Source organism: Gossypium arboreum, chromosome 1 (genome assembly GCF_025698485.1).
Source record: "Gossypium arboreum isolate Shixiya-1 chromosome 1, ASM2569848v2, whole genome shotgun sequence".
Lineage (NCBI taxonomy): Eukaryota > Viridiplantae > Streptophyta > Magnoliopsida > Malvales > Malvaceae > Gossypium > Gossypium arboreum.
The window spans coordinates 103,949,430-104,021,518 of NC_069070.1; the positions used below are offsets into that span (position 1 = coordinate 103,949,430).

At 33.7% G+C, this 72,089-nt stretch overlaps 2 protein-coding genes across 3 annotated transcripts; one reads left to right on the forward strand and one right to left on the reverse strand.

The window, feature by feature from the left end:
* The first annotated feature begins 30,990 nt into the window (after positions 1-30,990).
* On the forward strand, positions 30,991-43,479 carry LOC108483577 (uncharacterized). Of its 2 annotated transcripts, XM_017787048.2 has the most exons (13): positions 30,992-31,473; positions 32,012-32,222; positions 32,457-32,507; positions 35,114-35,244; positions 35,329-35,445; positions 35,553-35,672; positions 36,529-36,599; positions 37,120-37,286; positions 38,117-38,170; positions 42,288-42,397; positions 42,732-42,845; positions 42,935-43,060; positions 43,149-43,479. In XM_017787048.2, exons 2-13 carry the CDS (start codon positions 32,046-32,048, stop codon positions 43,174-43,176), a joined length of 1,266 nt encoding a protein of 421 aa, XP_017642537.1. In that variant the 5' UTR covers positions 30,992-31,473; positions 32,012-32,045; the 3' UTR covers positions 43,177-43,479. The 2 variants fall into 2 exon arrangements, with proteins under 2 accessions (XP_017642538.1, XP_017642537.1); XM_017787049.2 differs by lacking the exon at positions 32,457-32,507 and having other exon boundaries at positions 30,991-31,473.
* Positions 43,480-49,823: 6,344 nt separating this feature from the next.
* LOC108481623 (uncharacterized) lies at positions 49,824-52,512 on the reverse strand. Its single transcript, XM_017784734.2, has 4 exons — positions 52,258-52,512; positions 51,603-52,158; positions 51,178-51,314; positions 49,824-49,958 (listed from the first exon to the last, which is right to left on the reverse strand). The coding sequence occupies exons 1-4, from the start codon at positions 52,510-52,512 to the stop codon at positions 49,824-49,826; spliced, it is 1,083 nt and encodes a 360-aa protein (XP_017640223.2).
* Between the last annotated feature and the right edge of the window lie 19,577 nt (positions 52,513-72,089).

Genomic DNA, 72,089 nt, shown 5'->3' on the forward strand with positions numbered 1-72,089 from the left:
TGGACTCAAAAACATAAAAATCATTAAAAACGGGACTCGAAATCACTTACATACAAGAGGAGAGCTTGACCGAATGTTCTAAACCTTCTCTAATGGTGATTTTCGGTTTAGGTTTGATGAATGAGGAAGATGAACAATTTTGTTTTATTTAAATTAGGCTTTAATTACTCAATTACCATTTTAACCTTTAAAAACTAACAAAATTTTCAATAAGACCATTTCATGCACATCCACTAAATCATTAAATGGGTTATTTACCATTCAAGTCATTTAGTTTAATATTTCATAGCTATTAAACTCCTTTAGCTATTAGAACTAAACCTTTACACTTTTTACGATTTAGTCCTTTTTACCTAACTAACCATTTAAACATCAAAATTTCTTAACGAAATTTTAATACGACCTTAATACTATCCCGTAGACCTATAAAAAATAATAAAATAATAATTTACTCACCAGAATTATGGTCTCAAAATCACTGTTTCTGACATCACTAAAAACGGGCTGTTACATAAGTCTTCCCAAGAGCCTTGAGACCGTTGATGATATCAATGAAGCAGTTGGACATCTCCTTGATTCTTTCATTAGATTTTGCTTTGAAGAGCTCATAATCGAGGGTGAGGGGACTAATTTTTAATTCATTGATTCTACTTGTGCCTTTAAGAGTGACTTTAAATTTATCCTATATCTCTTTAACATTACCACACAATGAGACTTTATTGTATTCATGGGGACCAATTGCACAAAATATAGTGTGCATGGTTTTAACATTTAATTGCACCATCTTGATATCAACATCCCCTTCATCTTTCTTCTTAATAACATTGACACCATCAAATCTTTTCTTTGGAATGTATGTCCAATTTGTGATCACCCTACATACTTTATAATCATTTACTTGGATGAATAGCTTCATTTTTGTCCTTCAATAAGAATAGTTAGTGTCATTGAATAAAAGAGGCCACATGGTGGAATGACCTTCTCTTAACATAGTTGATTTTTTCTTCAAGGTCATGAGACAAACTTCTTGATTTCTTGCTTCCATCTTGATCTTCTTGATTTTTTCTCTTGCTTCCATAAAAGAGGCATCATTATTGTTTTATTTCTTCCATCTTGTTAAATACTATGCAAAAGGTAGATGATCAAACTTTTGGGCTTCATTGGATTTCCATAAATTAAATGAACATTTTCTTAAAATATTTACTTTTGTTTTATGCTACCATGTGTTTGATAAAATGATTGTCTAAAAAATAAGTTTGATTATCTGCTAAATTGGTTGATTGGTTACTTGTTAGTAAGGTTGTTCAAATGGGTGGTTCGGTTATTAACCGAACCGAACTTGCATTAATCAAATTAACCAAACTGTATAATCTTTCAACTGTTAACCAAATTTAATTTTTTCAAAAAATTTGACCGAACCAAAATATTTCGGTTAATTTTATCGGTTAACCGAATTAGTCGAAGTTTATATGTTTTTGTCATTTGATTAAAAAAAATATAAAACATATAAAAAGCACATTGAAATTAACCGAAATATATGTTTTTATCTTGAAAGTTAACTGAATTAACTAATTTCATACATATAATATTCAATATTCATTAACTGACCTCCGACTGATTTCGAACAGAATTAGTGGGCTAATACATAATTATGTAATATTAATTATTAAGTTCGATTAATTACCCGATTTCGAATCAAATTAACTGATAACCAAAATTCTAAAATGCCATTAATAGACCTCCAATCGAACTAAGTTTGACCACCGACTGATTAATCAAATCAGATTGGTTCAGTCGGTTAATTCAATTTTAACCAAAGTTTGAACACCCACTTGTTAGTTTAAGTTAATGTTTATTATTGATTAATGGATTATTCCTTTATATTGAAATGCTTCATATGCTAGAATTGACGCCTCTAGTAGAAAATCTAGATAACCAAGACCGAAAGGAGAGTTTATCATTAGATAACTCGATATAATTATGTTGAATAGTGAGAACGAGAGGAGATTTATATGCTTAGGTGAGACTGAGAGAATAGCTTAGGTGGTATCTTTTAGTCTAGGATGGACTAAGAAGAGATTTCTAATTAAAAGTGACAAACAATATAATCGGTATAGGTTCATTAGTTTAATTGACAATAGAATAATCAATTGACTATCATTTTATCATTTACATTGTCTAAAACAATAAAGAAGAAAATTAGATTAGATTGTTTAATTGACAATTTAAATTAAATTTATAAATAATTTATATTTGAATTTGCACTAATAATTCCTGACTCGATTAAATTAGTGATTTTTTAAGTTGTAATTAACTTGATAACACATTTACCAATTTGGCAAATCCCTTGGCTTCGATCCTTGGAATACCCAAAGTGTTTCATTGTAACACTTATAAATATTACAACTGACCTGCCACACTTGTAATAAAGCCACTTGTAAATTATTAAATTGTGTGTTGATTCATAGTCCTGATGCACGGACGTCGGGGCGCTGTCAAAGGTAAGTTATGGAAAGTACAATTTTTTTAAACCTACAACTTTTTTTAATTATTTGTTAATATGATATATAAGATAGAGTAATGTCACTTCAAGTAGATTATCGATGTGGATTATCATGTGTACAAAACTGTTGACTCATCATCCGCTAATGGCTCTATCAGTAAAGTTAATGCTTAATGTTAGTCGAAAGGTTTATTGGATGAATTTTACTCAAAATGTTCTAATGAATGAATTTTACTCGATTAGAAGTTTAGAGGTTAATTGTTTTTTGGTTAACTCAAAATATTCTAATGAATGAATTTTATTCGATTAGAAGGTTAGAGGTTAATTGTTTTTTGGTTAAACTATACTATTAGGCACTAAATTATGGGTAAGTTTTTGTTTTGTTATGTTCACTTAACTTGTAACTGTTGAGAAATGTGCCTATATTGTAGTAAACATGTAACTGTTTTCTATTTATTTGAACAATGAATAAATAAATAAAATTAATTTCACATTTCACCATGATGTCTTTTGTACTTTCTATCTTTTATATTTTGCATGCATAGTGAAATTGTGACAAGCAAATATTAGCTCATTGATTGTCTAAAGTTCAAACTGAAGATAAGTGGCATTGTAAAGAATGTTTACACCGTAAGAAAGACAACTTACTTTAGTAGATAATCTAAATGAGTCCGTAATCCCGTAAAAGAATCAAAGTGAGCATTTGATTCAACTTACTTCATCTATGTCGTCTACAATTCCAATTGTAGAGATGGCTAGTCTTGGCTATTGGAGCAGTTGACTCCACAAGTAAAGACATAGATGTATTCATTGGTAAAATGATACATTAGACTAGACCCAAGATGAATTAATTCTGAATCCGTTTCTGAATTAATTCATTTGTGACGTTCATGGTGTGATTTACCTAAATCCTGAGTTAGTCACTGACAATGTGTATGCAATTCATGTGCTTTGATATAAGTGATGCTTATGCTCTAAAGATGATCGAGGCCATAGATGGTATGTTGGGTACATGACTTGTGTATGGCATGCCTTTACTAGCAATAGTGCAATTCATAACTCAATTAAAGGGTTATGTATGCAATTCATGTGCTTTGATATAAACGGATGCTTATGCTCTAAAGATGATCGAGCCCATAGATGGTATGTTGGGTACATGACTTGTGTATGACATGCCTTTACTAGCAATAGTGAAATTCATAACTCAATTAAAGAGTTAATGATATCGATATCATCTCATTGGTATTGTGTGGATTGATAAATATGGAACATGTAACACCCCTAACCTGTATCCGTCGCTGAAACAGGGTTACGAGGCATTACTGAAACTTTCAAAACATTTACAAATAAATCATGTCAATCATTGTTCTTTTTCCGAGATTATTCATAACGTCTCTTAAATGGACCATCGAGGCCAAATACGAGCATTAGAATCGAGTGGGGACCAAGGTGCAGGGCTCACACGCTCGTGTGGTCTAACGAACACGCCCGTGTGACCCTAGGACACGCCCATGTTGGAGGCCATGTTTGACCTCGTGTAACTCTTTGACTTGTGCACACAGTCATGCCACATGCCCGTGTGCTAGGCTGTGTGGTTAATTAATTCAATTTGAAATTAGGTGCAGGTTTCACATGGCCAAGACACATGTTCATGTCTCTGCCTGTGTGCTCAATTCTGATCATTTTGTTTCTTAAACTAAGGTGCAGGGGGTACACGGCCTAACTACACACCCATGTACTCGGCCGTGTGTCTAGACTGCATGGACAAAATAAAGCCATTTCTAGCTTCATTTCTCACCCAAAATCACACCCATAACCTGCACTTGAATCACACATCCAAGTACCAACCATTTCAAGCATTCAAATCAAGCAAATTCCACCATTCATCATGGCATATCATTTCATGCATACATGTCTATAATCTTACCTTAGTTAAGTCCTCAAGTTAGATATATTTTGATCAATTGCTTAACATATATGTAGCTACCATAGTTTTTCATTACAAGTATATTAAAATAAACCATCACTAGCCATTCCAATGGCTAAATTACAAGCATCATTTACATTTACATGCCATTATGGCCATTATATCCTATACATGCCATAACAACCATAAATGATTTACTATGGGCTGATGGATAGTGTGAGTGATCTCTGACAAGCTTCCAATCCAACAAGCTTTCGATTCACTATAAAATAGGGAAATAAAACTAAGTAAGCATAAAATGCTTATTAAGTTCGTATAACATGGTACTTAAGTTACCATTCATCCTATTTTGAGATAATTATGTAAGACATATTTAATCAATTTGACCTCAAGCCCTACATATATCCTCATGGCCCTTGTTAGTCATATATTCCATAATAACATCAAAACATATATGGACTCAACAACAATCAAGTTTCCATGTACATATGCTTTCCACAACATGTATTCATTTAATATGTATAAATCATCTCTTTATATTACAAGTATAATTTCATAATAGTTCAACTTGAGTTCAGATCATTTCATATCAAACTTTACCCATATTACTCGGAATATCAAGGTCACGATTAGTACACTCAAGGTGTACAAGTCTATAATCAAGGATGTACATACTCATTAAATAAATTCCAAGTACAATATCATCATTTCATATTTCCATATATCAATCATCACGTATCATTATTTTTGCGTATTTTAAGACGATATGTGTAATAACTCATTTCTTATTCATATCTTCACATGTCAATAACTTTAACCGGTTGAATTTATTCAGAATATCGATGGATACACAGGCAGTACACTTAAGGTGTACAAATCATAATCCGTCAATTCGTGTCCAATGGTACCCATAAGGTAATATTTCATAGAGTACACTCTCAAGCCAAATATATAAAAATAACAGGATTACCAGTCCAGGCTAAATCCTTTTTATGACATATGCTCTAAAGAGCTTGATCTGGATTACCTGTCAAAGCTAAATCCAATCCATAACATGTGCTTGAGAGGACTTATATCAAGATGACCCTTTCGGGCTAAATTCTTTCATAAAGGAGGTTAATAGGATTACTCATTCGAGCTAAATCCCGTCAGCAACAAATACAGGACCTCATTCATTTCGGGAAATTACATTTATCCATCGATTTTTCCTCTATTCAAACGAGATTTAACATTTTTCAAGCATTAACAAGCATGTGATTATTTCATATATCTAAATCATACATATAATTCAAATAGACACATTCCACATTCTTTTCAAGCATATAAGTAACATTTTTTTTTATCATTTACCATTTATCGGCATTATTATTGATCGGGCACTTTCATTTATCGGGCTATAACGAGTATGTGATCATTTCATATATTTATGGCATTTATACAATTCACAAACACAACATTAAATTCAAGCATAAAAATATATGCAATTTAGATACACGAACTTACCTCGACAAATGTTCGTGTACATAGATATACTAATCGACATTTTCCTCCTTTCCTCGTTCTAGCTCCAAATTTGGTCTAACAGGGTCTATACAAGTAAATTTAACATCAATTTATCATATTTTATATTCAAGTGGACTCAATTTTTATCATAGGCAAAATTACCATTTTGCCCCTAACTTTTCCATAAATTCTCATTTCGTCCCTAGGCTCCAAAAATAAAATTTGTGCAATTTCCTCCCTATTCCAAGCCTAGCCAAATTCCCATTACAAATTTTACAGCACATGTATTCATAAAAATTCAAAATTTTTCATCAAATTTCACAACTTTACATTTTAGTCATTAAATCATATTTTCATCAAAAATCACTTTGTAAAAGTTGTTTATCTATCAACAACCTTTCATTTTTTACAATAAATTTTTAATTTTCAGCATATACATCCATGACCCATTTTCCATACTTTGATAACTTCTCAAATTGATCCCCCAAATAGATAGATTAAGCTATCCCGGTTTCAAAAATATCAAAATTACTAAAAACGGGCCAAGGAAACTTACCCAATTTGGCCATGAATGTTTCTTTTCTCTCTCCTAGGATTTCCATGTATTTTTGGGGAAGAAAATGATAAAATAAAATGATATTTTTTTTATCATCTTCTAATTAATTAAATATTTTTACTTTCCACTTTAGTCCTTGCCCTTTTTCTAAATTTATATGGATGAGTCACCAAAATATCTACATACTTTTTATTAATGGTCTAATTACCATATAAGGACCTCAAGTTTTAATTCCATAGCTATTTAATCTTGATAGCTACTAGAATTAAACTTTTGCATTTTATGCGATTTGGTCCTTCTTGTAATTAAGCATATAATCGATAAAATTTTCTTATCAAAATTTTCACATGACATGTCTATCATAATACGGACCATATAATAAAATAAAAATAAATTTTATTTTTCAGCTCGGATTTGTGGTCCTGAACCACTAGTCCGATTTCATCGAAAAATGGACTATTACAGAACATGGCCACAGGTTGCTTATTCGTGAATGAACAATTCATCACTCATTTGTTGACAGTGATCATATTAATCATTAAGAAGACACAATGGTGACAATGAGAAAAAATAGGACTGTATTTAGTGAACGGATTTAACTCAAAGGAATCAATGATATCATATGAGGGTAACACACACATGATGAGGTCATTGGACAAATCAGTTGGATGAATAGCTTTCGTAAAGAGTATACAATGAGGATTTTTTAATCATGGTACTTCTTGTGGATTAACTCTATGATTAAGCAATTGCGAATTATCGGAATGATGCTTCTGGACATAATACTTCTATGACTATGGGAATAATTTAATTGAGCCGATTTGTTTGATGTGGAATCAAATTAGGTGGTCGTAAGAATTGTTCAACTAGAGAATTTGATTAAAAAATTTCTTGAAAAATTAATTTGGAAAATCTAAGTGATTTATGGAAAATTTAATTTTGATCAAGTAAAATTAAATTAATCAAATCAATTAAAATTAATATGATATTTTTGGAAGTTAATTTTCAAGTCAGACAATTGACCCAATGAGAAATTGAACTTAAAAATTGGACATGAGATTGTAAATTGGGTCTGGGAGCCCAAAATAAAGACCAATACACATAAATTAGTCAAATTGAGCCCGGTATTTGAAACCGGTAGCAGCCGAACCTACTCGGGGTGCCGTAAGGGTGTTGCACCTGCATCACTAGACATGGTGGGTCGGCGACTGCGACGGTGGCATCCCAGTGGCCGGCAACAGTTGGTCATTGGTGGTTAAATAGTGGAAGAGTTACACTCCTACTGAGACTGTACTAGAGAATTTGATTTCAGATTAATTATTCCAAAAATAATAATATTTTAATAGTTTAATATTAAATTAAATTTAATACTTATCTTACTAATATTTTTTTAATTTAATATTAAAGTGATTATCTTAATATTAAATTTAATTTAATGTTTACCTTGTGATAAACATTATGTTATTTTAATAAAATTTAATATTAAAATGATTAAGTTTAATCATAGTTAAAATTTCCAAACTCTTCCTATATAAAGAAAGCATTGGGTCATTATTTACACACTTGATGTAATACCCCCTAACCCGTATCCGTTGCCCGAACAGGATTACAGAGTATTATCAGAATTTTCAGAATAATTACACATAATTCTTGTCATTTATTATTAATAATCAAGACTAATCATGTTGTCCCTTAAATGGACCATCGAGGCCCAATTTAAATATTATAAGCAAATTGGGACTAAATCGGGCGCTTAAAATTTTTTTCGTAAAATTTCAAAATTTTTCCTAGGTACAGAGGTCACACGCCCGTATGGCCAAGGGACACACCCATGTGGTCCCATGACACGTTTGTGCTTCAAGCCGTGTCTTATCCCGTGTAACTCTCTAACTTGGGTCACACGGCTAACCATAAGTCCGTGTTTTAGGCTGTGTGGCCAATTTATTTTACTAAAATTAGGTGCAGTTTTAACATGGGTAAGCCACACACCCGTGTGCTAGGCTGTGTGCCTCACACAGCTGAAACACATGCCTGTGTCTCTAATCGTGTGCTCAATTTTGAGTATTTTATTTATAAATTTTAAGATGCAGGGGACACATGGCCAACCTACACACCAATGTGCATGGTCGTGTGTCATATACGACTGATACACACGCACGTGTCTCTGCCTGTGTAGACGAAAATAGGCCATTTAAAGGCCACTTTTCTCACCCTTTTCACAATCAACCTGCATATAACACTCTTATATACCAATATAACCCAATCAAGCAACCAATTCAAACTAAAAATCAAGTTTTAGACCTAATATAACATCACACAACTCATTTGCATATACTATTACTAAGTATACATACAAACATACATTAATCTATATGTGCCACTCTTAACCATATTACAAGTTTACTCTTTTCAATTTAAACCTATACATGCCATATAAACCTTAAGATGCATAACAGTATCTACTGAAGTTATTTGGATAGTGTTAACTAATGTGTTGATCCGATCCTCCGAACTTCTTGAAAATCTACAAAGAACATTGAACAACTAAAGTAAGCTTAATAAAGCTTAGTAAGTTCATTGGCTTTAAACATAAATCTTACCTAACGCACTAAAACAATGCATTTAAATAAATCATTCATTATTTCCTGTCAACCACAATTTCAGTTGATGAATTCACTTATTTCATCTCAAAATCAACATTATCATTGAATCTTCAACCTTTGGTATCAAATATCACTTACCAAATTGTCAACCTTTGTCAGACTGATGAATGTCTTACAGATATGAGTACATCGTAAATGGAAGCCCGAGGGCTGAACAAAAGCACATAAGTGCTAACGAAAACTCGTAAGGGTTGAACAGAAGCTCATAAAAGCTGAACGAAAACCCAGTAGGGTTAAACTAAAACTCGTAAGAGTTGAACTGAAACCCATTAGAGTTAACTGAAACTCATATGAGTTAACTGAAGCTCATGTGAGCTAAACAAAAAACAAACATGGAATTCCGCAACAAATGTTGAACCTTGGTTTACTTGGGTAATTTTTAGTCTATTCCTCTTTTGCACTGAACGATTGTACTCAATCCGACGTTCCATCCCTTTCTAAAGTTTCAATTCAATTTTCATAATTTCAATAATATTTTATTTTAAATAATAGATATGAATAAATATATAAATAATACCATTCATCATTTAACAAATAACATTAAAAATTTAACCATACGAACTTACCTGGACAAGTTTGTAAAATTTGTTGTAGCTCAGAAACTATTCAGATAATTTCTCTTTTCCTCGATTTTCTTTGGACTCTTGATCTATAATATAAAATTATTCTTTCATTAGCACATATATTTCAGCCTCATTCCACTTCACAATTTATACCCTTCAATTTTCAAAATTACACATTTACCCTAAATTTTACAATTTTTAGACTTTAGTTCCTAATCAATTAACCCATCAATTGAATTAATTTTTCTTAATTAAAACTTTATTCCTTCATTCTAAACTATTACACAACCTTTGATATTCAGAATTTTAGCATCAAACCCTAATTCTTAACTTTTTTCACAATTAGGTCCTAAAAATCAATTTCTATTGAAATCACTTAACAAAATCATCACATATCAAAATTAGAACTTCAAATCCATACTTATTCATCATAAAATTCCAGCAATAATTCATGGAAACTTTCAAAATCACTCATAGAATCAAAAACTAATGAATCCAATAGTTGGACCTATTTGTAAAAGTGTCAAAATCACAAAATTTACAAGAAATAATCAAAAATTGAATTTACTTGTAGCAAGAATATGAAAAACCAGCTTAGAGAAACTCTTTAATGGTGTTTTTGGCTGAAGAAAAATGAAGATCTAGATTTCTATTAAGTCCTTTTTTTTAAGTATTTAAAATTTTCTATATTTCTCATTTTGCCCCTTAGTCACCCAATTTCTTTGTTTTTTTCTACCTTAACCGTTTCAGTCTATCCATTTTAGGCTAATTTTCCCTTTAAATCCCTTTTATTTCTTATTTGAGCTATTTAGTCACTATTTCTTTAATTAACAAGTTTTGCACAATTTTAATCCTTTTTAATTAGTTAACTATCAAAACATTAAAATTTTCTAACGAAACTTTAATACTAATTCACTTACACTACATAAATATTTATGGCTCGATTTATGAAATTGAGGTCTCGGTACCTCGTTTTTGACCCAATTTACCTAATAAATTCTTTTAAATCACAAAATTCACTAATTCAAGTATACTTCTAAAATCACACTTAACTAATAGATATTAATTTATTAAATTTTTAAACTTATTCATCGAATTTAGTGATCTCAAATCACTGTCTTCGACACAACTGAAAATTAGGCTATTACACTTGAATTGAAGAGAAAGTTTTAGAGAGAAAATTCTCTGAAGAGATTATTATAGAAAACTTCTAGAGATATTTTTTATTTTTTTGATTTATAACTTGACCCAAAAGTTTAGATAAATTGAAAAATTACCCTACTAGTAATTTTTGTCAAATTTTTTTTATTCGAAGTGAGACCACACTCGACAAACGTTAGCTTGAGGATAACGGAGAAGACTACTCGGTTGAAGCGCTCATCCTAGATGAATTGAAAAAGTATAATTTTGATTAAGTGTTTATTACTCTAGATATCACAACTAAGATCTTGTTTTGGAAAAAAAATAAATTTGATTTTTCCCTAAATTTATTTTCCACTGCTTTTTCCAAACCCATTTTTCCGACAATAACACCCCAAGTCTGGCAGGTTTATGGTTTTGGTGTATTGTAGTAGAAAAGTCTATCTGGCGAAGTGTAATCTTCCCAATGACTTATTATGGCATATACGTGTGAGTGTATTTCAAACCTCCACATTAGTGAGTAAAGATGTGATACCAAGATATTTTGCTATGTTAAGGAGATGTTTGTGTTATGTGATAAAAAAGTAAGTATCGATTGAGTTACCGCCAAAGGTATATTACGCCTGGTTTGTATGAAATATTGTGCTAGTTAGATTTTGAGTAACATTGTTAGAAATCAAATAGATTGCTTGACTTGACAACTGTGAATGTAAAGTATTTATTTATATTTCTCTCGGATATTGTAGGTCATTAAGAAGACAAATTCTGAAATGTATGACACTTGTTAAATTCCACTAAGTAAGTTGAGTAATATTTATATGCATAAGATTAGTACTGAAGGAGGTTCTTCTTTTCTTCTTCTTCTTCCTTAAGTGGTATTCATTGATTCCTTCCCTAAATATGAATGTATCTCTTCCTTGATAATCTATAAGCTATGTTTCTTAAACGATGAGAAGTTATTCCATCTCCAGGTAAGGAATTTAGTTCTGTATGCTAAGTTCCAAATGAGTAAGTTTATATGTCGTATTTGAACAGTAAGTTGAAAGTGCAAGGTATTGCATGAGGTTGTCAGGGATTGAGATGATAAGTAAATTATATGTGTAAGAGTTGTAATAGTGAAATCCTATTTCTAAGCAGTGGTTGTTGTTAGTTTGAGAGGGATGATTGAGTTTGAAGCTTAGAACTGCAGTAGGTGAGTTTTTACGCTTACTCTTTTGTGTAAACTTTTCAAGTAGAAGTATTTATATAAAAAGCATGATGATATCTATATTAATTAGTAAATGTATGATTATAGTAGAGGTGAAATAGTGTTAAGGTGATATGGGTAAGGTTTTTTTGAGAAGAATACTAATTGTTAAGAATACATCTATAGTTGTGATACAAAAAGAATGTCAATCCAGAATACAATCACATCTAGGTAAGTAAGAAATTAAAAATGTTTCGTTGTGAAGCCTCTAGTAGGGCAGTTATATTGCTAACCAAACTGGCATATCACAGATTAAGAATGGGTGTAAGACCATGAGGTGTAGGTCCATGGCAACTTGGGATGAATTAGGCATGGTGTAGCTTCTAGTAAGATGAAATTGGAATGGTAGAACACGATACATGAATGTGTGTAAAACTATATGATTAAGACTCATGGCATGATATGATATGACTGTAGCACCCCTAACCCATATTTGTCGCTGGAAAAGGGTTATGGAGCATTACTGGAGTTTACAGAATAATTACAATTAATCCATGTCATATACTGTTCATATCTGAAATTAATTATATTCTATCATAGAGTTCCTTTAAATGGCCTTTCTAGGCCTAAAATAGGCATTGGAAATAAATCAGAACTAAACTAGAAACTTAGAGAATTTTTCACGAAATTTTAAAATTCTTCCTAGGTGCAGGGGACACACGCCCGTGTGGCCAGGCCGTGTGAGTGACATGCCCGTGTCTTAGGCCGTGTGTGTATTCGATGTGAGGTACACGGCTGTGTCCCAGCCTGTGTCCTTACCCATGTAGCTCTCTGACTTGAGTCACACAGCCAACCATACGTCCGTGTGTTAGGCCATGTGAAGGGTGCAGGGGTCACACGGCCAAGCCACACGCCAGTATGCTAGGCCGTGTACAAAAACCTAGGTATTCTGTTTTGAAATTTCAAAGTGCAGGGGACACACGGCCAGGCCACATGCCCATATGTCAGGTGATGTGTCACACACGACTGAGACACATGCCTGTGTCTCTGCCCGTGTGGATGAAAATAGGTCATTTTAAGGCGACATATAACACTCCAATACATCAAATAGCCCCAATTAAGCAATCAACACAAGCCAAAAATCATGTTTTAAACATAATATATCATCACAAAACTAAGTTGTTTAATTTACCATTATAACTTCATTCATTCATTTATCAAGATTTACTAAAATCTACTACTAAATACATGCATACATGCACATATATATATGTATGTCATTCACAACCCTACTTCAAATTTAGTCCTTTTCTAATCCGTCCCTATACATGCCATATAAACCATATTATACTAGCAAAAACTATCAGAATAATTTGGATAGTGTGGCCTGATGTGTTGATCTGATCCTCTGAACTTCTTAATAAGCTACAGGGAACATTAAACAACACAAGTAAGCTTAATGAAGCTTAGTAAGTCCGCTGGCTTTAAATATAAATCTTACCGAACATAGTGTAATAATTTATTTAAGTAAATCATTTCACAAACTTTTCTTGTCAACCACAACTTCGATTGATGAATCCACTTGATTGAGCTCCATAACAATAATTACTTAAAATTTTCCACACTAATTCCATATAATACTTACCAATCCTTATCAAATTAGAGAACATCTTACGGATTTGAGTACATCATTTTCTTTGTGCCATAGTCCAACTATGGTCTTACACGTGCATTACCATGGCCCTGCTATGGTCTTATATTCGTAGTGTCATAAACTAGTTATGGTCTTACCATCAGGATGCCATAGCCCAGCTATGGTCTTACACATATATATACTGTCATGGTCTAATCATGGTCTTACGTTCAAGATGTCATAACCCTGTTATGGTCTTTTCATTAAAATGCCATAGCCTAGCTATGGTCTTACATTTAAATATTTCCATGGTCCAACCATGGTCTTATCCGTTAATTCATATATTTTCACTAAACGATAGTACTCAATCTTGCCTTTTATTCAATTTGAACATTTAATTCAATTTTCATATTTTTACAATAATCATAATTCAATAATAAAATTTGAAATAATACATTATATCACTCCTAAATTAACAATTAACCATCAAAGTTCAACCATATGAACTTACTTGGGATAATTTGTAAAATTTATTGTAATTTAGTAACGATTTTCTCTGGGCTTTTGATTTCAAATATAAAATTATTCATTCATTAGCAACTAATTCAAGTCTAAATCACCTCACAATTTATGCCTTTTAATTTTCAAAATTACACATTTTCCCCTATTTTTACAATTTTTACAATTTAGCCCCTCATCAATTAGCCTATCAATTGAGCTAATTTTTCTCAATTGACAATTTATCTAAATTTTCTAAGCTATCTCATAGCCTTTAGCAAACAAAATTTAATGTCAAACCCTAAAATTTAATCTTTTTCAAAATTAGGTCCTAAAATCAATTTCTACTAAAATTACCTGATAAAATCATCATATAACAAAATTAAAGTTTCAATTACCCAAAATTACCCAAAGAATAAAAAACTAATGAAATCAATAGTTGAACCTAATTGTGAAAGTCTCAAAAGCGTAAAAATTTCAAGAAATAGATAAAAATTGAACTTACATACAGTAAAGTATGAAAACCAGCTGCTTAAGGGTTCTTCAATGGTGTTTTTGGCTTAGAATTACGAAGAAATTCTCTGGATTTCTCTTTATATTTCTGTTTGTGAACTAAATTTTCCAATTTTTCCAATTTTGCCCTTATTTCACCTGATTTCTTTGATTTTCTTCTGCCTATGCCGCCCAAGCCATCATCTTTGGGCTAATTTACCTTTTAAATCCTCCCTCTTTTAACACTTGATCTATTTAATCATTTTAGCAAGTTTTACACATTTTTCAATTTAGTCCTTTTTAATTAATTAACTATCAAAAGATTAAATTTTCTAACGAAACTTTAATACTAACTCAATGACGCTCCGTAAATATTTATATTTTCTAACGAAACTTTAATACTAACTCAATGACACTCCGTAAATATTTATAAAAATATTTGCGACTTGGTTTATGATATCAAGGTCTCGATTTCTCGTTTTCGAAACCATTTTACCAAATAATTCCTTCTAAGACAAGAATATTTCTAAAATCACACTTGACTCATAAATAAAAATTAATAATATTTTCGAACGCACTCATCGGATTTAGTGGTCTCAAACCACTATTTTCGACACCACTGAAAATCGGGTTGTTACAACTCTTCCCCTTTAGGAAATTTTGTCCTCGAAATTTGTTACCTGGGAATAAGTTCGAATACTGTGATTTTATTGATTCTTCCGTTTCTCAAGTAGCCTCCTGTGAACCATGATGATGCCACAATACTTTAACTAATGGTACTCGTTTGTTTCGCAATTCCTTAACTTTTGGAGCCAAAATTATCATGGTTCTTTTGAATACGTCATATCTAGTTGCAACTCAATTTCACTATGAGGAATCACGTGTGAAGGATCAGATCTTATGAAGGAATCATCACGGTTCTTAGCATTGATAAATGAAACACGTTGTGAATTTTCTGAAGTTCTAGAGGCAGAGCTAATCTTGGGCTTAACTTTCCTTTCCTACCGAACTGTAATACTTTCTTCCACGGTGAGACTTTTAAGAACATTCGATCTCCAACCGAAAATTCTATATCTCTTCTTTTCAAATCTACATATGATTTCTGATGGTCAGAAGCAGCTTTCAAACTATCCCAAATAACCTGAACTTTTTCTTCAGTTTCCCAAATTAAATCAACTCCTACTAACTTAGATTCACTAAATTCAGACCAATATAATGGAGTCTTGCATTTTTTCCCTTAAAGTGCCTCAAATGGTGCCATTTTGAATTCACTAAATTCAGACCAATACAATGGAGTCTTGCATTTTTTCCCTTAAAGTGCCTCAAATAGTGCCATTTTGATACTAGTTTGATAATTGTTGTTGTACACAAATTCAGCCAATGGTAAGTACTTTTTCCAGCTACCTCCAAACTCGAGTATACAACATCTCAGCATATCTTCGAAAATCTGAATCACCCGTTCTGATTGCCTGTTAGTCTAAGGTTGAAGTACTGTGTTGAAATTTAGCTTTGTACCCGAAGCTTCTTAGAATTTATTCCAAAATCTTGATGTAAATCTTGGATTCTGATCTGAAATAATGGATGTGGGGACCCTATGTAACCTCACAACTTCTGATACATACAATTCTGCTAACTTATCAAGTGAAAAGTTTGTTCTGATCGGAATAAAATGTGTCAATTTTGTCAATCTGTCAACAACCACCCAAATCGAATCTTTCTTCTTCGGGGTCATAGGTAGTCCGGATATAAAATCCATCGTGACATGCTCCCATTTCCACTCAGGAATCATTACAAGTTGTAACAAACTCATTGGTAACTGATGTCTGCTTTGACTTGTTAACAAATCAGACATTTTGCTACGAACTCACAAATTTCTCGTTTCATACTCGACCACCACTACATACGTTTCAAATCACAATACATCTTCATACTACCCGAATAAATAGAATACACGCTATTATGTGCTTTAGAAAGAATATCATTCTTCAAATCTAAATTATTCGAAACACAAATTCTATTGCGATAATACTATCATCAATGCTATACTCTGAACTCAAATTGTCCCAAACCATCTATCGTTTCAACTCAAATTTCAGATCCTCATCCAGCAATTCTCGAATCTGTTGAAAGAGCAAAGGTTTTGTTCTCAATTCTGCTAATATAGGACCATCTTCATTAAGAGACAAATGAGCATTCATTGCTCGTAGTGCAAACAAGGATGACTTTTTATTGAGTTCATATACAACCACATTAACGTTTCCCAGGTGGTAGTCAATAACCAAATCATAATCTTTCAGTAATTCTAACCACTGTCTCTGTCTTAAATTAAGCTCTTTCTGAGTCATCAAATACTTCAAGCTTTAATGATCGATGTACACATAACATTTCTCATCGTAGAACTAATGTCTCTAAATTTTCAAAGCAAACACAGTTGCAGCCAACTCCAGATCATGTGTAGGGTAATTCCTCTCATGCGGTTTTAACTGTCGAGAAGCATAAGCCATAGTTTTTCCTGACTGCATCAATACACAACCCAAACCATTCAGAGACGCATCGCTATAAACAACATATGGTACACCCGATTCTGGCTGAGTCAAAACTGGAGCTTTTGTCAACATCTTCTTCAATTGATCAAAACTCTATTGACACTCATCAGACCAAACAAATTCAACATTTTTCTATAGTAGTCGAGTCATCAGCGGAGCAGTCATCGAAAAGTTCTTGACAAAACATCGGTAATAACTTGCTAAACCTAGAAAACTTTGCACTTCTGTTATATTCTTCGAAATTTTTCAAGTCACCACTGCTGATTCTTTGCTTGGATTTACTCGAATCCCTTCAGCTGATACAATATGTCCTAGAAATCTAACCTCGTGAAGCCAAAATTCACATTTGCTAAATTTTGCATATAATTGTTTCTCTCTCAAAGCCTGTAGCACGATTCTCAAATGTTGAGCATGTTCAGATTCTATCTTCGAATAAATCAATATATTATCGATAAACACAACCACAAATCTATCCAAATAAGGTTAAAAAATTTGGTTCATTAAATTCATAAAAGCAGAAGGAGCATTGGTCAAACCAAAAGGCATTACCCAAAATTCTTAATGACTATACCGAATTCTAAACGCAGTTTTCGACACATCACACTATTTAACTTTCAACTAATAATACCCAGATTTGAGGTTTATCTTTGAAAACACTATGGCACCCTTCCGTTGATCAAATAAATTATCTATAAGAGACAAAGGATATTATTTTTAATTTTTACCTTGTTTAACTGCCTGTAATCTATACACAGTCTCAAAAGAACCATATTTCTTTTTCACAAATAAGACAGGTGTACCTCAAGGAGGCATACTTGGCCTGATGAATCATTTGTCTAATAATTCTTGCAACTGTGTCTTTAACTCTTTTAACTCATTTGGTGCCATATGGTATGGCGTTACAGGTATAGGAGCTGTTCCCGGAATTACATCAGGTACAAATTAAACTTCACGATCAGGTGGTAAACCCAACAATTCTTCAGAGAACAAATCAGTAAATTCATTAACAATGGGTTACTTTTCTAACTTTGATTTAGAATCTCTAGTATCAAGTATGTAGGCTAAAAATGCTTTATTACCTTTATGCAGCAATCTCTAAGCTGAAAAAGTTGAAATAATTCTAACACTTTCTTTTGGATTCTCACACTCAACAATAATCACTTCTCCTATCTGACCTTTCAAATCAATCCGTTTCTCTCAAAAAATTACTATAGCATCATACTTTGTTAACCAATTCATTACTAAAATATCAAATTCCCGAAAGGGTAGTAACATCAAATCAGCAAAGAATTCATAGCCTTTTATTTTCAGTGGACAATTTCGACACACTAAATTAACTATCACACTTTGACCTAACGGATTAGTAACTTGAACATCATAATCAGTAGATTCAATAGACAATTTCTTTTCTAATGCTAATGTAGTGCAAACATAAGAGTGTGTAGACCCAGGGTCAATTAATGCATATACAGTAGCATCAAAAAGATAGAATATACCAGTTATTACGTCTGGAGTTGTGGCTTCTTCACTCGCTTAGGTGGCATAAATACGTGCAGGTGCCTTAGCCTCTGACCGAGCAGTAGAATCTCTTATACCCTAGTGAACAGTCCCAGTGGCATTATTTTGGCCTGAACGTTTACTTCTTTGGGAAGTGACTAATTTTTTTCTTTTTGTTCTCCCTCATCTTTTTACAGTTGAGGATATTATTGAATAAAATGATCAGTGGCTCCACATTTGTAGTAAGCTCCCGCTTTACCTCTACATTCACCAAGGTGAATTTTCCCACAATATTTCTATTTAGGTTTGGGAGCATTCTATACACTACCCACGCTAGCTATAGGTTTAATGTTACCCTGAAATTAGGTTGAGTCACCTTATTCTTATTTGATCGTTCCAGTATTGAGGTGGGTCGATTGGAATCATCCTTAAACTTTTTAGCCGGGAATGCTAAAAATTACTTAGAGGAACTTCTCTTGTAGGATTCTTTATTTCTTCTATCCCGTTACATTTTTCTATTGTATACGTCTTCTATTTTCTAAGCACGACCTGACAGAACAACAAATTCACGTATTTTGATGCCCCCAATCATCATTCTGATTTCATCATTTATCCCTTCCTCAAAACGAATACACATTTCTTCTTCGATTGATACAATTTCCCGGGCATATCTACTGAGGTATATAAATTCTTTTTCGTATTCGGCTACCGACCAGTTTCATTGTCCCAAGTCAAGAAATTTTCTTTTCTTTTAATCTAAATATCTCTTTCCAACATATTTCTTTTTAAATTCACTCTGGAAAAATTCCTAAGTGATTTTCTCTTTCGGCACTATAGCTACTATAGTCATCCGCCACTTATATGCTTTCTTTTTCAATAAAGAAATAGCACGTCTCTAATAATCATCGGGTAAATAAGCCATTTCTTCAAAAACTCTTACTGTATTATGTAGCAAATATTCAACTTTCACAGGATCATCATCTGACCTACCCCGAAATTCTTTAGCCCCAAAATTTCTGAGTTTTTCTATTGGAGTACGCTTACTGGGTTCAGTTACTGGAAGAGGTGGAGGTACAATTGAAGGCTCTACAGGTGTACAGTAGGGGGAGAAGGTTGCTGAGTTTGATTCCTCTCTTGCATAAATTCATTAAACCAATAATTTATAAACTCATAAAACATGTTTTTAAGTTCTAGTTGTTAGGCCGAAGGAATTGGGACGTTACTGCTTGTCCCGTGCTCAGATGTCTATACTCTACTATTAGCCTCGGCATGTTCAGCATGTTCGGATCTATCTGACATCTTTACAATCTATAAGAAAAACAAAGGTTAGATCGGATCATACACATCACACTATCACAGATTTATATGGCATGTATTTCTAGAGACTTTATAACTACAATCGTTCTGAGAATCAGCTAAATTGAAGCTCTAATACCAATAAATGTAACACCTCTAACCCATATTCGTCGCCAAAATAGGGTTATAGAGCATTACTGGAATTTACAAGGCAATTACAATTAATTCATGTCATATATTGTTTATATCTGAAATTAATTATATTCTATCATATAGTTTCTTTAAATGGGCCCTCGAGGCCTAAAATAGGCATTGAAAATAAATCAGAACTAAACTGAAAACTCATAGAGAATTTTTCGTGAAATTTCAAAATTTTTCCTAGGTGCAGGGGACACATGCCCGTGTGGCCAAGCCGTGTGGCTCACATTGCCAGGTGACATGCCTGTGTCTTAGGCCGTATGGGCATTCGATGTGAGGTACATGGTCGTGTCCCAGCTCGTGTCCTTACCCATGTAACTCTCTGACTTGAGTCACACGGCCAACCACATGCCCGTGTGTTAGGCCATGTGAAGGGTGCAGTGGTCACACGGCCAAGCCACACGCCTGTGTGCTAGGCTGTGTACAAAAACCTAGGCATTCTAGTTTGAAATTTCAAAGTGCAGGGGACATACGGCCAGACCACATGCCCATGTGCTAGGCCATGTGTCACACACGGTTGAGATACACGCCCGTGTATCTACCCATGTGGATGAAAATAGGCCATTTTAAGGCCACTTTTCTCACCCTTTATGATATCAATCCATACATAACATTTCAATACATCAAATAGCGCTAATTAAGCAATCAACACAAGCCAAAAATCATGTTTTAAACATAATATATCATCACAAAGCTATGTTGCTTAATTTACCATTATAACTTCATTTATTCATTTATCAAGTTTACTAAAATCCACTTCTAAATACATGTATACATGTACATATATATATGTATGCCATTCACAACCCTACATCAAATTTAGTCCTTTTCTAATCTGTCCCTATACGTGCTATATAAACTATATTATACACAGCAAAAAATACTGGAATAATTTAGATAGTTTGGCCTGATCTGTTGATCTGATCCTCCAAACTTCTTGAAAATCTACAAGGAACATTAAACAACACAAGTAAGCTTAATGAAGCTTAGTAAGTTCGCTGACTTTAAATATAAATCTTACCGAACATAGTATAATAATTTATTTAGGTAATTCATTTCACAAACTTTTCCTATCAACCACAACTTCGATTAATGAATCCATTTGATTGAGCTCAATAACAATAATTACTTTTTCCACAGTAATTCCATATAATACTTACCAATCCTTGTCAAATTAGAGAATGTCTTACGGGTTTGAGCAAATCGTTTTCTTTGTGCCATAGTCCAACTATGGTCTTACACGTGCATTGCCATGGCCCTACCATAGTCTTATATTCATGGTGTCATAACCCAGTTATGGTTTTACCATCAGGATGCCATAGCCTAGCTATGGTCTTACACATATATATACTGCTATGGTCCAACCATGGTTTTACATTCAAGATGCCATAACTCTATTATGGTATTTTCATTAAAATGTCATAGCCTAGCCATGGTCTTACATTTAAATATTTCCATGGTCCAACCATGGTATTATCCGTCAATTAATACTTTGTCACTAAGCGATAGTACCCAATCTGTATTCTACTCAATTTCAACATTCAATTCAATTTTTATATTTGTACAATAATCATAATTCAATAAAAAAAATATGAAATACTACATTATGTCATTCCTAAATTAAAAATTAATCATAAAAGTTCAACCATATGAACTTACCTGGGATAATTTGTAAAATTTGTTGTAATTCAGGGATTATTCAGCTAATTGCCTTTTTTCACGATTTTCTTAAGGCTCTTGATCTAAAATATAAAATTATTCATTCATTAGCATCTAATTCAATTCTAATTTACCTCAAAATTTGTGCCTTTAAATTTTTAAAATTACACATTTGGCCCTATTTTTTATAATTTTTACAATTTAGTCCCTCATTAGTTAACCCATCAATTGAGCTCATTTTTCTCAATTGAAAATTTATATAAATATTCTAAGCTATTCCAAAGCCTTTAGCAAATATAATTTAATGTCAAACCTTAAAATTTAATCTTTTCACAATTAGATCATAAAATCAATTTCTACTTGATAAAATCATCGTATAACAAAATTAAAGTTTCAATTCCATGTTAATTTATCATAAACATCCAGAACTCATCAATGGAACTTTCAAAATTACCCAAAGAATCAAAAACTAACGAAATCAATAGTTGGACCTAATTGTAAAAGTCCCAAAAACATAAAAATTTTAAGAAATAAACAAAAATTGAACTTACATGTAGTAAAGTATGAAAACCAGCTTCTTAAGGGTTCTTCAATGGTGTTTTTGGCTTAGAATTATGAAGAAATTCTCTAGATTTCTCTTTTTATTTCTATTTGTAAACTAATTTTTTTAAAATTTTTCCAATTTTGCCCTTATTTTACTTGATTTTTTTTTCATTTTTTTCTGCCTATGCCGCCCAAGCCATCATATTTGGTCTAATTTACTTTTTAAATCCTCCCTCTTTTAACACTTGAGCTATTTAATCATTGAAGTAAGTTTTACATATTTTTCAATTTAGTCATTTTTAATTAATTAACTATCAAAACATTAGAATTTTCTAACAAAACTTTAATACCTTAAATATTTATAAAAAAATTTACAACTTGGTTTATGAAATCGAGGTCTCGATTCCTGGTTTTCGAAACCATTTTACCTAATAATTCCTTCTAAGACATAAATCACCAATTCAAGAATATTTCTAAAATCACACTTGACTCATAAATAATAAATAATAATATTTTCGAACTCACTCATTGGATTTAGTGGTCTCGAATCACTGTTTCTGACACCACTAAAAATTAGATTGTTACAATGACTATATAAATGTTCATGTTGTAGCCTTCGATAATGAGAAAATCAAATTGGTAGATCACGATACATGAAACTCTGAATAAGTCCATGAGGAAGAAACTCATGGCAGTATCTATAAAGTTCGTCGGGACTGTAAACACGAGGTTGTGTATAAAACCTTTATGGCGTGTAATGTTTGGCTTATGTGGAGTAACCTATCATGAGTGTTTGGTAAGATACGAATAAATTATGTTCATTCTATAATAAGTATGACTAAAATAAGATATAGATATGATCAAGGTTAAAAGTTGAATGGTATTTGTGATATAGTTGAATAAGTCTTAAAAGTTTTCGTGTTAAGAGATGTGTATCTATATGATAAGAAGAGTATTCGTCGTGATGATTGTAAATATTGAAAATGAGTGTACTTGTAGTTATGAAAATCTTAAGAAATTATTAAATGAGTTTACCTGTATTGTATGACGGTTGAATCTGAATTATGCGATATTCACTATATCTAAATTGTATTGTATTTTCTTCGGAAATTATTCTGAATTTGGGTTATTGTTATCTTGAGCTTATGGGATTCTGAAATAAAATGATACGGAATTCACATGAGTGATCTATGGTACATTATCCGTATGTGTATATGTGGTATTGTATTAGGGTATGTCTGAGTATGAATTTAATGGTATCCTATTCTGTGTAAGTATTCACCAAACATATATGTATCTGCCCGAGACAAATGTCTGTGAGCAATCGTTTGAGATAAGTGTATGTGTTAAAGCATGGGTTGTTAAAAGTAGACTCAGAGGATATGTTTTGTTAAAAAATATATGCGTGTTAAAAAGACGTAGGAAAATGTTTGAAAGGATCGTTAGTTACTTAGATAATGAAGACATGGGTGTGATAAGAGCATGCTAGTTGGCGTACAAGTGTATGCTAAAACTGTAGTGATATCCATTCGAAATAAATGATTCAAAAGAATGGCTGGCGCACAGTAATTTATACAAGAATGCAAAACATCCATTAAGGTATCTCTATAATGAAGCTCACTAAGTACTATTGTATTTACAAGGTTTGTTATTGTTTGTCAGGTATATGGGAAGAGACTTAGTCTGGAGGGACAACGCCAGGACTACGCCAAAATAGTGTCGGTGTGGGCTATTATATATACAGCGGAAAAGTGGCATAGTCTAAGATTTAAGTCATTTGTGTATTTCTTTAATAAACCTCTGTCTTGTAATGATTCATGTCAAGTTTGTTGTAACTAATTATTTTTAAATATTTCTCCTATTTTAGAACGTTAAGTTATTCAATTAGAATAATAAATAAAATATTTAAGATAATGAGAAATATTAGACTATTTTGTTAAATTTGTTAATAATATGTGTAGTAACACCCGTAATCCGGACCCGGCAAATCAAGTCAGGTGGATGGCGTTACATAACTAAAAGTTACAATTAAGTCACTATATTTTTCAAATCGTTTTTGGTCACTTGATTTTTAAGTGGTACTTTTTAGTTGATATAATAACAATTTTAGTCCTCAACTTTTATATTTTTTATTTGGCCCTAGTTTTATATAAAAGTTATATAAAAAACTCCAAATTATTTTAAAAATAAAAAAATCTATATAAAAGTTTGGAAAATTAAAATCTCAAAATGTTGTTGAAGAACTATTATGTATGGGAAATAAAGAAACTTGTCATTCACTAGAAGCCAATAACAAATTAAAAACAAACTAAAATAAAAAGGTTAGATTATTACTTTCTTCCTCAATGTTTCTCAAAACCAAATCAATAATATTTTAAGTCAAGTTTCACGTCCTTGAAGAATATCTAGAATTGATATTACAAATATTTGTGAAATTGACTCTAATGCCATTTTATAGCAAAAAATACAAAATATGCCACAAAATTTTCTTTTTCAAGCTCAATTCAAATTTTAAATTTGTTTAAATTATTTTCAAAACCTAAATTATACAAACAAATTATATTATTATTTATTTCTTATTACGAAAAAGTCATTTTAAGAAACATAAGAAGTAAAAAAAAATTAAAGAACCAATAATTTTCTAATGCTTTCATTTTTTTCTATGTTCTTTTAAAGAATAAGTATTGAATATTTCGTGCAGATGATACAAAGAGCAAAATTTGAAGGGCTTGAAAATAATTTCCGCTCATTTTTTATCAAATTATCAATTTTGAAAAACTTATCTACTTTAATTTTAATGTTTATAATTTTTAAATTAAAAAAAGAATTTCAATTTTTATCATTGTATATATAATTAGGATTAAATTGATAAAATATAAAAATTGAGGACCAAAATTATTATTATACTGAACTAAAAAGTGTCCCTTAAAAGCGGGTGACTAAAATAATTTCAAAAACTTAGAGCCCAAATTATAATTTTTTAGTTAAGTGATAAAAAAACTTACTTATAGTAATGATTAATATTATAATTTACCCTTATTCTTTTAGTATTTCGGATCTTCATATCTGACCCATTATTGCGTGGAAGCCAAGTGGACCGTTTCCTATGAAAAAGACGAAGCACTTTTAAGAGGGAATTGCTCTTTCCTAGAAAAGAAAATAAAAAGAAGATAAAATACCAAAACCAATATGTATGGGACTAGAATTCAATAATAAATTAAAAATAAAATAAAATTAAAAAATAAATCATTACATGTTTTCTCAATTTTTCAAACTAAATCAATAGTATTTTTAAATCAAATTTTATTTTTTGAAAAACATCTAGAATTGATATTACAGAGATTTATGAAATCGACTCTAATGCCATTTTATAGCAAAAGATACAAAATATGCCACAAAATTTTCTTTTTTCAAATTCAATCCAAATTTTAAATTTATTTAATTATTTTTAAGATGCAAATTGTACAAACAAATTATATAAACAAATTATATTCTGATTTTTTCTTATAATGAAAAAGCCATGTTAAGAAACAGAAGAACTAAAAATTAATAATTAAAGAACCAATAATTTTTCTTAATGCTTTATTTAATTTTTTATGTTCTTTAAAGAATGAGTATTGAATATTTCTATACAAATAATACAAAGGAAAATTTGAAGGGCTTAAAAGCAATTTCCTATTTTTTATCAAATTATCTATTTTTGAAAAAGTATCAACTTTAATTTTAATGTTTATAATTTTCTAAATTTTTAAAAATAATTTAAAATTTTTATCGTTTTATACATAATCGGATCAAATTGATAAAAAGTATAAAACTTGAAGACCAAAATTGTTATTATACTGAACTAAAAAGTGTCCCTTAAAAGTAGGTGACAAAAACAATTTCAAAAAGTTTAGAGACTAAATTAAATTTTTTTTAAGTTAAGTAACCAAAACGAAAACTTCCTATAATTTAGTGACTAATAGTGCAATTTACCCTTATCATTTGTTTAATTACATAAAGTTGCCAAGTGCCGTTAGAGAATAGCTTGGTAGCCGACTTGTAAAACTCGGCAATCAGCATTTTGGCAAACTCTTTTCTGGTAAATCACTGATTCGATTCTCTGTAACCTATTTTCTTCAACATGAGTGGCTACAACATCTGCTCTGGGAAGATTGAGCTTCTTGTTTCTGGGCATTTTGCAAGCAGTGATTCTCAACAAGAATCATTATGAGATCTGTTGTATTAAGAAAAGTATTGAGGGAATTTTATAGGGAGGGAAAGGTAAGAAAACAGCAAATTATGAGTTGGATTTGTTTGTCCATTTCTGGCCTTTTTTATCCTTCCTGAGGAAATACATTTTTGTTTCCTTCTTAGGATGAATACCCTTTTAATTGCTTGGATTTTTTCTCTTCTTTTTTATTTGTTACCATTTTAGCAATTAAGAGGAGGGGATTATTTCCTTTTTTTATTATTAATTTCTATTTCTTATTTTTTGTAATTTGTTTTAATCAAAAAGTTTATCCGTGTAAAAGTTTTTTTTTTTTTTAGGTATTTGGGGGTAAAACAGATTGAAATTTACGTTTCTAGTGTAATCGATTGAGTAGTAGATTTGACCATAAGTGGGATTTAGTTAGGATTGATATAAAATATTAAGTTCGAGTACAGTCTGAAAAAATGAGTTTAAAATTTTGTATAAATTTGAGTTCGATAAAAAAGTTAAATTTAAGTCCGTTTGACTCACATGTATTAAATTTTTATATAAAAATAAATTTAAAAATATAATATATCAATTACACTAAAATATTAAAATGAATATTTCTTAACAAATTGAAAATACATTAAGAAAAGTCTTTATACTTAAATAATACTAAGATAGTTGCAACTTAACAAGTAAATGCCTTTAAAATAATAGCAAAATTAACAAAAAAAAAAAAGAAAAAAGAGAGAGTTATATCTAACAATAAAATAGTAACAATATAATAGTAAAATGATAACAAAAATAATAGCAAAACAGTAACAAATAACAGTAGAAAAAATTTTAGTCAAATTTGAGTCTAGACGAGCCCGAGTAAAAAAAAAATACCTGAGACCCAATCAATTTAGAAAATGGACCTTATTTTTTTGTTAAAGTCTATTTTTTTAGCCTATAATTTTTCTAAACTCGTCCTATTTTTTGGGTAAGACTTTGAGTTTGGGCGAATGACCTAACCCATAATCAGGTTTAATTACAAGTTAACTTCACACTAATATGATAAAAATATTACTTAAAAATCAATTTTAACAAAATAATAAATAACAAATATTAATATAATAATATTTTTATTTTTATATGAATATTCAAATAAAACAACGAAAACCAAGATGAATAAAGGTTGGGTTATAAATAATTTAATGATTTACCATAAATTATCTTCCATCATAATCTAAGTTTTTTAGTGATAATCTAATAATATTATATACATCTGATTTCATGGATTCAATTGATGGTAAATTCTTTTTGATAAATTTGGATCATTTAAAAGGTTGGTTTATAATTATTAAAATATTTAATTTTTATTAATTTATTAATATTATCAGTAAAATTTTTAGGTTACAAATAAAATTAAGAGTTGATAAATATCCTATAGAGATATAGTTAAATATTAAGAAAAAATATACATGTTATACTGTTAAATCTACTTGTATAATAAAAATATATTATTAATATACCAAATACTTACCTTTATAAAAATATTTCACTCACTTCGTGATATTTATTTTTATTTAAAAGAAGAAAAATGGCATCACCCCAAAAAAATAGCCAAAACCCTTGAAAAATAAAGGGTAAAGTATAAGAATAATCTCCAAATTATTAATTTGATTCTATTTTGATCAACCAATTATTAATTTTATTCATTTTATTTAATTAATATTTTAAAATTAAATATTTTAGTTACTCTTCCATTAGTTGTTTAATGAAAGTGTAACATGGACTTTATTTTATTGGCCTAATAATAAATTTACCTCTCAAATATTTACATATTCTATTAATTTGATCTTAAATTTAAAAATTTAATAAATTTAACCTTCAATATTTACAAGCATTTTCATTTCAACCCTAATTATAAATATTATGAAAAATATTTTAAAAAATTTAAAATTTAAATATAAAAATGTTTTAAAGATTTTTTACTTCAAATAGTTTTCAATAGTCTCTTACACTTTGTTCATTCCTTCATTCAATTGACTAAGTTGGAAATATCAAATGTCATGGCCTTAATCTACAGTCTCTCTCCAACGCTTGAGTTAGGAATGATAAAAATACTGGAACACTAGAGCCTAAAACTGGTACAATCTCTATAGTAAAAAGTAAAGCCATCAAAGTTTTTGTTGTCAACCAAATCAATTTTCTGGATTTATAAATTTGTTAATTTTGGGCTCATTTCTCAATTTCAATTAGGCATTTGAGACGAACAATGTGTCAACTCGATTAATCAACTCGAAATTGCCAATAGGAGAACTGAATTGGCCTTTTAAAAATTTGTGGTAGCTAAGAGAATAAATAGAGATAATAAACACAACAATATACAGTGGTTTGGCCCTAATTGTCAACTCCACTACCTTAGCTTTCCACAACTAAGGATTTTCCCAAAATTCATTATCTTGACAACCTTAAAGGACAATGTTTAACCTTACAAACTCCCTTAAGGTTTCTACCCACACCTTAAGACAAAATGCTCTTAAAAGAGAATAACAAATAGGCAAACAAAGAACAAAGCCTTACAAGATAAGAATGTTTGCAAATTAAGCACAAATACAAAAAGGAACACTTGAGCTAAAATGAATACAATGAAAGCTCACAAGTGTGTATAAAGGAAACTGTTGAGAATTGAAAGCACAAGGTTGTTTTGATTGATCTTTAAGCTTGATGATTTCTCTTATTGTTGTAGGGCCTTTGAAAGATGATATTTATACCCCCTTATTGATTTCCAATTGTTGTCGTTATCGAAAAAATGAATAGAACCTTTGGAGATGAAATAACCAGTGCATTTAATTCATTTGCAACCACGAGTATTGATACTTGCTAACAAAGTATTGACATTTTTAGCATTTAATGCAAAATTCAGCGACCTTTAGAGCCAGAAAAATTGATACTAGTAAACTTTTATCAATACCACATGAAAAGTATCAACACTGGATCAATACTTGGCAAAAATATTTGAGAAACAAAATGTTAATTTGATACCAATTTTTGGAGAGGGATCGATATTTTAGAATCTATCGATACTGGCCAAAAAGTTTTTGGCCTGGAACGAATACTGACTTTTTTTTTTAACTTGATTGAAAATGTTTAACTCGATTGAAACCATTTTAATTTGATTAAAAGTTGATTCAAAAAGCTTTCTAAGAGTTCAAAATGGTAAGTTCAAAATTATATCTCTAAGAGATTATTTGAAAATACAATTTTACCAATTTTGTTCAACTTTAATTTTATTCAAAATATTTTAATTTATTGTATCAAAACATATTATCAAATAAAGCTTAGTATAACACAATGTAGCAAAAAAAAAAAAAAGGAGATTACATTAAAAGAGGCTGAATAAAAATAACTTTAATTTTAAGTTTTGGTTTATGAGAAAATGAGCTTACTTGATAAAAAAAAGTAAATATGAATTATAAAAGTAAAAAAAAGTAAATATAAAGATTTAAATACATTTTATAATTTTTAGAATTGAAACTAAAGTTGTTGAATTTTTAAGATTTAAAATAAAATAATTGATAGATTATGTAAACGTTAGAGGGCTAAATTTGTTATTAGATCAAGAAAAAACCCATGTTAGACTTTTGTTACTAAGTTAACTACAAAAGTGACTAAAATATTTAATTTTGAAAAATTAAGTGACTAAAACGAATAAAATAACAACTGGGTGAGAAAAATAGAATGACCAAAATAGTTGGGTGACTGTTCTTATACTTTACTAAAACTTTAATGCATATATATATATAACTATTATTATATTATAAATTATCATAAAAGATTTTGTATTGCATAATATTATAATATTTAATCATTAATGCATATATATCAACTATTGATGTATTATATATTATATGATATGATATAACATCATAAATAGTAACATTAACTTTCAAATGTACAAAGAGTATAATGACTTAGAGTATATTTCAATCAACATAATAATAAATAATAATATATAATGATAATTAATATATTATTTATTACTATTACAATATATGATTTAATATTATATAATGCAATAATATATTTTAAAACTATTAATACATACATATATTTAACTATTTTAATTTGTCCAAAATCAAAACTAAATTTACAACAAGTTAGCTTGAATTGGCTAAATTTGGTTGGTCAAGTTAGATTTATAATCACTAACTATTATAGATAATATACTATTACATAATATCTATATCTATATATATATATATGGAGAGGAATCTATTTATCTCAATGCAAAACTAAAATAGTTTTACATCATTTTATATATCTTTGTACTATTAATATTTTCATAATCGAAATATTAAATTTATTGATATAATTATACTTTACAATATTTTTAAACCGATGTAATATTTTGAATTTAAAAATTCAAAAGAGTTTAAGTTCGAGAAAATCGGAGCCTCAAAAACCGGAAGTTTGAGCCCGATAAAATCTAAACCCAAAGAAAACCTGATCCAAGCTCGCGGATGCCAGCCGGTTTAGGAAGCTGCCATTGAGGTCCTCAATCTCAACTATGAGCTCTCACTTGGTTTTGTTCTATCAATTGAGTTCTTATTACCGTTCGTGCGAATAGACAGAGACAGAGACAGCCTGAAAGATGACAAGTGTCAATGTATGGTGCGGTCGAGTGCAATTGGCCAACGCCACCCTCTTTCTATTTCTACAATTGTCAGCCTTAAATAAGCAAAACTTTAGAAAACAATGGCATACCCTCCACCTTTTTCTCTTTTCCTAAATCTCCCCACTTCCCTATTTCCTCATTTTTTTACCTTTCTTTCCTTGTTTCTCCCTCTTCCTTTTCTAATCCCTTCTGGAAGTAGCTTCCTTCGTTTCTCCCCTCTATGAACTATGGTATCATTTTATATTTCTCGTTATTAAGCTCCTAATGCTATTCTCTATGTTCTTTTATTTATGGGTTTCTTTTATCCTTTGTGTTTCTGCATTTTAACATCAATACGTTTTCATTTTAGATTATTTGTTTCATTGGAATATGTTGATTTCAATGGGTTTCCTGGAATTGAGAATATTTCCATGAATGTTTCTTTCATGCACAGTCTTGGAGTTTAAAATTCATATGAAATGTTTCTGATTTCGGTGGTTGGATTATACTAATTGCACTTTGCTTGCCTTTTCCTGCTTTAAAGGTAGATTGCTCCATACCATTTTCATTTGCTCACATGTTTATGTTCTCCAGTGGTTGGGACTCAGTTTATGAACTATATACGATATTGTAATTCATTAAAGTTGTTCCTTAACAATGAGTGTCAGAGTTTGAAGGCAATGCATTTTTCACAGTTTCTTTTCCTTGCGTACGTCTGATATATATATATATATATATATATATATATACTGGAGCTGTAATCAAACCCAATGCTATTCTTATTGATAGATGGCATAAGAAAGAATTGAGCAGTCCTGCGAGGATGAGTGTCAGTTTCAAATATTGGGATGAATGTGCCGATCCTGAGGACATGGAAGCAATGTGGAACCACCCTGAAGTGAGAACAGAGTGGACGGATGCCGGGGAAACTGAAGGACAAAGAGTTCACCTATCAAGGGACCCTGATGGACAGCCTTATTTGACACAGACAGAGATGAGGGTAGCTTACTTGAATGACGTATCATTTAATTTCTGAGGCAATAGTAAGCTTCTAGCAAAAAATTGAGAAGTTCAATCTCAATAAGTAGATTGTCCTTTTTGGATAGACAATAAGAGCTTATTCACAAAGTTCTTTATGACATTTAATATTGACAAGTAGTCTCCCAAAAGTTGCATGGTTTAAAAGTTAAAAATCTTTTTTATTACATAAAGTTTCTGCTTGGTGCTCTTTCAGGCTGTGGCTGAAATCGTTACACACAGACAATTTGATACAAAGCTAGATCCAGTATGTCACCTATAACCTGAACATGTAACCTGTTTCACTGTTTTTCCTTCTGTATCTATATTCAGGAAAAGATAAACTGGTATGGAAGTATAATTTCTTACAAAGACTCTTCTTACTAATTTGCATATAATGAACATGAAGTATTTCTTGCCAGATTTTAATTCTGGTGACAGGGTTATGTTTAATATTAGGTGTCTAAAATAATTGTTTGAATTTATTTGCTCATCCACTCTTGCCTTATATATTGAATTAACCGTTCTTTATTTAAATACAAAGAGGATAAAGGAAAATAAATGGCACAATTTTGCATAAAATACATGTTCTGAAGATTGATAACATTTGAAGCAATAGACAATGTTATTCCTGGTAGAATCATAGCTAAGGTTCAATTTAATTTGATTTAGTATAGCATAGTGATTAAAATCATTCTATTTTCAACCTGTTCTTATTTTTTTCACTATGTTATGATTGAGCGGTCTTGAAAACCAGAACTTTAAAATTGTAAATGGAAAACACTTGTTATTTTAGATTTTCTTCATGACAAGGCAGTTTTAAGACACCTTATCAACTAATGTCAGGGAATTCCAGCTGACTGGCAATTGGACATACTGATAAGAATCTTTTGGTTGCTCGCACTACTATGAAGTCCTATCTTGCACCAACTCATTTCTCTTGGAAATACCAATGTTTTAAGACATTTTCCTACATGAGTATATGGATATAATCCTCGAAGGATTCACCAAATACATGGAAAACCTTGGAAAAAATTGAAAATATCTGTATCGAACACATCCATCTGTGTCCAACCCTCACACCCTAGTCTAAGTAACATAGATGCAGTCAGCATCCATTATTGGTCAAATGGTAACTTAATCCAGACCTTAAATAGATGAAAAATGGAGACGTCGGACAGTGGGCCAGGAATCTTTGAAAGTGTGTACTAGTCCAAGGGAGCTTAATTCACTTTTCTAGGCCTGGTGGAAAGAGCAAGTTTACCTGATAATTCTACTAGTTTTTTAATTGACAGACAAACTTTTCAGTTACCTTTTCAAATTGTATAAGATAATGGCACTAGTTTTGAACTCTTCTGTTGTTTTTAGGAAACCTTCCACCTCTCTCTCTCCCCAGCCTCTGTCTGTCTGATCAAAGCTAATCTTTTCTCTCTCTAAAGTCTAGGCTTTGGCCATTTGTTTTGAGGCAAGGAGTTGGAGATTTAGCCATTGGGGTTTGATTAAAGGTCAATATCACGTTAAAGATGTAGGTTTTTATCCAAAATATCATGAAGCTCTTCTATACATGTACTTCATTCTCAAGTATTGATGCTACAGCAGCTACACTATGCTAAGCTGGGAAAATAAGCTTAAAACATTAAAAATCCAATCATAGGTAGTAATATCAGAAAAAGATTCTGTTAAAAAGCTATCGCTTTTTGAAGTGAAGTTAATGGAAGGAGTATGCGCAAACAAGATTGGCCATGTAAAATCCACCGAGTACTATTTACTTTCTATGATAATCCTTTATTGAGATCAGGAGAAAACCATGCACTCAATGAATATCAAGTAAAGGGAAAGGAACAAGTTTGATTTGAATTATCAGTATTTCCCTGTATTACATATTTTTCTAGCACTAGCTGTCATGTACCCATTTCCTTTAATATGTATACAGCCTGGGTACTTTACTTAATTTAAAGTGTCCGTGTAAATTAACTAATTATACATATTTAATTAAGGCTTCTTTAATCAGCTAGCTCTGGATATGCTCTTTTTTCTTTTTGGATAATGTAAAGTTTTAATTTATCCAAAAGAAAGCAATATTTTGCTACAAGCGAATCTGTATTGTACTAGTTACAAACTATCCTGCTCAAAAACTGTAGATAAGATGACAAGGAAATCAATTACTAAGATTTCCAACAAAATGAGGATGGCATAAAACTCGCTTCCGAACCAGTCCAGTGTTTAGTTTAAATAGCTCCATCTGTCTGGCTGTACCTCCATGAAGTTGACAGTTCCTTTCCTGCCATATAATATATGTATATGCATTCCAGAGAAGTCTAAATATAGCTGAGTTAAGTTCTTTCCTTTTTTTATTTGAATAGCCCACTTGAGTGCTTCCTGCCATGATCCAGCATTGCAAGTTACTCCCCAATATCGAAGAAGTCTCTCCTAAATTTGCCTTGAGAAGTGACTCAATACACACATGGTCTCTTGTTTGAAGTTCCATTTTGCTCAAGAGACATTCAGTGGAAATAGGTTATCCCTGTGATTGGACTTGACCTCTCATTGGTAGCCTTTATAGGACTTCCATCCATGCCACAAATGAGTGTTTCAGAATGCAATCACCAAACTAGTCATGCCATTGGACCTTCCTGTGTCTTTGCCTCAGAATTTTCCATACTTCAGAGGCTTTAAATTTTGAACCACACCAGTTCCAGATAATCTCATTCTCTTGTTTTATTTCGTGCAGAAAAAGTGCTCTTAACTCGAGCAGTTTTTTCCAGCACTACCTATGTCCATTCTTAGGAGTTAATTATCCTTCCTCAGTAATCTGTTTAAAAAATGAAGTTACTTTTTAACTTTTAAAGTTTGACATCTTTCACTATCGTGCAGGAGATGATTTGTGCTATTGCAGAACTAGAAAGTAACAGACAGCCTCTTGCCACAGGATATGACAAGAAAACTAATCTGATTACAATAGGAGTCATGCAAGTTGCACCTAAAGTAGCAGAGTGGATTGTCAGGTACAAATATAATTTTTGTTCCTCTTATGGGGGCATTCTAACTAAGCTAACCCTGATAAAGCTGTAGTTTGAAAATTCTGGTAGGGAAGAAGACTATTTATTATTCCCAGTCGAAGAGGATCCAGATATTCTATACAAGCCTTTTGTAAATGTATATTTTGGAGCAGCTTACCTTAGATGGTTATCAAACTTTGATGGCAAGTGAGTTAACAGTAACTGCTTTAGACCCATCTTGAATGTATATCTTATTTTTCACCAAATCATTAAATAATGTCGTATTTTTTCTCTCATTGGTGTTAAATTTGCAGAATTAGAACTGAAGAGTTTGTAGTCAGAGCATATAGTGGTGGTACAAAAAAAGTAAATCATAAATCAACCCTGCCATATTGGAAGCGTTATCTTCAAGTGAAAGAATGTTATGTATCAAGGTTTTTATACTCTTATAAGTTCTCCATTTAATCATGAAAATTTTCCAAGGGATGCATATAGGTTGCTCAGGTATTTGATTTAAAATGTTTAATTATTATATTGTCTGAGGATATTCTTTCCTTTTGTTAAATGGAGACTTTTATTTTAGTTTTTTTGTCTTTTCTTTAGGCGGTCCTTTTGCTTTTCTCATCATTTTATCTATCTGATTGAAATTAAATTATTCTTTATGAATGTCTTCCAAATGCTTTAATTCTGCATGTAATTAAAATTTTAAGTTACTGTAAGTTTTGTTACTGTAAACAATGTTATGCTAAAATATTATCTTCTATGATGAAGCTCATATGGCATTATTAATATTGTAGAAAGAAAGCGGCAAACGTTTGCACCACCTTCCTGCATTAAATTTGTTCTCTATATATTGTTTGTAAACTTATTATTTATTAGAATTTCCTTGTCATCCAGGGAAGTCCTGGTTTTTGTGTTTCTGAAATTTGTACTTAAAATAAGATGGCTGAGAATCATTTTATAAGCAGAATTTGAACTGTTGGGGTTCAGCTCAGGTCTAAAACATGTTCACTGTGCTAATCTGGTCTTCATGTCCTCCTTTGTGCTTGATCATCGGTCAGTAATGTTAATTTCTAGACATAGTCATTTTTTTGTTGTCTCATGCAACTGAAGTTATCTGTATCCATTTCTCAGTATATCTTGTTTTGCTTCTGAAGAACACATAAATGTTATCCCAGTTGAAGCTATGCTAGCTTTTGAAGCATATTTCTAGCAGTCAAAGTGAAATGCTATGTTAATATAACTAGCTATCGGCAGTACAGATGATTTTATTTTGTCACTGTTGTGCAGGAAACAGTTTGATGGTCCTTCGCCTATCGAAGCACCAACTTTTCCAACTTCACCAGTTTCACCATCTAAGGGTAATTCTTTGCTCGTTTACTTGTGGTTATTTTATGCCACCTTTAGTCATTATATATTAACTGATCTCGTAATAAAATTTTTATTTCATCAGTTTGAGATAGATAATGATTTAGTCTTAATGTCAATGGCTTTGTAAATGCAGTTCATATCTAATCATGCTGACTGTGAAGAAAGCAACGGAAAAAAAATCTAACCTTTTTTTGTTATAAAAAAGAAGAAGCAGGATCTCTATTTTACAAATTAACTGTTGGATTTGTACTCTGTATAGCTTGAAATGAAAGTTCAGTTTAAACAGCTCGATTAGTAAAATAGTAATTATCCTGTCACTTCTAAAATTAGTAAAACTAACACGTATGGATAATCTACTAATCTAATCTTTGACTCTGAAAAATGTAGCACATAAAATTTCATCAATTGATCTTTCCTTTTGAATATTATATTTTACTTATGTCTGTAGTTCATCTCTATATTGCTAGCTTAGGTGATATGCTTGTTTTCCTTTATGGTGTGAATATGCAGGTTTTGACCTATATTGGGACTCTAGAGTTTCCTCTGAAGACATGGAACATATGTGGAATCACCTTGATGTCTTCAAGGAATGGATTAAATCTAAGGAAATAAAGGGAAAAGTGCGGTTTTCCTGTAATAAAGAGAAGAAACCGTATCTTTCTCGAGTAGAACTGAGGGTATGAATCCACAGAAAATTGATATCCTATCAATTTTGGAATAAATATTTTCATTTTCTCCTTTTCCGACATGTTGTCAAGAATACCAATAAATATCATTACATTTCCTGTCTTAGAAGTTTTGTATAAGTTGATTCTTTTTTCTTTGCCAAAGTGCATATGGCGCAAGATCCTAAGGGTCAATAATGTAAGTAAAATCCACAATAAGAATTGGTTATAAGTCTAATACAAATTGATTTCAAGCTTGGTTTGGAGTATGTTTGATTGCTAGAAACAGAAACTTCTGTGCTGAAATATGTTTGGCTGCTAAGTATGAAGGAGGTTCTAAGACTGCATGGTATATGTGAGATAAAGGTAAAACCTATTGGAACCAAGGCTTGTAGGCTTTTGCAGTGCTAGCTGTTTGTAATTTTTTGTCTGGATAAAAAAATATGAGAAATTATGGAAGAAGAGAAAGAAAGAATTGGGGTAGCTTAAGAACTTTAGTTATTTAAGCAAGCTGTTTCACCTAGAAAAGAATGCACTCACACCCTTACTAATAGCCTTACACTTCTGGAATGTTTTGTCTTGCTGATGATATACGAAATTACTTGATGATATAGACTTAATTTGGACTTAAATAAAAGAGAATAAAAGGAAAAGAAAATTGAGTGGAAACCATGTAATTCCATTAAATTAGTTTTATAATAATTCCTCAACGGGTCCATACTATTGTAACAGAATGTTGCTTTGATATAGCCAGGAGTATCCCGTCTTTTTGCAATTAATCTTTCTAATTACTGAGCTAAAATGTTGTTTTTCAAATTCTTGACATGGAACTCCTATTGCAGGCCATTGCAGAAATTATTGTTTCCAAGTACTTCAGTACAAGGGGAATAAATCCTGTAAGTACAAAATTAGAAGAAGAATATTTAAAAGTAGAAACTGAAATATTACCAGGCAGTTATACAAATAATATCATTATGTTCCTTTACAAATAAATTTTGGACACTTTTATGCACAAGCCAGGGTCCACGCACACTTTTGGACTAGAATTTGTGATTAGTCTGTTCAGACATTTTCTTGTGTCCCCAAAAATATTTTTACATAAAGTGAATAGTGGTATATTATAGGCAATTGGGAATATTTTAAATAACAAATGCTTTGTGTCTACAAATTACATTTTGTAATACGATTTAGCTAATATATAGTAATATCTTCTGAAGCATTGGAAATGATGAATAAACTTGTCAACTATTGCATATAATACAATGTTATAACTAACTTTAAAAGAGTGCCCTAAGCATGCTTGTTAGCAAAACCCTTTATAATAAAATGGTTTGCTTAGCAAAATGAACTCTGAATCGCTGATAGTTTACGGAGCCGTTGGCACTTATACGCTAAAAACTTAATCCAAATATATGACCTACATGATTAGTAATTCTAAACCATATATCTTAAGTACATCAAGTATTTCCTCTCCTTTTCTTCCAAGTCATATGCATATGTTGCTATCTTCTTATCATTCAACATTCCTTTTCACCCACCATTTGTGGTGCATTTATTGAAGTGGATTATGAAGATGATCAGATTTGAAGGAATAAAGAGGATAGCTTCTCCTAGGCCACATTGTATTAGAAACCAAATTGGTACTCGTATCCTCCTTTTAAAGGAGCATCATATGTGTTATTGGATAAAAGTTATCCTATCTGACATTCAGAAAAAAAAAAAAAAAAAAGAAGAAGAAAAGAAATAAGGATTATCCTATCCAGGCCCCTGCAATGCACCAAATGCATCATTCATGGAGCATCTGAGGTTCTTTATTTCCTTTTCTTTGCTGGCCACTTGTGTACTAAACTTGAGTTTATTCTAAATGCAATATAGATACTTTTTAAGTATTCCCACATCCAGTGGGGCTGTTGGTTTAAAGTTTGAAGTTTTCTCTTATTACAGAGCAACCAATTTCTTAAATTTCCCTCCATTTCTTTATATATATATATATTATATTGCTGATCTTTCATGGTGATTCCTTGATCGCAACATGATTTTCTTTGTGATTCTTGATGTTCCTGATTAAACCTACTAGGAACATGAGGGTGTCTAGTATTATTCTTCCCAATACACTAGTTGAAAACAGTACAAAATCTGAAGCTGGTTAATTGTCTTCTATTTTTCTTGATGGGCAGGCTGTAGTTTTACATGTTAGCAAAATTATATCTTAGATTTATGATTGGTTCGAAGATTTGAACTAACAATTCAAAAGGTAAGGCCACTGATTTGGCTTGGGGTGTACTCTCTTAGCAAAAGCATGAGCTAAAAAGTGATTGAATGAAACTCAGTGAAATAATGCTAATATACATATGTATGTGAGTGTAATATGCCACAAGAAAATTCCTGACCAAGTTTTATGCCAGGAGTCAAGTGACACTAAGTTGGTAAGTTGATTGAAAAACCATATTGTTTTTAGTAAGGTGAAAAGAAGAGTAGGAAAATAGGATGGTGAAAAGATGATATTTTTCTTGGATAGCTTGTGTAAAACACTGGTAGCTTAGGTATTTATAGACGACCAAATACTATGAACTAGAAAGTGAAATCCTCTAAATCAGTTCTAAGATCAAGGTAAAATGATTCCTAAAATTAAGATTCTAAAATCACTGTAACTGATACATAAAATCAGTCTAAATAAGACATGTTTCCATAATAGTTGACTAATTATATTTTCCACATACATCAATAACAAATACTATAAAGGTATAATTGTCTTTTAAATTCTTTTAGTATAGTAAATATAAGCATTATTTTAGTTGTGTTTTCATTACTAATTTTAAAATTTTATAAACTATAAACGAGTCTAAATGAAAAATTTTTCATTTTAAGGGGGCCCGAGGCCCCTGCCAGCCCCCCTGGATTCGCCACTGGTTTTAGCCACATGGTAGGTGTGACATAATCTAGTGTGCATCTCTCTCTCTCTATATGTGTGTGTGTAAGGACAAATTCAGAAGATTGGCTAGTATTCTATCTTTTAAGTATGAATAGACTAAAACAAGGAATGATTAACATGTTGGGACAAGTATAATATAGGTCTTCAGATGCACTATTATGAAAATATGAATGAATAAAAGTAAGAGAAACGAGATCAAGTACAACTAAAGTTTACATGGATTGATTCAATGAAAAGGACCTGGATCTGTCTACTTTTTGTACAATATATGTGGAAAAGTAGATTATTTTTATTGACTGACTTGTCTTAGAACAATGGTAAATTACGGTATTTTATACACGACTACAGCCAGTATAAATCAGGAAACTACCAAGAAACTTTCTTTTCCTAAATTTAATCATAAAATGAAGCTTGATCGGTCTTAAAATCAATCCTAAAATCTCTGTAGTAACATTTTCCTCAAAGTAATGTTTTGACTAATCTCCCAAATACACCTTATATTTTCCACACTCCCGTCAAGTTGATGAATAGGTATTCTCCATTACCAGCTTATGTGATATTGTTGATTGGGTCTTTTAGTCAACACATCCAAAAGTAGACACTTGGTTGAAATGTAGGGTGTGCAAATCAAGCCTCTATCTGGTTTCTCCTTTATGAATTGTTTATATACTTTAATGTGCTTTATCCTATATTGAAAACATAGGGCATGTAGATCAAGCAACAACTTTCTGATGTACTTTTTAGGTCTATGCATAAACTGTCTTACCACACTCATAGCATATGTGATATCTGCCATTCTGTGTGAAAGATGAATGAGTTTTCCCACCAATGTTTTGGTACATCTCTCTGCCTAGAGCAGCATCATCGTTACCTTCCCAAGGCTTACCATGGGAATCTATTAGGGTATATGTAGGTTTGCATGCTGGTTCTAGTTTCCTTCAAAAGATCAATTATGTATTTTTGTTGTGAGATAAAAGAGCTTGAGTGTGCTACCTCAATTCCCAGGAAGTGTGTCTTATATTGGAAGAGGAAAGACATGACGGTTTGACTTTCTTAATTACTTATTGTGTCAAGATGGTACATGGTAGAGTCTATCCTTTCCTTTGCAGGTCCATTCTTCTCTGTGTTCTAATCCTGAGCGAGCTTGTTATTGATACTAGATTAGTAGATAGCTTAGGAACATAGGTGACATTTTCTAGAACCAGCAGTGGATTCGTTTGGATGTCTCCGCTGCCTGTCACTGTGGTGACTAAACTAACTGCAGCTGAAAATTTTCTCTTGGTTGGACATTTAGAATGAGTACTAAATTGAGTCTGATATGAATTTCAGACATTGAGCTCACAAGGAAGAGTATACTTGAGAACGCTAAAGAATATGTACCATTGGCTTTGAGCTTATCTAACACCCCTAATAGGCCTCTAAGTATCTCAATACTCTATTAAATTCTATTTTTTTCAGAGTTATATTTGAGTTTGAGTTGTAGTAATGTTTCTCTTAAAATAAATGGCACTGAAGGCTAGAATTGTAATCTGCAAGATATAAGCCTAATGATTTGAAAAACAAAGGATGAAAATGTACAAACCACTCAAAAAAAAAAAAAAATGAAGACTGAAAAATAGGAAAATAAGTGATGAAAAGAATCAGCAATGAAGGCTTGGTATGATATCATGTGAGAAAACAAATTGTTTTTATTGAATGACTTGGGTTAAAACAATGGTACAGGTCTAGGTATTTATATCCTTACTACAGCCAGTATAAATTAGGAAACTATCAAGAAACTTACTCTTCCTAAAATTAGTACTAAATGAAACTTAAAAATCAGTCCTAAAATCACTACAAGTAATACGTTTTGATTAATCTCTACAATTAGAACTTATATTTTCCACTGTATGGCTAGAGTCCAGATCAGTTATAATGGTGGAGCTGGTTTCCTGCAGTTGCTGATAACTAATTTGAGATTGATGTTCATTGAATCAAGTTTTCTTAAATACATATGAAGCAACTGAGCTTTTATGTTGCAAAATATCTATCTTCAATTTTTTTTTGTCTAACTTTAATCCCAACACTTATATTTTGTACAGACAGTACTTTGTGCTCTGGCCGATGTTGTTAGCATGCGCTTTATAGATGGGAATGAAGCATCAACTGGTCTAATGGGAATTGACTACTCTAAAGCTTTCTGGCTTTACAAGTAAGTGAAAATATGAGAAAACAGAATATCTTTGCTATAAACAAATGTAAGCAAAAGAACTTAAATTCTAGTATTCCTCCATTCTACCTCCTTGGGTTCATATGACAGTTATTTCATGCAACCTGCAGGCATTATGAGGTTTATACCAGACCATGACAATACATTTACTATCTAAAAATGTGATTTTGACACAATTATTAGCTTCTTAACATGAAATTAGCTTGTTTCCTTTTTTTTTCCTGATCATTCACACAGTATAAATGTTCTACACTTGTCCCTTTTAGTCCTATAACAATGACCAAATATTTCTAAAACTCCTAATTTTTCTGTGAAGAGAGATGGGCTATAGGGCTTATCGAGTTGATTACATGGAAGATCTCACAAATCCATTTGTGTCCATGTATTTTGGAGCGGCGTATTTAGCTTGGTTATCAGAGTATGAAGGGAGGTAGGTTATTAAAAACTCAAACATCATTTACTGTCACTTTGGTTCCACAGCATCACAAACTTGTGGCTTCTTTGATTTTGGCAAAGCAGGGAAAGGAGCCTGCAATTCATCTTTCATGGTTATATTTCTGGACCAAAAAATGTACATCTCGAAGAAACGTGTCCGGAGTGGCTAAAGTTTGAGCAAATTTTGGCCCCTTATGAACGCACAAAAAGGTACGTGCCATATCTTGCACGCATTAACAAAATGCAGTTGTATATGTTCCCTGGAGTGACTAATCATTCATTGATCTTGCTTCTTCAGCCGTGAAGGGAGCTGCAACATCATTTAACCTGATAGATATCAGTGGATCACCATCTTTTAGATGGTTCTCCCATGAAGTTGTGCTGAATGCATACAATGGAAACCATTTTTTAATGCTAATTTCACTGTAAGATTTGAAGAAAAAGGGGCGTCTTTTTCTGTCTTTTTTTAGGTTCTTTTTAAGATATCTGTGTAAATTGAACAAGTGTACGGCTGTCTCTGTCATGTACTAATAGAACAAATAACTAGAAAGCGTCTGGTGGCTTTTCACAATACCGGATGCAATCAAATAAATAATAATAATTTGAAAAGGTTTAGATTATGCTATTAATCCCTGCATTTTGTGAAAATTGTAGATTTAGTTAATTTTTATCGGGTCAGTCTCCTCTTTAAATTTTTATAGGGTCAATCTTCTCTATAACAATCAATCTTTATAATAGTCAAACTTCTTTCTAAACTGGTTTTTAATGTTTTATTTTTGGATAAATTACACTACAGGTCACTTTAAAAAATGTCATTTCTATTTCACTATAATTTTTTTGTCAATTTAGTCACTTTAATTAAGAAGGAAAAGAGAAAACTTAAAAACTTTAGTCTTATGTTGCAAATAAACTAAAAAAGTGTTTTGGATTAATTATAGAGATTAATTTAAGTAATTATCTTAATTAGAATAACTAAATTGACACAAAAATTAGAGTGACCAAAATAGGAATGACACTATTTTAGAGTCACTTATGTATAAGTTATCTTATATTTTTACTCTTTCTAACAATTTTTCAACTATAAAATTTTAAATTTTAATAAAATGTTTAATTTTTTTATAAAAATATTAATAATATTTTATTAAATAAAAATAATCTTTAATAAATAACATTATTTCAACAAAATGTTTAAATTTTATATAAAAAATTAATCGTATTTTATTAAATGAAAATAATCTTTAATAAATAAAATTATATTTGTAAATTTTATTAATGATAACCCTCACTAATTAATAAATAAAATTACATTTCTAAATTTTATTAATCATCAATGCACCACAATTCGATGCATTGTTAATGAGCAAAATAAGAAAAAAAATGAAATTCTTTCTAATAAATATTTATTGTTATAAAAGAAATAGACAGAGAATAAATAACAAAGAGAATAGAAGAGTAAAGAGAGCATATTTTATTGATCAATCGAATATTTATTAAACTTTGTTTAAAGTCTCTATTTATAGGCATAAGAAATATAAATGAAGTAGAGATCTACTTCTAATGACTATTAAAATTTAAAGTATATCAAAACTTATCTTGATCTTAATGGACATCCACTTAATAAGATATTCATAATACTCCCCCTTGGATGTCCATTGGTAGATAATGTGTGTCGTTAAAACCTTACTAAGATAAAAACCTTGTGGGAAAAAAAAATCCTAGCGAAGGAAAAAGAGTACACATATCTATAATACGCATAATATGATGCCTCATTAAAAACCTTACTAGGAAAACTCAATGGGTCAAAACCTCGATTAAGGGAAAAAGAGTACAAAGCGTATTTACTCCTCCTAATGAAAACATCACATACTTTCTCATATTCTACGTATTCAATCTTGAATACTAGTCGTTCAAATGATTATTTGAATGTATTTGCTAAGCATTTATATTACCAATTTTTTGAAAGTCATGAGTGGGGGGAAATTTTGGGGGAAATATATTTTGATTTCTTCAGGAATTTCAACAATAATCATAGCAAACTTTAATTATTATTCCTCTATAAAAATAAAAATAGGTATTTTGGATATTTTATAATCATTTTCAATTACTATTGATTCAATCAAATTTACCACGATGTTCAATTATTTCAATTTATATAAATGAACAATTTCTCGATAATTTCAATACGCTTCTGGCATTCTAAATCCTTTAAGGATTTTAATATAAACTTTACTATATAGTGATTCATAAAAGGTTATAACAACAACCATTAGATGCAAGTTAACTCTTTTATGAACTATTAGTTTAATAATATATCTGAAGGTTATTGCATCCACTACAAAAGAATATTATATCTTTTCATAATTAATGCTAGGACTTAGCAAAACCTTCATATTTAGCAAAACCTTCATATTTTATTATGTTTTGTAAAATTACTTCATTTGCACCCTTACCGTTAGATATTTGGACTACTGGTCCAAAAACTCTATAAATTTAATTGTACTTGAGTTCTGTCTTTTCTATTTTGATCAATTTATTTCATATCTATATTTCTCAATAGATTTACTTAAGATCCTCCTTTTATTTAATTATTTCAACAATAATATTGCATACAAAATCATTGTCGACCACTTTTATTATTGGTTCGACATTTTTTCAAATTGACATAACTTATCGAGATATTTTATTTTCACTATTTTAATCTTCAGTTTCAGGTACCTAAATCTCTTATGGAGTTTTACTTATTAGTTATATCTTGGGTCTCTTCTGGAGCACCCGCCTTCACTATATGATCGCTGTAACACCTCAAATCCCGCCTAGACGTTATGGCCGAATCTGGAGGTGTTGCAAAGAATGGGATTTGTTAACGAAATTTATATGATAAAACCATTTCAGTTTTTGAACTCTTATTTGCTTTTATCCATTGTCAAAATATTTATTTAGTTAATTAATTGTCCTTAAAACGTGTTTCTTAGCGTAAGCTTACGAAAAACTGTTGTCGAAACCATTTTTAATTTTTTCTAAAAAACGAGGATTGATTTTAAAATGAAAAAATAGAGTCGCCACTGATCTTTGTTCGAGGTGTGATCGAATCACCTTGGGATCGATTAATAAAATATTTTGACTTATTAAAATAATGATTTTGGGTCTACGAAATTTGAAAAAAAGGGTTCGGGAGCCAGTTATGCACGAAGAAGGGTTAGCACCATCGTAACGCCCAAAATTGGTACCTAATTGATTAATTAATGTCTTAATGTCGAAAACTTGAAATGGTTTTGAAATACGATTTCTTTTAAAACATTTGAATAACTCGAATTGGACATTAAGAATTCCCTTGTTACGAAGGAATAAAATATCACATCCAGCACGTTAGGACATGACCTTTTAAGCCCTCGAAACCATGACCGAGTCTTAATTTCCAAAAGCTTATGTGTTGAAAAATTACAAAAGGATACTCAATTATTTGGTCCAACGGAAAACCGAAACCCAACACGTTAGGGGACAATTTCTCATATTTCCAAACATAGAATATTGCCTTGTTTCGAAGTTTAGAAAACACAGACGAAATTTTAAAGGGACATTTGATTATTTGGACAAATGAAAAATCGAAACCCAGCACGTTAGGGCACAATTTCCCGATTTTCCAAACATCAAACATTGCCATTATTTTGTAAAGCCGGCTCAAAATATATTTGTTTGGTTTACTTAAGGGCAAAAAGCAACCGATATTGGGCGAAGATTTGGAATTTAAAATTTGATATAATAATAATCATACCAGCATTGTATGGAGCATGAGACAAAAATATACAAGTTCAACATTATACAAATGCATGACAATGAAAAGAGTACAAATATACGAATCAAAATACTTAATAGTAACAATTTCAAGAACCACCTTATTTTAAAACTAACATTTAGTTTAAAATTAATGAATAAAAATGATTAAAGAATATAACATATATAAGGCAAAATAAAATAAAATAAAATAAATACCAAATTTCCTAAATAATAACCAACAAAGCTAAATCAAACCATGAATAAGAAAATGGGTTGGAAAATGATAATATAAGAACAATTTAAGAATAAATTATTTGTAAAAAGAGACTTGTATGTAAAAGTTTAAAATAGGCCATAAAAATAAGAACAGAAATTAATAATATGTAAAATAATAATATATAAATTAATTTTATAATGAGTATTATGTGAGAAGAAAGTCAAAGTAAATAATATACAAAGCAATACATAGATCCATCAAAAATAAATAATATATAAATAAATATAAATACTTTAGTATAAATAATATATACAAAAAAAGAAAATATAATATTTGAATAACTAATATTCAAAAGGAAAATTTTAAGATAAATAAATTATACTAAAATAAAATGAAAATTTATCAAAGGAAAAGACGAAAACAGTGTGAAATCAAATAAATAATTTAAAATAATATGTTAAAAAACAATGAATAACTCGTAAAGAGTTTAAAAAAACTAAAAAAAAAACTCAATTGAAATGAAAGCAAAATGAGATGAATAATTTATGAACAAACCAAATTATTAAAACAAAATTAAGGACCGAAATAAGATGCGCACAAAAGAACAAGGATTAAAAATGCAAATGTTCTGAATCACAAAAAGCACTGTCAAGGCGCAGACAAAATTGAAACAGCGCACAAACCTCTGGGAAAAAATGAAAGAAACATAATAGGAACAGATTAAAGATGGTGCAAAAATAGGAATGACTGGCCGCGCAAATTACCCATTTAAGGGGAACATTCGCGGATCTAGCTTGTCAATGCGCATGCTATCACTTTCCCTCCCCCAAATGCTGTTAAAATTAAACACAACCTTTATTTCATTTTTTTAAAAAAAAACATTAAAGAAGCCTTTAGAAAACCCAAAGCTTTTTTTAAACCCCTTTTTCCTTAAAAACATTTTACCTTTTTGCTTTTTTTAAAAAAAGAAACCCCAAAATTTTTGAGATGCTCTCTCAACCTTCAGCCGAATGGTTCACAACCAGGCCCCCCACCATCACCTCATACGCTACCGTAGACGGCCACTGAAAGGTACATCCAACCTCTCCCCTTTATCATACCTTAGTATATATACCAGATTTGAATGAAAAAAAAAAAATGATGAATAACCACATTCGAAGTGAATTTTTTGTCTGATATCTATTGATTTTTGTGTAAATCTTGTATTTTCTCGTATTCTATTTCTATGAAAAAAGGTAAAAAAAAACCCGTCCCAAAACAAAGAATATTCGAGGCCTTTTGTAGCCATTTTTACAACAGTTACTTGCTATTTCTTTGCTTACGTCGCAGGTCACGAAGACGTGGAGGAGAAACGGGCGTGGGGCGTGCTACACGCGAGCTGGGGCGAACGTGCAACGTGGAGTACGTGGTGATTGCTGGTGGCTGCGTTCGTGCGGCGCATGGAGTAGCCTAGGGTTCTTTTCTTATTTGGGCTATTGTAGAGTTTTGGGTTTTAAAAATTGGGTCAAAGTTTTTTGGGTTGTTTTATATAATTGGGTTGGTCCTTATATTTTTGGATTTATTATTTGTTTTTGCTTTTGCTTTGTATGTGTATGGGCCGTAATTGGGTATTTGGGCCAAAATTAGGTAGCCCGGGAAAATTCGGGTCTCACAGCTGCCCCCTCTTTGCGCGTTGTCATGTAATGAGAATGAAGGAAAGACCACAAAAGGCCAATTTTGCCCAGCCTTGCCACATCTCAACCTCTTTATGCTCATATTCTTCAAGTAACCCCATTCCAACCCACTGCATCTTCAGGGGTATAGGAATTGTGCTTTCAATCTACTCTACATCCTCAGTTTGCTCCATTGCGACTTCAGGGGGATAAAACTTGTAATTTTGAGCCTATTCCACTGCAACTTCAGGGAGATAAGGCTAGTGGCTTAAATCTGCTCCATTGTCAATACATAGAGATAAGATTCGCCGTCTTTGATTTGCTCCACTACTGCATAAGAAGATAAGATCTGCAATTTTCAGTCTGCCTCCTTGTTACCTTAGGAAGATAAGACTTGTATCTTCAACCTGCTCTCTTGCTACCTCAGAGAGATAAGACTGGTGGCTAAAATCTGCTCCATTGCTGATACATGGAGATAAGATTCGCCATCTTCGATCTGCTACACTACTGCTTAGGGAGATAAGATCTGTAATTTTCAGTTTGCTTCCTTGCTACCTCAGGAAGATAAGACTTGTATCTTCAACCTGCTCTCTTGCTACCTTAGAGAGATAAGGCTGGTGGCTAAAATCTACTCCATTGCCGACACATGGAGATAAGATTTTCCATCTTTGACCTGCTCCACTACTCTTAGGGAGATAAGATCTGCAATTTTTAGTCTTCTTCCTTGCTACCCCAGGAAGATAAGACTTGTATCTTCAACCTGCTCTCTTGCTACCTCATAGAGATAAGGCTGGTAGCTAAAATCTACTCCATTATCGATACATGGAGATAAGATTCGCCATCTTCGATCTGCTTCATTACTGCTTAGGGAGATAAGATCTGCAATTTCACTGATGTCGCTATATTGTCCTCTGAGGAACATGCCCTGTAGACTCGGTTTCATATGCCTAAGTTTATGCCAAATGATTAGGATACTATAATTAAAATCAATCAGATGCTCCTAACCAAATGTGCTATGAATGATATGAATGTAGACATTAAAAAAAAAAGATTCCTTTTTAAATGCTTAAAGCGTCAGTACTCGTTACTCATCAGAGTTTTACCATTATTGTATTATGCTACCTACTTGCTCGGCTAAAATTTTCAAACAGAAAACCCGTAGAAACAACCCATTTTGCTCAACTGGCTTGCCCTATTGTAACTTTAAGGTCCATTTCACTGTACTTTTGGGACCTAAGGTTTGTACCATCTTCAAAACCCTCTCTTGCAACTCAGGAGTATAGGACCTGAATCTTTCATCAATTTGGTCTATTACACCATTCCCCGGGCGTCATGACCAGATGTATCCATCTGATATTTGCATGGATGAGGAATATCCTTTCTCTTTCTGAGAAGGATCCCTTCTTATGCTTTGCTCATTTCTGTTATTGAGGTGATATCCTTCCTGTTCAACCAATATCTTTGACTGAAAATCCGAAGAGATAATCTCAATCTAGACTCAAATAGTTCTAACCCTTAAGTTGGGTAAGCTTTAAACAAAAGTCCAGTTTTAGGTTCTTGCACTGTTTAGAGCTTTCTGGAGTAGGTGTTATTAGTTCATTAATCGTTATTTCAATACGAGCGCTTGAAAAAGATTATAAAGATAGACAAAACTAAAATTTATTTGGAACAAAATTCAAAAAAAAAAGATTAATAAAAGAAAGTAAATATTGCCGGAGTACAAAAATAGGTAAAAGGGAACAAAAATTAGTGCCCCAGATATCACAGCCTGAGCTCTTCTTTACGAACTCTATGAGAACCATTTTGGGCTCTTCACGTGCCTAGGAGATCTAGAGTACTTTGTCGATACCCCAAGACGTAGCGTGCTTCCTTTTCGTTAATTCCAGCACAGCAAGACTACCACATGCCTCCTCTTTGATCAAAATTTGAATTGCCCTTTTCGGGTTTTCAATTTAAAACCCCTTTGGTCTCAAGGCCCCCTTTGAGGGTTTTCACCTCGTCCTCTCCTCTTTTTTTTTTCTTTTTTTTTGGCGCCCTTTGCGGGTTTTCACCTTAGCCTCCTTTTAAGCGAAGTACTACTTGACTGAATCTGAATTTACTGGGTTAGGCAGGCTTTTACTGTCCATCTTAGTTAATATCAGTGTCCCTCCAGAAAAAGCCTTTTTTACCATATAAGGTCCTTCCTAGTTTGGCATCCATTTCCCTCTGAAATATTTTTGTATAGGGAGGATCGTTTTCAAAACCAAGTCCCCCTCATGGAATACTCTGGGGCAAACTTTTTTGTTGTAAGCCCGCATCATTCGCTTCTAGTACATTTGACCATGACGGATAGCCTTCAGCCTCTTTTCTTCAATCAAGTTCAGTTGATCATATCGGGACTGGATCCATTCTGCTTCGTCAGGCTTTGATTCTGATAAAACCCGGAGAGAAGGAATTTCGACTTCAATGGGCAAAACTACCTCCATCCTACAAACCAATGAGTAAGGTGTTACCCCGGTAGAAGTTCTGGCAGATGTTCGATAAGTATACAGAGCAAATGGTAACTTTTCATGCCAATCCTTGTAGGTCTCAGTCATGTTCCCCACAATCTTCTTGATATTTTTATTAGCTGCCTCAACTGTACCATTCATTTTTGGGCGATATGGTGATGAGTTGTGGTGCTTAATTTTAAACTGTCTGCAGACCTCTACTATCACACTGTTATTCAAATTCAACGTGTTATCAGATATGATCCTTTCTGGCATGCCATCTCGACATATGATCTCCTTCTTCAAGAACTTGCTGATCGCTGAATTTGTGACGTTGGCGTATGAAGTAGCCTCTACCCATTTGGTGAAGTAATCGATGACCACAAAGATGAATCGATGTCCGTTAGAAGCCTTTGGAAAAATTAGCCTAATGACGTCCATGCCCAACATTGAAAAAGGCCACGGGGAAGTCATAACATGAAGAGGCGAAGGAGGCACATGGATCTTGTCTCCATAAATTTGACACTTACGATATTTCTTGGCGTAACTGATGCAATCTCCTTCTATCGTGGATCAATAATACTCGAATCTCATGATTTGCCTAGCCATTGTAATCCCGTTGGCATACATACCATAAATACCTTCATGGACTTCTTCTAGGATTTTCCTAGCTTCAACAGCGTCAACACATCTTAGCAGCACCTGATCTTTCCTCCTTTTATACAAGATCTCTCCGTCTAAGACATAGTCGCTGGCCAGCCTCCTTAACGTTCCCCTATCATTTTTAGTTGCCTGATCAGGATATTCACGGCTCTTCACATATCGTAGAATATCATGATACCAAGGATAATCATCACTCTCCTCTTCTACATCAATATTGCAGCAATGAGCTGAAGTCTCACAAATACTCATTTGGACTAGCTTCATATCCTCTCGTCCATTTAATTTGATCATAGAAGCTAACGTCGCCAAGGTATCAGCCATCTGGTTTTTGTCTCGCGGGAGATAATAGAAAGTGATATCATCAAACCCTTCAATTAACTCCAGGTCTAGCTTCCGGTAACTAATTAACTTAGGGTCCCTTGTTTCCCATTCACCTTTGAACTGATAGATCACCAGTGCAGAATCCCCATACACCTCTAACACCCTGATTTTACGTTCGATGGCTATACGGATTCTCATGATACATGCTTCGTACTTTGCCATATTGTTTGTACAATTAAAATCCAATTTCCAAGTGAATGGATAATGATCTCCATTTGGGGATATCAGGACTGCCCCAATTCTATTACCAACAGCGTTTGACGCCCCGTCAAAATTCAGCTTCCAAGAATGATCTTCTGAAGTGTCTTCTTTGGTAGTTGCCACATACATTAGATCTTCATTAGGGAAATCAAAGCTTAAAGACTCGTAATCATCTAAAGCTTTGCTGGCAAGAAAATCTGCTATTGCACTCCCTTTTACAGCCTTCTGGTTCACATACACTATGTCGAACTCGGAAAGAAAAATTTGCCATTGGGCCATTCTTCCACTTAAAGCAGTCGACTCCATCATGTACTTTAGAGGGTCCAATTTCGAGATCAACCAAGTCGTATGGTACAGCATGTACTGCCTCAATCTTCGAGTTGTCCAAACTAAGGCACAACATAATTTCTCAATTGGCGAGTATCTCATTTCACATTCAGTGAATTTCTTACTGAGGTAATATATCGCCCTTTCTTTCTTTCCTGTCTCATCGTGTTGGCCGAGCATATATCCCATTGAATTTTCAAATACTGTTAAATACAGTATCAATGGTCTACTAGGACTAGATGGCATTAGCACTAGGGGATTGGATAAATATTGTTTAACATTATCAAAAGTTTTCTGGCACTTATCATCCCACATGCCTAGGTTGTGTTTCTTAAGAAGGTGAAATATGGGATCACATTTCTTAGTCAGTTGTGAAATAAACAGGGCGATGTAATTTAATCTTCCCAGGAAACCTCGAACCTCTTTCTGAGTGCGCGGCGGAGGTAATTTTTATATAGCCTTGACTTTTTTGGGGTCGATCTTAATTCCCTTTTCGCTGACTATGAAACCAAGCAGCTTCCCTGACCTGGCTCCAAAAGTACATTTTGTTGGATTGAGCTTTAGCTGAAATTTCCTCAACCTCAGGAACAATTTCCACAAAACCTGTATATGCTCCTTTTCTGTTCGGGATTTTACGATTATATCGTCGACATAGACCTCAATTTCCTTGTGCATCATGTCATGACACAAGGTTACTATGGCTCTTTGATATATTGCTCCCGCATTCTTCAACCTGAATGGCATCACCCTATAGCAAAAAGTCCCCCATAAGGTTGTGAATGTGGTCTTTTCCATATCTTTAGGATGCATCTTTATTTGATTGTACCTAGAGAAACCATCCATAAAGGAGAACAGTGAGTAACCTGTTGTGTTGTCCACTAAAGTGTCGATGTGAGGCTGTGGGAAGTTGTCTTTTGGGCTGGCCTTGTTTAAGTCCCTGTAATCTAGGCACATCCGCACTTTTCCATCTTTCTTAAGAATAGGAACAACGTTAGCTACCCATTTTGAGTACCACCTGCAAGAACCCAGCATCAAATTGTTTCTTGACTTTTTCCCTTATCTTTACTGTGACATCGGGCCTCATCCTTCGGAGCTTCTGTTAAACTAGCTTGCACTCTCCTTTTATGAAGACGAGATGCACTGCAATATTAATGACCCAGGCATATCTTGATACGACCATGCAAAGATATCTTTGAGCTCCTGCAGTAATTCAATGAGGTCCTATCTTGTTCCCTCAGTTACGCATGTTCCAATGTTCACCTCTTTCCCTTCTTCCAAGGTCATATTCTCGATTGTCTCTTTATGGGGTAGGATCTATTTCTCTTCCTGCTCTACCATCCTTAACAAATTCGGATGTTAGTTACAGTCTTCATCATCTTCAAAATCTTGAAATCTCTCAAGACACATGTCTCGCTCAGAAGGGAGCTCTGAGTCCATAACAGTGTCACTCATGTCATTGATATCTGAAGACCTATTGTAGGCACGAGAGGATATCCAAAAAAAATAAAAGAATAGCTTTATTTGTATGGCATGACTATAAATGAAATACAAGAAAAGAATATTTGCACAAGATGAAAGAATATTTACTCAGAATAGGATATAAAAGTGTATTTATATTGAAATAAAGACGTTTTGAACATGAGCCTATTTCACAAAAGATTCTTATTGTTTCTAGGCTTTAAAACAACAAGTGTGTTTTGAACATTACTCTGTGTTAGCTCTAAAAACTATAGGAATTTCTTCCACAATCCAGTTGTTCAGAACACTTCCAGGCTCATATGGGTGAAGGCTTGCTAAGTCTCTTTCCATCACTTTCTCTTCAGATATGACGTTGATATTTAGATTTCTAATCAAATGTTCGACCATTCTTTTTTCTGTCATCTTCGGTTCAGGATAGATAATTCCTCCTGACACAAATGTATTGGATATATGGGGAAAATTTATCGATTCCCACTTGACCTCTACCCCACTTAATCGTGCTCTTCGCCTCTTTTGCCTCCTTTCCATCCCCTTTCTCTTTTGCTTTGCATCTGGCCTATACCCTAAGCCAAAGCGATCCTGTTTATCAGCCAAAACTAGCATCTCAACTCGTCCATGAAGATACTTTCCAAGTCCCCTTTCAGGCAATGCCCCTTTTCTCACTGTTAGTTGCAAGCTCATCCTCGTAGCCTCCGATATTTTTGGCATTGGGACCCTGCCCCATTCAATGATGAAAGTTGCATTTACGAACTCTAATGACCGAAAGGAACATTTTATCGCCTCAATATCACTTTCTATATACGGCGCATCACTAGTGACGGATGCAATAATGTCCTCCTCTGCGTTTATCGTTATCAGCCGGCCCTCTGTCACCAACTTTAGCTTCTGGTGCAATGATAATGATACTGCCCCTGCCGAGTGAATCTATGGCCTCCCGAATAGGCAATTATAAGAAGGCTTGATATCCATCACTAGGAAATCTACCTCGTATGTGTTCGGTCCGATTAGAAGAGGCATCTCAATCCTTCCCATTACCTTTCTTTCGGTGCCATCAAATGCTATCACTATATTTTGGCATGTTTTCATGTGAGAACTGTCTATTGGCAACCTACTTAATGTGGATAGGGGCAAGACGTTCAATGCCAATCTATTATCAATTAGTACCCCTGGTAATGTATACCCCTTGCAGCGAGTGGTGATGTACAGAGCCTTGGTGGATCCTATGCCCACTGGCGGTATCTCATCGTCACTGAAAGAGATGAAATTTTCGGCGCTTATGTTACTGACAAGACGGTCTAGCTTATTTACCAAAATGTCAGCGACATAAGTTTCGTTCAACACCTTCATCAATGCATTATGATGTACCTTTGAGTTTAGAAGCAGGGCTAGCACTGATATGAGCGCTGGTTGTTTGTGTAATTATTCCACAACGCTATACTCGCTGTGCTTTAGGAACTTTAAAAATTTCTTAGCTTCACTCTCAGTTACAGGCTTATTAACCAGTGGACCTGACTTTTCTTCCCTTTGTTCAATCATCAAGGACTTCCCTTTTACAGACTCGGCTTTTGTATTTGGCGTGCTGACTGGACTCCCCCTCTCCTGATAACGCCACATTGCAGTTATAATTCCAAGGCACCCTTTTGCTATCATTATAAAGAAAAGCCGTGGGTTTCTGAATTATCACTCTTGGTGTAATTTTTGCTTCAGCTTCATTAATTCTTGGTCGTGAAATAATCACCACCGAGTGATTGACCTTAGAAACCTTCTCCATCAACCCCTCCTCCGAGGTGCATACATCTTCCTCCTCAATAAATTCAAAGAACTCCAGCTCTTTGTTGTCCATTAGACCCTGTACCAGGGCTCTGAATTCATCGCATGTTTCAATATCATGGTTTTCCTTATTATAGAACTTACAGTAGTTCCTCGCCTCTTGGGATTTGCTCCCCAAGTCTTGTGTGATTAACCCTATTTCCACCATCTTCTTTCAAATCTCCCTCAACGGGGTTTTCACTTCTGTAACATTTAACTTAACTTTCCTCCCCATATTCTTAACTATCGCGTTTACCCCATTATTAGTATGATTGGGTAACAGATTTCGTACACCAGGTGCATCATCGAATTTTACACACCTATTTTGATGAACCTTTCGACTACTTTTTTAAAAAAGGTGCAGTTCTCTATCGAGTGTCCCATGATTCCCCATGATATTCACATTGGGAACTTGCATCATACCACTTGGGGTATGGGGGTTGCAATGGTTTTAAGTAGAACGGGGATACAACGTGTGCATCGAATAAACTTTTGTATAACTTCTGATACGTTATTGGAATGGGAGTAAACTGGAGCTTCTTCGTGTTCTGCTTTGTATTGGGCTCCTGCCTTGACGAAGCTTGCTGGCTCCTGGCTACTACTTTCAGTTGATTTACCGTGATTGGTTTTCCATAACCCATGCTCACATTGCTGTCTTCATTTTCTCTTTTTTTCGGGGCCGACCTCCTGGTGTTTTCCCTAGCTCTATCTTTTTGCACCTTATCGCATTCTCTATCGTTTCACCAGACATCACTATGTTCGCTAAACTCTTAGTTGCACTTCCCAGCATGTGATTAATAAAGGGTGCCTTCAAAGTATTAATGAAAAGCATGGTTGTTTCTTTTTCCAACAGTGGCGGTTGGACTTCTGTAGCGACTTCCCTCCATCTCTGAGAATATTGCCTAAAACTTTCACTCTACTTTTTCTCCATGTTTTGTAACGTGATCCTGTCAAGCGCTATGTCCATCATATGGCTATATTGCTTCATAAAGACCTGTGCTAAGTCTTTCCATGATTTAACTTGGTTATGATTCAACTAATTGTACCATTTGGTCGTAGCCCTAGACAAACAGTCTTGGAAATAGTGAAGCAATAATTGATCATTATTAACATGACCAGTCATCCTCTGACAAAACATCGTGATGTGAGCTTCAAGGCAACTGGTTTCGTTGTATTTTTCAAACCCTGACATTTTGAACTTCGGAGGGAGTACCAAATCTGGGACCAGGCTTAACTCCTTAGCATCTATTCCGTAATGATAATCAGCGCTTTCCAATGCCTTGAATTTCTCTTCCAACAATTTGTATCGGTCTTCCAGCTGTTTTGGAAATTTCACTCTTGCCTTTCCTGCTTCTGCTACATTATTGAGGACAGGGACTGCAGGATTTGGCCGACTGTCTTCGGGGTTAGAACACGAGCCCATTGAGAAATTTATCGGTGCTGAATTACCAGTCTGATATTGGGGTTTGATATTGACAGACACCCCTTGTGGTGGTACTGAGGTATTTATTGGGGTGGAACTTGGAGGGTAAGGAAGAATCTCACTAGCGTTCTCAGTATTGATAATGGGACTCTTCTTTTTTTCTGGCCTTCCAGCCAGTAGCTGAGAGAATTGGTTCATCATATTCTTTTGAGATTCCAGCATATGATCCTTCATATCCTACTGAATCTTGGCAAACTATTCTTGTATCTGTAATTGTAGTTGATCCTGCATCTCTTTCTGCATTTGCTCCAAGTTTCCAACCTTTAATCCATAGCTTTGGTTTTTTTCCGTGTGTAGTATTGATGTTCTAAGATAACTATAATGCGATTTTGAATTAATTAGGATTCTTTTGTGAAATTTAATGCACATGATGTGATGAAATGCAAATGCATGAGATGAATGCAAAACTAAAAAGTCGTCGATTCTGATTCAATTCCATATAAAAAACTTTATTAGAAAGTAAAATCCTTTACATAAAACAGATCATATATACGACTTTGCCCTAATGCCCAAAGTTTTAACTTTCTTAAGAAGGCAAGCTAGCTCATGACCCCGGTCTGATTCTAACTCATACATCACACTTAGCGCATAAGCTTGAAACGCTAAGGTCTATAAATGATCGGGTACTTCTCGAATCTGAGCCACGGCTTCACCCATGATATGATCTCTATCCCTGACCTGGTTCTGTGATTGACGGAGCTATTCCTTCTACTGCTCATTATTTGATAAACCATAATTTATACATATTTTTATCCCATGGTTAGCGCATTTATAGATGGTTTCTTCTTAAAATTGGAGAATTCGATGCTCCTAATCCTTTAATTTCATGTTTTATACTTAGGTAGCATAGGAGAGTAAAAAGGGCGAGAAACGGGCCGAAATCAAAGACCTACGAGGGAAATCAACACGGCCTGGACTTTCTCAGACGGGCATGTCACACGGTCGCGTCCCTTTGGCAGGATTGAAGCACGACTTACACAGGTCTGCTACATGCCTGCCTGTTCAACAGCCTTGACCATGGGCTGGAGTAATCGTACAAGGGTGTGTCACACGGGTGTGCCCCTGACAAGCCCAAGTATAACTATTCGGAAAAGGCCAATATTGGGGCCTTTTAGGCATTCTAAAGCTTATTTAAACACCTAAGGAGGCACTTAGAAGTAAGGACATAGAATAGGAAGCAATGAATTACTTAAGGAAAGCCGGTTGATCCATCTCAGAAGCCGGATTCATCATCAAGACTGAAGATCTCCCTTCAAGTTCTTTTAGGAGTTTTGGGTTTTCTTATGTTTTGTTATCTTTATGCTTTTGAGATTTTTTGTTCCATAAGTATAAACTAAACCCCTTAAATACCTAAGGGGAATGAAACCTAAGACGGATCTTGTTACTATTATCTGAATTGTATGATAAATATTTGACTTATTCTTAATTATATGTTTTTAATTCTTGTTTTGATATTCCAAGATATTGATTCAAGTTAAGCTCTTATTCAGAGGAGGAATAGACTCTGTCTAAGAGTAAATTTGTCATAATTAAGCGGAGTTGATTACACGCCTAGAGATAGGGCGATAAGATTTTTTCGGATTAGGGTGAAACCTAATAAGGGAATCCATAGATCGAGTTAATGCAATTCTAGGGTGTTAATTAGAAAGAGATTTCAATTATTCAACCTAGGGTTAGACGTTATTAGTCTCAAGAGAGATAATAATATAACTTAGGGATTTCTACGGATTAAGTCAAATGAATAAATTGCCTGATTCAGAGTCAAATAACAAGTGAAGTCTAGGTGGATTTTTCCTTCGGTATTGTCTTAATCAATCAAATTTTCCCAAAAGTATTTTCCCAAATTTCTTTCTGTGCATTCTTAGTTAGTAATTAGTTTAGATAACCAAACCTCTTAATTATTAGGCTAGATAATAAAAAAGAAGTAAATACTAGTACTCGTAGTTCCCTTGGAATGATCCTTTCATAAATCTTTAAAACCTATAACGAATATCACGTATCAAGTTTTTGGCGTTGTTTCTGGGGAACTAGGATATTAGAAACACTTTACGATGTATGAGAGAGATACAAGGACCTCTTGAGAAGATGCCCTCACCATGGGTTACCACTCTGGTTACAGGTTCAAACCTTTTATAATGGCCTGAATCCTTCGACTGGGCAGACAGTTGATGCAGCTGCTGGCGGAACCATCAATAATAGGACACCTGAAGATGCCTATGAATTTATAGAGGAGATGTCACTGAATAACTATCAGTGGCAAGTCATGAGGACAAAGTGAACGAAAACAGCTGGCATTTATGATGTCGATTCAGTCACCATACTCTCTAATCAGGTAGAACTCTTGAATAAGAAAATTGATGGTTTTCTTATTTCTTCACAGGTTCATCTAGTAATGCAGTGCGAAGCAAGTAGAGGTGGATCAAGCAGTTCAGAATACCCACCTTATGGCCACAAATGGAGAACGTGCAGTTAAATTTTTCATGGGGAGGCCAAGGGAATCAGAAACCACCATCTCCAAGCTCCTAACAACCACCCTACCAACAAGATAAAAAGCTGAACCTTGAGGAGATGATAACAAAATTCATCTCAGTGTCAGAAACTCATTTGCAGAATACCGAGACAACACTCAAAAATCAACAAGCATCATTCCAAGGGCTCGAAACTCAGATTGGACAGCTCGCCAAGCTGATTTCTGAACAACCACAAGGTAGCCTGCCAAGCAACACTGAATCTAACCCAAGGGAGCAACTCAACGCGATTGCATTTCAAGATGAGGAAGGGTTAGTTGCAAAACCAAGCCCAAAAATGGTTGTAAACAAAGGTAAGAATGAGGTAGGGCACAATGGCCCAAAGTCGATGAGTACAGAATATAAAACTCATGTGCCATACCCCAATGAGACAAGGAAAGACCAATCAGATGAACAATTTGGTAAATTCTTTAAAATTTTAAAGAAACTACTTATTAACTTACCGTTTATTGAAGCCCTTTCGCAGATGCCAAACGCACTCAAGTTTTTAAAGGAGCTTTTGACAAATAAACGAAAGTTGGATGAGGCGTCGTATGTGGAGTTGAATGCAGTTTGCTCAGCCATATTACAGAATAAGCTACCCAACAAATTGAAGGATCTAGGGAGTTTTATGATTCCTTGTTTAATTGGTAGTTTAGATGTTCATCACACATTGGCTGACTTAGGGGTAAGCATTAATGTTATGCCTTATAAAATGTTTAAACAGCCAGGTCTTGGGGAACCCAAACAAACTAAGATGAGCATTCAATTAGCTGATAAAACCATTAGATTTCCTAGGGTTATCGTTGAAGATGTTCTTGTTAAGATCGATAAATTTATATACCCAATAGACTTTGTTGTTCTAGACATGGAAGAAGATAGTAACGCACCTTTAATTTTAGGACGGCACTTTTTAGCGACTGCTAGAACCATTATTGATGTTGGTATAGGTGAAGTCACACTTCATGTGGGAGACGAAACAATCACCTTTCAAGCTCATAATTCGAGTAACACATCAAAAATTGAAGGTGGTTGTATAAATCATTCTACTAGTATTGATCATATGGTGACACCCTCTGTGCAGGAAATAGTTACGAAGAACACACATGAGCCGTGTTCAAACAACAACAAGGGACCTATCTATGAAGAACGAAGGCTATAAATCGAGGAGCTAGATGAATGGCGTATACAGAAACTGAGAACACCCGATAAACCGAAACCGAGCTCGGACGAGCTCAATACCTTACCAAATCAACTCAAGGTTGGAGACAAAGTACTACTAGATGTAGCAGATCCTCGCATTACTACTTTTGAACCTAATGAAGAAATTTCTCTTACGGTATTCAGTATTTTTCCATATGGTACAGTCGAGGTAAATCATCCCAAATTTAGCACATTTAAGGTAAACAATACTCATCTTAAACCTTATGTTGATAAATTTTATAGCAGGGATGAGGAGTGTAAACTCTTCGCTCCACCTTGATCATGCAAAAGTAAGGTAAGTCGAGCTTAGACTATAAATAAGCGCTTCTCGGGAGGCAACCCGAGCACTAACAGTGTTAATTTATTTAAATTTTAGTTTTTAACATCTACCATACTAACTGAATCATGGAACGTAAACTTTCAAAAGACCATACGGCCAGACACACGGGCGTGCATTAGGCTGTGAAAAATAGGACAAGATTTTTTCCAAGCAAGGGATGCGATAAGTTGCCACGGCCGTGCGACATGGCCGTGGGCGAAACTACCAAAACACCATGGGTGTGAGACACGCCAGTGCCTCGAAACTGTGGTTGAAACTGAGAATGTAACATAGGCGTGTGACACACCCGTGCCATCCACCCGTGGTCGACACTGTCAAAACGAACATGGGCGTGGACCTATGTAAACGGGCGTGAGAGAAGTGAACGAAGTAAGAAACGGTCGTGCGACACGGCCGTGTGCACCCACACGCCGATAGGACACGGGCGTGAGACGAATGTCAGAGGCGCCCAAATTCAAAATTCGCGAGACACACGGGCAAAAATTAGGCCACACGGGCGTGTGCCACGGTCGTGTGCCCCAAAATCTATATAAACCCTTTACTATTCATCATTTCCCTCCCCTCCCCGAAAATCCTTAACCCTAGCCACTGCAACTTTACACGCCCTACCCCCTACGCCCGTGCGCCGCCTCCAACACCGACTTCGTCGCCCCAAGTGTAACGCCCCAATTTTTGGGAATTCTGTGAATGTTGGCATAGGTTTAATTATGTTAGTGGGCCTCTAGAAAGCCCAAGCTTAAGATAGAACCCGACAATTTTAGTTAATTTTTGTTCCATAAGAAAAAAGGGGGTGAAATTATGAAATAGGACCTATGTGAAAATGTTTGAAAATGCTATAGGCTAAATTGTAGTGGCCAAATAAATAGGAGTGCAAAATAGGAGGATTTGCATGACAAACCACCCATTTTACATGAAGTGGCCAGCCATCATGTTGTTGTAGACAAAATGTACACTTGATATCCATAATTTATGGTACAAATTGATAATAGGTTAGGTAAATGTTCCATGATAATGGGTTAGGTAAATATTTCATGATAATAGGTTAGGTAAATGTTTCATGATAATGGGTTAGGTAAATGTTTCATGATAAGAATTTAATGTCTTTTGTATTAAAGAATTAAATGGATGAAATATGAAGTTTTATTAAAAGAAAAAGGGGTGAAAAGAACAAAGTTTTGTCCATCTTTGTTCATCATAGCTGAAAGTTAGAGAAGAGAAGGAGAGGAGAAAGCTCTTGAGTATTCGGTCATTAGGAAGAGGAAAATTGAAGGTAAGTTCTTGGTACCTTGCTTCTTATTTTGAGGTTCATGAGTTCATCTTGATTCTACCTTAACTCTTGAAGCATATTTTGGTTTTTAGTTGTGTTGTGAGCATTTAGTCATGAATTAAAATGAAGGAAATAGTTGTTGTTTCATGTTCTTTTGATGAAAAATGGAAGATAGGTGAAGTTGAGCCAAACAAATAAGCATGCATGTGCCTTAGATGTTAAAGGGAAAAATCAGCTAACATGTTGTGCTTTAAAATGATGAAATGGAGATTATACTTAAGTAAAATCATAGATATGTGATGATTGATTGGTGATATACATGTTTAAATAACAAGCATGCAAGTTAGGTGTGAAAGAGTGATTTGGTAATAAATCTGCTTGGGACAGCAGCAGTAACGTGACTTTGGAAAATCACCATAAATTTTAGAAGATGAGTTAGAAGCTACATAAATTATGTAATTAAAGCTTATTGAGTCTAGTTTCAAATGAAATAAACAAGAACATATTTTGAATTCTGTACAATGAGAAATTTGATTTGTAATGAAGGGTGGTCAGATTAGTCAAACAGTGAAACATGGGAAACTTTGAGAAAAATCTGGTATTGATTGGATAAACTAAAAATTCTGAAAATTTTATGGATAGAAGATATATGAGTCTATTTTCAGGGAAAATTAACGGCACTTGATTTGGAGTTTCGTAGCTCCAGTTATAAATAATTTAGTGACTGTTGCTCAGGAAGACAGCTTGCAGTGAAATTATGATTATGTGGTAAACATTGACAAAAATTTGTTAATGAGTTGCTTATTGATTTCTTATAAGTTTACTATGATCTGTAAGTGTGGTTGGCCGAATATTTTAAGGGGTTAATACGTAGTTTGTATTTGAATAGTTAGATTAACGTGTTAGTAATCCAATTGTAGGCGGTTCATGTGTGGATCTCACAAGATATCGTCGCAAAATGTGTGTAATCGACATCCTCTCATAGACTAGATTGGCAAAAGCGAAAAGCGAAATGCCGAAAAGCTGGTATTTTGGGAATTTATGAAAAGTAATGCTCGTAAAATAGTTGGGTTTGTATATTTGGTAATCTAAAGTAATAAACTAAAGACGCGATTTCAGTACATTTTGATAATTTGGGCTTAATGGGCCAAAGATCGGGTTCATGGGCCAACGGCCCAATTCGTAAGTATCTTGTGTAAGTGTTCGATAGTACGTAAATAGTTAGGATATGCATGAAAACCCGAAAGTAGCTAAATTACTATAATACCCCTATGTATGGAAAATTACCGTTATACCCCTAGGTGCAAATGTACCGTTATACCCGTAGGGTTAATTTTGACCGAAAAGCATAGCGATCGATTTCGTATGATGGATGCCATGATTATATATTTGTTGCATGGGGACATGGGTTATATTATGGAGGAACGTTTCGGTGGCTATGCCACAAATATTCGATCCGGTGGCTCGCCACATATATCTGCTTCGGTGGCTCGCCATGATTATCAGATCTCCGTGACTCGTCACATTATCTGCTCGTAGCCATGCTGCAAATTTCGTGGTGTGTAGCGGTTGGGTGGGTCGAGTTGTCTCCACACGGTGTAAGGTTGGTACGGGGTGTATACGGTTGGATATGGTTGGGTTTCGCATAAACATGTAATATCTGCATTACGCTCATTATGGGCCTATGGGCTTTATTCGAATTATGTTCGGCTAAGGCCAACTTATTCTATTTCGTGGTTTGAGCTGATATAGGCTATGGTTGGGTTAATTTACACCGAGTTTCCCAAACTCACCCTTTTATTTTCATCCACGCAGTAATCCCCAACCATAGTGGGCTTGGAGTCGTGAGGGAATTGAGTGGCCACCCGCTCGAAAGTTTGATTTTCTTTCGTGAATCTGGACATCCTTTTATTTACGTTTGAAGTTTTGGGTTTTCAAATGTAATAAGGCCGCTTAATTATTTCGATGGTTTTAATATGTATTACTAAGATAGGTATTACTTATTTTAACTGTCGAAATTGGATAGTTTTAGTAGCGTTTTCAAAAACAACAATTGATTTCAAAATAACACGACAACAAGCAAAGCTTCCGCAATGAAAGTATTTTCCAAAATTAATCACTTTTCCTAAAAATAACTTAATCAAATCGGTTTCCTAGAAATATCCATGACGTTAAGGTGTGGCAATGGCGGTATGCATGTTTAGGATTGGATCCGAAGGGAGCTTGGTACTTAAGCAGTCCGATGGACTCACCACCTCTTTTCCGGTTTCCTACCTGGTGCACAGCTTCCTTTCACTTTAACCCTTAATGAATTAATCTTTTGATCATCAAGTACGATTTTCTGGACTTAGAATGGAATTTTTTTTTTATGTTTTGATGTGGCATGCCGGATCCGGCCATAACTTCTGGGCCGGGTTTGGGGTGCTACACCAAGCTCCTTCTTTTTGCGTTTGTTTACTCTTTTCTCTCTATTTTCTTTAAATATGTTACCTATTTCATGATTTCTCTGCTCTATTAAACTATTTTGAATGAATATTCATAGTTAGAATATTAAAATACTCATGCTTGTTTACTAAAATTTTGTCATTTTAGTTACTCCGTTATGCTATACTTTTTCATTTTTCCTAGTTCCATGAAGTTTATGCTTACGCACATGCATTCATTCATATTCCCGTTACATTATTCACATAATCCTGTAACTTGATATCTTTAGTAGTTTTGTTTACTTCATCCATTACGTAAGTCTCATGAAATATTCATATTTAGTTTTGTGCATCCGTGCTATTTTTAGGACGTATTGATTGAATTCGATTTTTCAACGCAGGTACAGTGTCATTGTCACGTGGTAAGAAGACTGCTGGACCACCTCGAAGAAGAGGAAAAGAGCAGCGTTATCCTCGAGTGCTACCACAGAGACTGGGCACCCGTTCCTCCAGGTTCCCTTGGGACCCCAGGAGGAATTATATCAGATATTATAGGCCCGACCCCTAGGTGTGGGTCACTGTATTGACTGGGCCGCTCTAGAACAAATTCATTTGGCTGATGCGGTCCGAGCCCTCTTGACGACTGACCCGTGGGGGCTCTTCTTTGAGATCGTCGAGCCAATGTATCTCGAGTTCATATTGGAGCTCTGCTCGATGTTCCATATTCAGACTGTCATGACCAACTTCGACAATCCTGGTACAATCCAGTTCTGCCTTGGTGGTCTAGTACGCCAGTTGAGCGTACCCGAGTTCGAGATTGCACTAGGGCTATACACGGAGGAGTTTATGGACGACAATAAACTTAACACCCTTTATTGCCACATCCACTACTCCCCCTCGAAATGTTAGAGGGACATCGTCCCTTCCTCGGCCACCTACGATCCTAGCCGCTCTAAGACATCGGCTTTTCCTCCATTCTTGTGGTATCTACATGCCATCTTGGCTTACACTCTATAAGGAGACGAGAGAGCACTGGCGTCGTCACTACCCACGACGCCTATTTCTTATGGAGTATGGCGAATGGGCACATCATCAACCTCGCCTACTTTATTGCTTTTGCCATTCACCACCAGATGGAGCGGCACAGGAGAGGGGTCATCTCTATCGGGCCTTATGTGACTCGATTGGCTCGGCACTTCGGGCTCCTCAACACAGTAGCCCAATCATCTCCCCTCACTCTCATCAGTCAGATATCCCCATAGGGCATCTCGAGCATATTAAGTATGAGGATGATCGAGAAACGACGTGGCACCTACCCTTCTCAGTACCGCCTCGCCTAGTCCACTGAGGAGGAAGATTTAGAAGACATTACTGATGATGTCCCTTTACATCTTGAGGACCCACCGTCTCAGCCACTACCCCTCTCTCGTCTAGTTCATGCGGCAACTTCATACGCTGACATCTCTAAGCACCTTACTCGATTCTAGTAGCAGTGTTTTCAGTGCTTCGATAACATTGATGCTACTCTACAGCAGATTTGTCAGCACTTCCACATCTCATTGCCACCCCCACCTCGCAAACCATCTAGCGATGAAGATGTTTAAAAACTTTTATTTATTATTTTATGTTGTTATTTTTATTTTATTTTAAGACTACTTTTTATTTTTCTCTAAGCTTATTTTTATTAGGTTTTATAATTATTATTCTAAAATTTTTAATTTCGGCTATTTCATTACGAGTAATTATTCTTCCTTATATATTTCCTAAAAAAGTTCCTGATTCTATCATAGTTATAAAGAGCTCCAAAGCTCACTATTACTCAGGAACTTGAAACTCCACTGGGAAAGGTTCTCTACGACTGCCATGCCCTGCTCGACCACGACCATAGCCAACTTGAGATATAATATTCTTTTGGCGCAGCATTTGTGGAACCCAACCTCTACCACCATCGGAGTATCCGCCTCCACCTTCATCATTGCTTTCGCCGTTTATTCTCCATGACTCTAATTCAAGGAGTCCATGCATCATTCAGGAAGTTTCACTTCTCTCCCTATCTTATGATTATATCTATCTTTGTTAATATATCTCTCTTTGTATACTGAGGGCAATGTACATCTTAAGTGTGGGGGGAGGGGTTTTCATATCATCATTAGAAATCCATGAATTTTGTCTTATTCTCACATGAATCGCTCATATCACTATTAGAATGAATTTTGATTAATTTATGATTTTTTTTGATATGTCTTGAATTAAAACATAGGTATTTATGCATTGATTGTTTAAACTTTAGGACATTAGGGAATCAAGCATAATAAGTTGATTTTTAAAGAATTAAAGACTTTTAGGTTGTTTGCTTAAATTTAGGTATTATCTTGAGTTCAAATTCACAAGTTTGAACATCAAAAAGCCATAATTTTTGTGAGATCTTGAGCCTTTAGAGCATATTTTATTCTTTTCATGCTCACTTTCATTATGAGTGCATCAGTTTTGATTTGTTATTCTAAAACTTGCTTGATTATGCATGTCAAGACCACACCATTTGAGTTGATATGTCAAGATGATAAAGGCACTTAGGTTTAACCTACTCACTCCACAAAAGCCTACCTTCATAATTAACCCTTAGTGAACCCCTTTGAGCCTAACAAGCCATTAATTGATTCACCCTCAATATTCACCCATAACCCATTATTGTTGAAATCTCCTAATTTGATCCCTATTTTTGTCAAGATTTGATTTGAATTAATTGCTTAGCTATGTTTTGCTCTTCTATGTATTTGACTTGTTCTTAAAAAAAAAATGAATATACTTCAATTCATATTAGTTGTAATGCGTCGTTTTTAACCTTGAATGTTAATTCCATATTCTGAGAAAAAGTTCACTTGTATTCAATTGATGACTAGTTATTTTTCTAGCTAAGTGATTTTTAATTCAATCTCGATTCTAACCTTTTCTTTCAGCTTATGACCACACCCCCTAACCAAAACCACGTTATAACCCTCTAAAAGACCTTTTTGATTGATGTATCAGCTCAACATATAGTGGTGGAGATTTGATTTTCAAGCAAGCCTATGGCAATAGCTTTTCATATTGACTAATGAGTGCTTTTATTGATGTCCTTAAACACCTTGAGTGATTTGAGTAAATCTTTAATGAGGATGTTAAACTTTGTGATATTTTGATCAAAGGTAATCACTTAGATAAGGGAAGACACCTATGTTTTCGTGATAAAATGCTCAACTTGGAGTGTTTGAAACTTTGATGTACTTTTAGTTGAATTCTCAATGTATGAGTACTTGGATTAGTTTGAGATACTATTGATAGGGATTATAAATTGAGAAGAATTTATTTTGATTGTGAGTTGAGGATTTTGCTTGAAGACAAGTAAATGTTTAAGTGTGAGGGTATTTGATAAACCATAATTTATACATATTTTTACCCTATGCTTAGCGCATTTATATATGGTTTCTCCTTAGATTTGGCGAATTCGATGCTCCTAATCCTTTAATTTCATGTTTTATACTTAGGTGAGCATAGAAGAGTAAAAAGGGCAAGAAACTGGCCGAAAACGGCCGTGTCCCTTTGGAAGGATTGAAGCACGACTTACACGGGTCTGCTACACACCCGTGCCTATTCAACAGCCTTGACCACGGGCTGGAGTAATCACACATAGGCGTGCCTTTGCCAAGCCCAAGTATAACCCTATTCGGAAAAGGCCAATTTTGGGGGCTCTTAGGCATTCTAAAGCCTATTTAAACACCTGAGGAGGCACTTAGAAGGGGGGACGCAGAGTAGGAAGTAAGGAATTACTTAAGAAAAGCCGGTTGATCCATTTCAGAAGCCGGATTCATCATCAAGAATGAAGATCTCCCTTCAAGTTTCTTCAGGAGTTTTGGGTTTTCTTATGTTTCGTTATCTTTATGCTTTTGAGATGTTTTCTTTCATAAGTATGAACTAAACTCCCTAAATACCTAAGGGGAATGAAACCTAAGACAGATCTTGTTATTATTATTTGAATTGTATGATAAATATTTGACTTGTTCTTAATTATGTGTTCTTAATTCTTGTTTTGATATTCTAGGATATTGATTCAAGTTAACCTCTTATTCAGAGGAGGAATAGACCCTGTCTAAGAGTAAATTTGTCATAATTAAGCGGAGTTAATTGCATGCCTAAAGATAGGGTGATAAGATTTTGTCAGATTAAGGTGAAACCTAATAAGGGAATCCATAGATCGAGTCAATGCAATTCTAAGGTGTTAATTAGAAAGAGATTTCAATTATTCAACCTAGGGTTAGACGTTATTAGTCTCGAGAGATATAATAATATAACTTAGGGATTTCTACAGATCAAGTCAAATGAATAAATCGTCTGATTCAGAGTCAAATAACAAGTGAAGTCTAGGTGGATTTTTTTTTAGGTATTGTCTTAATCAATCGAATTTTCCCAAAAGTATTTTCCCAAATTTTCTTTCTGTGCATTATTAGTTAGTAATTAGTTTAGATAACCAAACCTCTTAATTTTTAGGCTAGATAATAAAAAGGAAGTAAATACTAGGACCCATAGTTGCTTTGGGTTCGACAATCTGGTCTTGTTGAACTATACTATTGTTCGATAGGTACACTTTTCTTAATCGTGATAATAAGCTAGTCTCAAGAACGATCCTTTCATAAATCTTTAAAACCTATCACGAATATCATGTATCCTTTTTAAATCCTCGATCCTGCTCAAGCTGGCTCTTAATTCAATGTCGGAGTTACGACCACGGTGCTGATACAGTGCCTTCTCTAGCTCTGCTACTCGAGCTACTAACATCTACCCTCTAAAAAATCCAATAAGAAACCTTATCCACTTTCTAGAAATGGCTGTGGAACCAAGCTAGCAATAACTGTGCGCACCCTATAAATCTACCTTCACTTGCCCTCCGACATGCACTCAAGGATCTGAATGTCTCGGCTAGAATTACCGGTATCGATGTGACCCGTTTGTCAAGTCATTCAAATAATTCGACAACTGCTTCATCTATATGCCTTAAAGCTTTTGGGAAAATTACCAAACCATAGATGCTCAAGGTGAAGATGTCAACTTTCCTCTTTATATCTGGATGTGCTACGATCAGGTCCCTCAAACTCACCCAAGGAATGCACTTACCATCACCCTTTTATTGAATTCGGGCTATAACCCATTATTCACTCATCCTGGTGATACTCATTAATTTCTTTACAAAAGCCAGGGCATTAGCAGCCTTGGAATAAGTTTTGTCGACTTGAACCTTTGGATAACGAAGCAAAGCTGTATTCTCATCCACAGTAGGCACCAAGTCCACTTTTCCAAAGGTGAAACAACTATATGCCGGGTTCTAAAACTGAGCCATAGCCCGAAACAAGTACTTGTCCACCTTGATATCGAGCAGGTAGGGTAAGTTGCCATAACATTGATAGAACAGCTGTTTAGTCTCATCATCCCAATTAGCCCATATATCCCTCAATTTCTAGAACTCATTTTGGGTCACATTGATGCGAGTGAAGTCCAACAACTCCGATGTATACCCCTCAGCTAGGCTATCTTTAATAAACTGTAATTTATACATGTTTTTATCCCATGCTTAGCACATTTATGGATGGTTTCTCCTTAGATTTATTGAATTCGATGCTCCTAATTCTTTAATTTCATATTTTATACTTAGGTGAGCATAGGAGAGTAAAAAGAGCGAGAAACGGGCTGAAAACAATAAACCCACATGGGAAATCAACAAGGCCTGGACTTTCTCACACGGGCGTGTCACACAGCCGTGTCCCTTTGGCAGGATCGAAACACGACTTACACAGGTAGACTACACGCCTGTGCCTATTCAACAGCCTTGACCACGGGCTGGAGTAATCGCACACGGGCGTGTCCCTGCAGGGCCCAAGTATAACCCTATTCAAAAAAGGCCAATTTTGAGGGCTCTTAGGCATTCTAAAGCCTATTTAGACGCCTAAGGAGGCACTTAGGAGGGGGACGTGGAGTAGGAAGCAAGGAATTACTCAAGGAAAGCCGATTGATCGATCTCAGAAGTCGGATTCATCATCAAGACTGAAGATCTCCCTTCATGTTCCTTCAGGAGTTTTGGGTTTTCTTATGTTTCGTTATCTTTATGATTTTGAGATGTTTTCTTTCATAAGTATGAACTAAACCCCCTAAATACCTAAGGGGAATGAAACCTAAAACGGATCTTGTTATTATTATCTAAATTGTATGATAAATATTTGACTTGTTAATGCTCTTATTCAGAGGAGGAATAGACCCTGTCTAAGAGTAAATTTGTCATAATTAAGTGGAGTTGATTGCACGCCTAGAGATAGGGTGATAAGATTTTTCCAGATTAGGGTGAAACCTAATAAGGGGATATATAGATCGAGTTAATGCAACACTAGGTGTTAATTAGAAAGATATTTCAATTAATTAACCTAGGGTTAGACGTCATTAGTCTCGAGAGAGATAATAATATAACTTAGGGATTTCTACGGATCAAGTAAAATGAATAAATCGTCTGATTCAGAGTCGAATAACAAGTGAAGTCTAGGTGGATTTTTCCTTAGGTATTGTCTTAATCAATCGAATTTTCTAAAAAGTATTTTCCCAAATTTTCTTTCTGTGCATTCTTAGTTTTGTACCAAACCTCTTAATTTTTAGGCTAGATAATAAAAAGAAAGTAATTACTAGTACTCTTGGTTCCTTTGGGTTCGACAATCCAGTCTTGCTAAAGCTATACTACTGTTCGATAGGTACACTTGCCTTCATCGTGGTAATAGTTAGTTTCAAGAACGATTAATTATAAATTTTTAAAACCTATCGCGGATATCACATATCAAGTTTTTGGCGCCATTGCCGGGGAACTAAGATATTAGGAACACTCGATTTTTATTACTTTAGCCATTCAACTTTATTTGCAATTTTAATTTTAATTTTCTTTTCTAATTTTTATTTTATTCATTTCTGGCAGGTTTTTATAGTGTATGACTAGAAGAAACCCGTCTGGACCATTACTGTTTGATAGTGAGATCAA

What these genes read in the sequence shown, in the direction of transcription:
- LOC108483577 (XM_017787048.2), top strand. Translation starts at nt 32,046, where the DNA reads ATGAGTGTCAGTTTCAAATATTGGGATGAATGTGCCGATCCTGAGGAC. An exon ending in TTGATACAAAGCTAGATCCA is followed by an intron (nt 32,508 to 35,113) that starts GTATGTCACCTA and finishes ACTATCGTGCAG; the next exon opens with GAGATGATTTGTGCTATTGC. An exon ending in TTATCAGAGTATGAAGGGAG is followed by an intron (nt 42,846 to 42,934) that starts GTAGGTTATTAA and finishes TTGGCAAAGCAG; the next exon opens with GGAAAGGAGCCTGCAATTCA.
- LOC108481623 (XM_017784734.2), bottom strand. Translation starts at nt 52,512, where the DNA reads ATGGAGTCGACTGCTTTAAGTGGAAGAATGGCCCAATGGCAAATTTTT. An exon ending in TTGACGGGGCGTCAAACGCT is followed by an intron (nt 52,159 to 52,257) that starts GTTGGTAATAGA and finishes AATATGGCAAAG; the next exon opens with TACGAAGCATGTATCATGAG. An exon ending in ATAACAGTGTGATAGTAGAG is followed by an intron (nt 49,959 to 51,177) that starts GTCTGCAGACAG and finishes TCGGATTTTCAG; the next exon opens with TCAAAGATATTGGTTGAACA.